This window comes from Perna viridis, chromosome 5 (genome assembly GCF_037379345.1).
Source record: "Perna viridis isolate PV_CMFRI_1.1 ecotype Kerala chromosome 5, ASM3737934v1, whole genome shotgun sequence".
Lineage (NCBI taxonomy): Eukaryota > Metazoa > Mollusca > Bivalvia > Mytilida > Mytilidae > Perna > Perna viridis.
The window spans coordinates 44,301,672-44,359,050 of NC_142449.1; the positions used below are offsets into that span (position 1 = coordinate 44,301,672).

A 57,379-nucleotide genomic window follows, 5' to 3' on the forward strand; every position below is an offset into this window, starting at 1 on the left:
CGGACCCGCACTGGGCAGAATGAATTTTAAGAGATGCTGATGTTTTACCTTTAAACATGTGAAATATGCTATCAGTTATACTTCTTGTCACTTAATTGAGAAAATCCTTGTCAAAAAGCAAGCATTTTCTTTTGATATTATTAAGTCTCCGACCACAAGATCTCTTGACAGGGGTAACATAATATTTTTAATCTAAAACTATCTATTTCAATCTTCAAAAAGCTGAATATTTGATTGTGCTCTTTGGTTCTAAAGTCAATTGACGGTTAATTTTATCTGTCGGAATTTAGAATTTAATATTCCATCCGCCTCATTTTTAAATAAATATACTCCAATTATTGATATGGAATATGCATTGCATATATAAGTGAGGACCTTGAAATTCAACATACCACACTCTCCGGTTGACGTACTCTCAATGACATCACTTTAAATTATATATTTGACTACAAAGATGACGAACCGCATTGTACCATTTCAAAATGTGGTATTGAAAATTGCAAAACATGCAACATTCTTACAACCGACTCTTACTTCTCCAGTTCCCTTACAAACAAAAGCTTCCATACAAGAAATAACGATGACCTAAGTTGCAAATCAACAAAATTAATATATGGATTAGAATGCAACTTATGTGCTTTAGTATATGTCGGAGAAACACAAGAATGATTAAACAAAATAATGTGCGGTCATCGTTCGGGAATTAACACAATCGAATTTCCGGCAGTTTATAAACATTTTAATCAACAAGATCACTCAATCCTCTCTGTGAAAGTTCGTATTTTAGAAAAAAGATTTACCATCCTACGAACAGTTCCGTTCTAAGTAAAAACTATCGTAGGGAAAGAGATAAGTACTTGATATGCAGACTTGGTACTGCAATACCTTACGGATGCAATGGCAACATCAAAGGTATAGAAAACCTTTGAAGCCAATATAACAATACATAAATGTGATGAATTTATTTGACAAAAATCCAAGACGGGAAATTAGTCATGGCCACCGCCCGCCACTATACGTCACATTAGCTACATGATGTTTCCATAGATGGTATCCTTCCTTTCATACAAAAACCTCTTGGACTTCATCACATTAAACCAAACTTTATTCTATACCTCTCACTCTACTATACTTCCTTTACGAAACAAGTCTTGACACTCCTGTTTCTGACCCCACCTCATCATTATACAGACTTGTTGCCATAATTTAAGATATTGATTTCCACAGACTCTTTAAACCAGTTTGTGTGAAAAGTCAAGATGAAGAAAAATGATCATTTCTTCCACTACCGTTTGTTAACAAAAGGTATAGATGCAATTAATTTGGCTAACATCCTCCATCACAAAAACTTTACCAATAAAATTCCCCCATATTGCAAAGACAAATCCTTACCAATTATTTCATATTCCTATGCTCCATCCATTGCATCCAAAACTTTCAATTGTAAAAGTCTAGTGCAGAACCTCGAAATTGAGGAAATCAAGGCTAAACCACCTTACTGTTCTGGCAAAATCTCTCCATTCAAATATGGTCCTTCTGGTCACGTCGTTACGGGAGATTTAACCATCATCGAAAACAAATCTCTGCGTAATATCTTTTCTAAAGGTCTCAAGTACCGTGAAACACGCTCCATAAATTGGAATTATAACTTTAAAGTTCTTATGGATGTCATGGAGAACTATGCAAGAAAATGGATAAAACGAGAACAAGAAGACATTGATTCTCTGTCAGAGTGGGTAAAGGCTGTGCGGTCTATAATTTTGAAACGAATGAGAGTTTTAAGTAGGTCAATGAGTGCCAAGGTTACATCAGTTTTCAAAGACCCCGATGTAGCAAAACCATTATCTATTCTAACAAGAAGACATTGATTCTCTGTCAGAGTGGGTAAAGACTGTGAGGTCTTTAATTTTGAAACGAATGAGAGTTTTAAGTAGGTCAATGAGTGCCAAGGCTAAATCAGTTTTCAAAGACCCCGATGTAGCAAAACCATTATCTATTCTACATGACAAATATGTTGCCGTACCAGCAGACAAAGTCCAAAACAACATTGTTTTTGTCTGCAAAACGTTTTACATCCAATGTTTATTATCAGAGGTAGACGTAGAAAATAATAGCAGTGATAAGATCTATATTGCTACCACGTGATCTCCAAAGAAGAGATCGTGGAAAACCATAAATCTGTGCTATCCTCTTTTGGTTTTACTACCAAGGACGATGATTGTGATTTACCGTCTTCGTATTGGATTCCTAAACTCCACAAGAATCCATACAAACAACGTTTCATAGCTGGATCTGCAAAATGTACTATCAAACGTCTTTCAAACTTTTACCTTCTATACTCACAACTGCTGTCCTACCACAACACTTGTTACTCCCGTAGTGGTACAATGTATTGATGCTATGTGGATCCTGAAAAATTCAAAAGATCTTTTGGATCAATGGGAACAAATTGTGCTCCTTTACTTGCTGACCTATTCCTTCACACTTATGAGGCTGACTTTATAGCTGATCTGATCCGAAAGAAAGAATATCGTTTGGCTAAATCCTTCAATCTCAGTTTCCGCTATATAGATGACGTATTATCTTTAAACAATCCTAATTTTGCGGATTTGATACATCGCATCTACCCAAAAGAACTTGAGATAAAGGATACTACAGACACTGTGAAGTCAGTCTTATATCTTGACCTACACTCTTGACCTTTCAACTTATCAAACCCAATAAACGGTTACAACAAAACTACCATGATTGTAAATGCGCGATCATATCCCAGCATCAAACCTGTCGATCATAAGTTATTTCGAACATGTAATTGGACTATCTGATCATTTGATCAGTTATTGATCCTTGCACTGTTTTTCAGCCATTGATATTTTTGTTGCATTTATATACGTCGTTATTAGAATTGCTTTATTGTTGGAGTCGAATTTTATTTTAATTTCTATGCGGATAAATATAAAGAATTTAAAAAAGGACCCGACGCCTAATGATCTAATTAATAGTCATTCTCAGAATGCATACTTACATGTTATAATTAATTTGTCTTCTATTTTGTAATGGCTGGAATATGTTATTGTATTTTAGAATAGCATGCGCAGATGTAACCATCTGTTTTATATTTTGTGCTTCCTATAAGCAAATTACAGCCTTTTGTTAAAGATCGGTTTTGCCTCTTCATATTTGCCTAATATGTCTCAGTATGAGGCGATTCAGATGTCTCTTTTCATCATCTTGACTTTCTCCTATAACATCGCCAATTTCTGTAGCCTTGTATCCTCTTTTCATAAATGGTTTGGCAAAAAGAGATGTTATTCTTCAAAACTCTGTCTATCATTTGTACGTCGTTTAAATCGCAGCAATTCCCCTTTTATCAAACCACTGGGGTAACAGGATGCTGGAAGTTCATTAAATGTTTGTGAAACGTTTTCATCTTTAGGATACAAGTCTGCTCAAGTGTTAGACCCTTGAATAAAAAATATCCAAATATTCTAATTCGACAAGTGACGTTTCATATGTAAATCGTAGTGATGGATATTTTTTTATCATCATCGTGTTCAAAGTTTTCAATTTCCTCATATGCTCCGTTGTTAAACACAAACAATCCGTCATTTCTAAATCTAACTAAGAATAATATTTTATGTTTGTACACATTATATCATGGAATATTTCATATAGCCTCAAATCTGTAAGCCCATTGCACGTATACCACGGTGGATATTTCTTAATTGTTGGAAATAAATTCATTGTTTTTTTAGTGTGAGATTCAACAATTCATATATGTAATGTTCATTGTGTATTGAGACATTTCATTCGACGAAAAATTTGTTACCGTATTATTCTGTGTGCAATAAATTATGGTACACTTCTTTTATGTCAAAATTTACGGAAAAAGTAAAAGCTTCTAGTTTTTTTCTTTCTCTTCAACCGATATAATTTTTTATAAAGTCTTTCAAGTGTTCTGTGCACAACAGGGAGTATTTTATCTTAAATTGAACCCCATAGTCATATCATTGCCCGCCTTTGTATGTGTACTTGTTTGTAAATTACTCTGTATATAACCTTTAAATCAAGTTAAGGGTTTTAGACAGGAGATTCAATCATTCAGATTTGTTTTGGTTTGAAACACTGAGGTAATTGAATGTTGTGTCATCGTAGTTTTGTCGCATTTCTTTTACTGCTACTATATTTTCATTTTAGTTTGTATCATAAAAGTTTCAGATGGCTCAGATCTATCCCATATTATTGTAGTATCGATCTTACCTGCTTTCCGAATAACAATTTATTAATTCCTTTTAAGTGGAATAATAGTTTTTCTTTCACACTTGTTCAAGTTTGAAGCATGCAGTAATTCTAGCCCATCTAGCTCATGTCTGGTTTGGAATATAAATGTTTCTATTGCATTAGCAACTCCGGTTTGTATCCAGATATTTTGTTAAAGGGTGATTTATATATCTATCCCATTTATGGCATTTGCATCTATGTTTTCTTGCAAATTCGTCAAAATAAATGATAATTTTTCACATTCTTCAAGTTGGGGGACGGTACAAATTTGAGCCCCTTGCTTAATTGAATATTTCAAAATTACTTATCAGCTTTGATGTGAATATTTCCTAGCCTGTTCAATGTTTCATAGAGAGTTTATATTTTTGTTTTTGAATATTTTTTGCTCAATTAAAACAGCATCTAGCTATGCTTGAGTTTTGTAAGACAACCAATCAAAATGTATGCATAATTAGACAAATAAAATATCCAACTTTGTAACTGTCAAAAATAAAACCACCCTTTCCTCGTTTGTCTACCCCGGACTTGACTACTTATGAGAAACTCGACGGGTGTTTCTAGAAAAGCAGAGAATGCTTACCCAACCGGTGCTCCTAGTCCATGCTTCCAGTTTTTAGTGGAGTCCGAGTTGCTCATTTGCTTTTGTTACTTTGTATGTATGATTTTAGTTACTTTATGTTCTTTGTTGTGTATGTCTGTTTTCCATGTTTAGTCTTTGTCCCTGGATTACATTCTTTTGATTACCGCTATAACCTTGGTTCTCTTGATTACTCTTATAAAGTATTGATGTTTCCATTATTTCACATTCAATTGATACGTATAATTGAACGAAAAAAATATTATGAAAATCTGTAAATCATTCACTTAGTGCCACCGAAAGGTGCAATTTATTTATCCAGTAGGTCGTTATCATCCTTTATTACGAGAGACGAACTTCTGCTATGTATTGGCAACTATATTTCCAATTATTCAATTCCTTTGTGCGGTAATTTACTGAATATCGTCTATGATTTGGTCGTTTTATCTACATCTTGGACGGCAAGATATTTGCGATATCAAATTATAGGCCAATGTGATATGAGCTAGTGATACAAAACTGAATCTTTGTGATTGGTTGTTCGGCAAGGATCGTGTTTATGATATTGAAATGAAATAACTTAATTTGCTATTGAAGTATTGTTTTTAATTTTTGACCAACTTATGCTCCCTAAACCAACTTTGGAGGCAGTTTGCCCCTGTTTATAAACATCTTCGCGGTTCATGAAACGCAATCTGCTCCAAAAATAAAATAACCGTCCTTTATTTACCAAGAATATTGCAATCGCGACTGCAACTGGATTTTCAACATGCTTATGATAAGAAATCCTTTATACATATATCATAGGGTCTGTTAGTCTAGTTCTATAATAGTTTCATTTTCCTTACCAGAATTTATGGCGTAAAACGTATTGAAACCCGTAGACCGGTCTGCATTTTATTTTTTACTTACCGGATATCGAAACGCTGTATTCAATGAAAAATCTTTTAATGGTATTTTAACACGAAAATATGTTTTTCTTTTATACATTGAACCCAACGCTCTGAAAATGGCAAATCTCTTTAGACTTGACTGTAGACTAGGACCCATTCTCGTGAAACCACGAAATAACATGACAAGACTAACAAACCCTATATAGACTAGGGAGGGGTACCTTTTGAGTTTGATTCATGAAAATACGTGTAAAAGAAAATAAATAGTATTTATCGTGCACTTCATAAAAATGAATTAGAATGTAAGGTCACACCTCATAGTTTCATACGAATATATTGTAGCAAGGGAGCTTATTTCCAAAATGGGGAGTGCAAAGGTGAATAATGTCTTAATTGGCAAGTGTAAATATTTTACTAATTGAAAAATAAAGAATGCATTAGGAGCAAAAATGAAACGTGTTAAAACAATCAAGCACCAACTTGTTTCTGCTTAAAAAATGAAATCTTTCGAAAAAATAAAGAATGGAGCTACCACATATTTATTTTTTTTATTAGCTTTTTCATTACGCCCTGTCTTATTTCTTGTTTATAAAACAGTAGTTTCTCTGTTTCCATCCTTTTTTCTAATATAAATATCAAATGTATATCTTTTTTCAATTCTCAGATTACATGTTAGCTTCTGTATTTTCGTAACTGCAGTAAAAAATCACGTTACGAAATGTATATTTCGTATTTATCTATAATTCAACATCTTTTCATATTTCAAATACTGGAAAAGGATTTTTCCATGGAGAATAGGCAGTATTCATTTTTTACTTGCCTACTTCATTCAACACGTGGCAAGTCCACAAAACGAACACAGTGTTAATTTAGCATGACTTCGTACACTTCCGTATTTCTTCACTTTTGGAAGGCACAATTTACTTTATCTTCAATGCTAAAAAACGGGCTAATATGACTCCGTGAAGAATCATCATCCTTGCACCCAGTCTTCACTTTGGACAACTATTTCTATTTATGTTGTTTGGAAACTACATGGCTAAAAATGGAACTTGTTTTATTTTGGTATGTGAACGAAAGTTCTTAGTTAAGGAGGTAGACCTAGGGTAAGGGACACCACCCTTTCGGAGCAGAAAGGCCAGTATTTACAATATAATGAAGGAAGTGATGTGTTTGTTTTTAACCCTTAAGTCGATCTCTACTGTCACAAAGTTTGCTAAGGTAATATCTGTTTTCATGTACAGAGAAATCTGCCTAAAACCGACTTGTACTGAAACCTGGAAAATCTGTTAAAGCTCGACACTTTCAGAAGTCCTTTTTATAGAAGTTTAAATTTTGATTACCCTAAACAAACCCAACACCTGTCTAAATGGAACAAGTTTTACAATCTGAATTGGATTCGAATGAGACAGGCTTCACTGTACACACATTTTTAATTCCCTGTCTCATGTCTGTACTGATATCGCACGTGTTTTATATGAAATATACCATTAAAGCTCATGAGAGCTTATATCCAATGCTATGGCATCTGCCTAGAGCTACAAATATCTACTTCCCTACTTAGATTGCAGAAAATCTATCTAAAAAGGTAAACATTTATGGTGATTGTATTCAAGTAGCACTTCAGCTAAGAATCATGTTTGTAAAGCCTACATCTTTTTATTTTTGATACTTTGTTTAAAATATCATTGTAAATAGAAAGTAACATGTAGTTTTTCATTTAACACTTGTTCATAGGAGATACAAGTTATATAGAATGTAATGTAGAATTCAAAACTAAGGTCGATAACTCTGTAAATGACACTAAAATTCAATAGAAACTATGGATTGCCCATTTGTATTATCTCCTAAGAACAGACAGATTGGAATGAATAATTATACATTTCACCATATAGATCTATAAAGCAACTTAATAGCAAAAGTAAAAAATATGTAGCCTTTTTTTTTAGTATATCACATTTTATAGAATATCCATGATTCTTAAAAAGACTGTTACTAAATAGAAAATTCCAAACGTGTAGCGTTCAATGGAGGAAAACGACGATAGTTTAAAAGTATGGCATAAGGAGTCTGTCTAAAAGTCAGGTAGGGGTTGTTCATCATTTATCACGATAATCAGTGAAACTGTTCAAATGCATTCGTTACGTCCTAAAATAACTCGTCCTGTATTTATTTCTCTAGATCTGCTATATATCGGGAAATAAAGTTTGACTGATTAGAAAGTGAATATTCTGACGGAAAATTAAAAGTAGAACGTCACCAACCTTCAAGTGATATTATCTCCAGTTTATAACTTTTATTTGCACTCTAATTGTCGTATACAATTTCTATGATGTCAATGGAAGAATTTCCAATCAAAGATCTTTGAATATGGGATTAAGGTACGCGCATATCAGTAATTATAAGTTTCTGCCTGATTTTAAGGAAGAGATGTACTTAAGTAGAAACTTAAGTAGAAGCACGTATTCTTAGTAAGTGGCTCTAGTACTTTACCCTTTTTTGACTAATTAAGCATGACATCAACCAAAAGCTTGCATGATTATTGTTACATGTGATTTGGATGAATAGGCTTTTAAAATACTAAAAGAACGTCTAACTTAAAAATATAACTGTGAAATATTCTATATTTAGGTTTTTATTGATATGAATTTTATACAGAATGAAAGTAAGGGTATTTCCAAATCAACCCAAAATAATACTTTATTCACTTGAGCCAAATCATGGAGGATTGTGCTATCCGGGAAGTTTTTCTCCCTTAGGTAATATTACTAACTTAAAAGTAAGCGAAACTTAACAACAAAAATACAAAGGTTGTTGTGTATTTATTTGTTTGTCTGTATGTCTGTTCATATTAAATCATTATATGTATACGAACTTCCCTAACCGGATTAAACATTGTCAACAGAGCTATGAAGATGGGCAAGCTATCAAAATAAAGCCATATCTGCAGGATCAAAACGTCATGTAAATGTCCTTTAAATATTATGAATATTATGTAAAATTATAAATTATTCGTGTTTGTGATACTTTTTTATATTCATTATTTTCTGATGCTTTTTATTTTTGTTATTTTAAAGTTTAAATCCGTATCTTTATGCTTTTTAGTACCTTGAACTCTTGTATCTGTTAAAATTCTAGTTTAGTTTTCCGTGGATCTTCTGTGCAGATCGTGTACTAAACATTTTATTTGATAAATTTAAAAAATACTCAATGGATAAAATAGTTCAACGGGTAAAGAATTTGCATAGCAAGACAAAATTGTAATATGATCCATTCAAGCTATAAATGAAATTACAAGTAATGGTCCGCTGGATTTCGGGTAACACTTGGAAAAATTATTTTTAGCATTTAAATTCTCAAGGAAAGCTTAAACATACACTTCTTATTGTACAGTGTGCGTTCAATGAGTTTTAGTTAATTATGTCTGTTTTCGTTTTAGGGTCATTGGCTATTCAGAACTATGTCTCAAAATCCAGCGTCAGCTATTGTTTTCCTGGTCTTTTTAGGAACTTGCTTAGGTAAATATTAGTATATCACATATAAATATAGTGCACATTTGTTTATGTACAACAGTGGCGAATCCAGACCCAGAAAAAGGGGGAGGTGCTAGGACATTATTTGCCATTTTTTTGCCAATTTTACAGAAATGACAACTTTTTCAATAACAAGGGAGGTGCCAACCCTCTATATCCCTCTGGATCCGGCACTGTACAATAAGACACTTGTAGTATATGTGAATGATATCATTAATGGAGGTCAAAGCATACGATGTTCCCCTCCATCAAACCAGGAAACCAAGGACTTAAAGTTCAACTGCACTAATAGTACACTTAACAAGTACAGTTAATGAAGCGTAGCGCAGTATTTAATTAAAGCCAAAATTACAACACAACTCATATGTTATGTCAATGACACTTCCCAACCCGACATGATATGTAAGCATTTTGTTGTGGGTAAAGGCGATACGTTGACATGCTTGTAGACCGCTTCTAATGAAAGTATGTGGATGTGTTACATGTGTTGCTGCATACCTAACAGAAACGCTAATTTCAGCATTTTCACAGTTAACAGTGTTACCATTTAAAGAAGGGGTGTTTTATGTTTAGTCTCTAAGTCAGAACACATTTTCCACTCCACTGGTATGATACGAGCAATAGAACATTTCTATACATCGAAGGATTGGTGAGCGCAATAGTTTTTCTTGAATCTGTTTTTTCTTTAATTTGGATGGGATTTTTTTGCGTATAAGTTATAAGATGTGGATATTCATTGAAATTTGAAAATCAAATTGAGAAGAAAGAGAAATGACCAGACAAACAAAAACATCTGCTTCATTACGCGCTAAATATCGTCCATAGAAACACGCGTGTCAAACAGTATTTATGTCACGATCAATTATCAAATCAAGTAAAATTGTACTACCATACAGCGGGTAATTTTGGCGGGGTGTTTATTTTGGCGTTTTTTAGCAGTCTTTCTAAAACCGCCAAAATAGCTCAACTTTACTCTGAGTAAATGTATTATGTTTATCATTTAATTTCTGCCAAAATTAGAAACGCCAAAATTTTTCGCATACCTTTTACCTCAAAATTGTCAAATTCTACACCGGCAAAATAACCCGCTATACGGTATTCAAAAATATTTTATCTTTTCTTAGGGATAGAAAACATTCCAAAAATAATTGTTTATCCGTGTAATGTTCCCGTCGCAAACTCCAGATTGACCATTTGCTGTAGGACTGAGAATTTGTACGATTCTCCAATTTACTTCTTCCGAAATGTTCAGACGAATGTTATTGGAACTTCCTCAGAATATTCACGGAACAAAACTTCTTCCAGTGATATAAGTGTTTTCAAATGGACTTCCGGTGTTGCAGTGAGCGATCCCGTTGGTTTATGGGGTTGTGGGTACTATGGTGGTATTTCGACATATAACATCACAGTGGATAGAGGTAAACTATTTTTATTTCAAACAAATGTCATCGTAATGAGATATACTTCCAAGAAATTATGAACAATCGTGTTTTCGTTCTTAATAATTTTTATTTTTGTATTATTACTAATCAAGAAAACTAGGTACTGTATTTTCAGACATAATTGTGGATTTATGTGTTGCAAAAATGCTCGTAAAAATTTTTGAATTTACTGTGTATGAGCGTGAGATGTATATTAGGTTTGGTTCTGTCTAAAAAAAAAGGCAGGGGTGATTCATCATATCTCAAAATAATATATAAAACTGTTCAAATTCGTTTGTTACGTCCTAAAATCAAGTCCATTTACTTGGATCTGCTATATAGCTTGAAATATTGTTGACTGGTTATTGTGTAAAATTGTAATGGGAAATTTCCCTGTACGTTTCTTTCGTAGATTTTAACTAAATGTTGAGTATTAATATTGACAGTGTGTAACTTTAATTTGCAGGTTTTTTTTATTTGTGAATAGATTGTTTTTAGGGTAATTGAAGGACGTCCAATAAAAGAAAAGAATAAAAAGAAGAAATACATGAATCACTGATCAAATCAAATCAACTCAAATAAGCTTTATTTAAAGTCGGCAAGTTATGTAACAAAACAACACAAGCTCTTAAAGAACTGTTATAACCGATCATAAGCGTCTGCCTGGTTTTAAGGCAGAGCTGTACTTACAAAAAATAATAATTTTCTCATATTGTATTGTTTTGACGTTATTTGAAGAATAAAGTTTTAAAAAAAAAACGGCTTATAAAGTAAGTATGATAAAAGATGCATTTATATAGAGTTACATACAAAATCAAAGTGATCGATAAAAGCTAAAGTAACGTATATTTTTTTTTATGTTGGTTGAAGTTTGAGATCTGTCAAAGACAGTACAGAAGGATTTATATAGCATCTTTGATGTGATATCTCTATGTTTTTTTAAACAAAGATGAACAAGTTAAAATCGCATCATTTCCGACTAAAAAGGTAAAAATGTATTTTTTTCAGTCGTTACAACGGACAGCGGATACACATTTGTTAATATTGGCAGTGATGCAATATTGACATGGAACGTTAATGCACCTGACGTTAACATATTTGATCCCAATGGACAACCTGTGGAACAAACTGCTTGGGAGTACAATAAAAGTAAAAATCATGTGAAACTTACCATTCGAAATATATCGAGCGAACAGAATGGAACTTATATTTGCAGATCTGATAAAAACCGTACACGTGACGCTCTGACCGTCGTAGTTATGTGTAAGTTTTTTTCTACCGAAAGACCACAGACCCAAACTTCATCTTTATCTTTTCAATTTAACCAATAAACAGCATATTGCAATAATGGTCAACATGATTTACCAGGTCCTTATACAATTCATTGAACAAAATCTCTTTTCCATATGAAAAATAACGTTGTCAGCTTTGAAAAAATATCCGCCTCACTGAAAAAAAACACACCATGTTATGAAACTGACCAGATCAGCTCAGTGTTTCTATCAAGAAACTATAATAAACCTGATGTATCTTTTATAGCTTTCAAGTATAAGCCATTGGTTTTAGGGCAACCAAACAGTCCGTAGAAATATTATTTATTAAATGAAAGAGCATAAATTTTGACATTTTTTTTTGTTTTTTACAGATCCACCAAGTGCTCCTATAATAATAGCATTAAATACAACATTTTCTGGATCGTTGATGACTGTAACATTTGCATGTCACACTACCTCACCTTCAGCCGCGCCACGTTTTTATACACCGCAATTTAACATCTCTTGGATTTACTCCAAATCGACTGGGTACACCACATCAGATGATGGTTCATATCTGACAATAAAAGGTTTTAATTGTGATGTTAAGAAATCAAGGCCTATTTTTTGCTCTATAATGGAAGCAAATGGAAAGTGGTCTCCAACTTCATACAATTATCCACACCACCTTTGTAAGTACACAAACTAGCCTTTGCAATATTATTTTTTGAAAATGTATAATTTTAACCGATAATGTTCGTGTAATTTCAAATTTTATTTCAGACGTTATTTTTCATTTAATACAAAAGCATTCAACTGTTTAGACAGCAGTTTTTGTCAAGTTTGAAGACCACCGGTAATGTTTTAACAATATATCTAAACTGGTTATATTAAGTTTTTAATATTCACAGGCTCACTCAAACCTCTCCCTGTTGCCCCAACACCTGATTGTTGGACAAACAAACAACAGAAAGAGACGGGAACTATTGTAGGAATAGTGTTTGGAGGTGGGTTATGTCAGTCTTGAAAAGCGGAACCTAACGAAAGTATTACGTACTTACCAAGTGTATTTATATGTACCAAAAGTAAATGAATGATTGAAGTTTTAACGAAATTTGCTTTACCGATAAAAGTATTTGTTAGTCTTACCAGCCCTAACAAAAACAGCCACGATCTGATTTACTTCGCAACATTTGAGAATGGTAAACTGGAACTTACCTCTTCAGTGCCCTTTAACACATATTATACAAATTGAATATTTAAAGACACGTATATTTTTAAAATTCATACCCATAGACGACATCATTTCATGCTTAAAACAGAAAAATCATCTGATTTTGGCCCTACTCCGTCTTGATATAAAATCATATTGCTTTTTATTTACAAATCGAGGACTTGGAGACAAGAAATTGCACTGAAAATGAACACTGCAAGAGCAGATAACTCTCATTTTCAAAATTCTATTGAACAAAAATCTAAGCAAGTCCAGTGATGCAGAGATCAAGTAATGGTCTTTTCAAATATAGAAAACATTCTGGATTGAAATTATATGATCGGATAGGTGGGGTTTAACATGCATGTTTTTGATTTTGTCCATTTTGCCTGATTCTTACAAACACTTATACTTAAACACTACTTGCAATATGAACAAAGATAAACCCAAACAATTAACGAGATAGTAACAACTATATTTCAAAGTTAGCAATTTCATCGTTTATATCTTGTTTTAGTACTGACCGGGGTGTTTTTGATCTTATGGGTAGTATACCGTTGCTGTAAACGGTAAGCAAATCTTTATTGTATTTCGTTCATATTTCATGTAATTTATTTAAGATAATGATACTTATAGTGTGCGTTTCTGTATATTATAAAATAATATTTGTTTGTTATATTGCTAGATTGTTAAATCCCACTGCTGTAACACTATAAAAGATACATAGAGTAATAATTATGGCCCGAATGAATTGTATATGTAAAATATCATAATTATACCTTTACAATGTTTTATTTCACTATTGGGTTCCATTATTGCTTTGCGATTTATCATATTCTGAGTATTTATATTTCATAACAGAATAAACAACTAGAAAAAAAACTGTGAGAAAATCTCATCCACAATCCGTTTATAAACCATATATAACTTATCACTTATTCGGATTCTTATTCTAATATGAGGTGTGCAATAACATCACGTGGAAAGAATGTTTGAAAGTTTCTTGAAATTACATTCAGTGCATGGTACAAAAAGACTTGTAAATAGAAGATGCCCCCCAATGATGTCCACCCATGACAAAGTCCATGTTTTCTATTAGAACCAGAGAAACTTGTTTAATTTGTTGTTGCAAAATAAAGGGCGCACATGGTCATCATGTGGTAAAGAGTTTTTGAGAAAGTTTCATTAAACTCCAGTCAGGGGTTTGAAAGATGGATTAACTAAATCTTTATAACGAGTAAGTGGTTGTTTTACATATAAAACGACACTCAGCAACTTAAGGTGATCAATACGAATTTAAAGTCTAAAGTGGGGAAAGGCATATTTTAAGGAGACTCGAAATAAGCATTTAAGGAAATATGTATATTTATGTTTTTAACTTTTAAACGACATTTCTGTACACTAAGTTATGATTGTGATGACTTGGAAGATTGTTGGGAGGAATGTGGTGATACGTGTACTAGTTTTAAAGATAGCTGCTTGTCTACGTGCTGTGCACGATGTAAAAAAGGTATATATACTTTTCAATATAAGTACAATTACAAAATTACTGATAAACTCTAGGTAATAGTCGAAAGGAGTAACAATAAGAAAACTTCGCATAAAAAAAACTTAAAAGTTGGAAACAACTGCAACTTGGTACATACATGGGAATGGTGAATAAAATAAGATTTTATTGTGTGTTAAATCTTCTGCTTTCCCTAATCCTTTCCAGTGGAGCTTTTTTATCTTCATGTTTTACATTTTTCTACAAAAGTTATTCGCATTGTTGATCTTTAAAAGAATATCTAAAGTTGTTATTTTGACGATGAATTTGTGTCATGAAACTACATATATTACGTTGACATGACGTAGATCCCATAATACAAGACCAACCATGATATTAAAAGCATATATCGATGAATTAGGATTGTTTTGTTATATCAAACGCCAAATATATGCCATGATCAGGACGTGAAACAGGATATCTGTAACCAAGAGACAAAGGTTAGAGAACAGACAAAACATAGTACATTGTAATGAATACTAATACACAGAGAAATAATAGAATCATTCAGCACCCAGGACTCCACTTAGAAATTAGGAATAATATATGGTGCATTAATAGGCTAAATCCCCTCTGCTTTTCTACAACCATCAGCCGATATAACAACAAATGTCTTTTTAACTTTATTATAGAAGACGGATTTACCTAAATTAAACGCTCCGTTAGCAAATTTATTAACGAATGTGTTTATCCAAATATCTAGGTATTTTGTTCACAGATCTTTATACCCGTGTATATTCCTTTTTTTCTAGTGCACCACTCATCACTTCCAAAACATGCAAAAAAGGTGATGTTTGAAACGATGCATTTGTCGTTTTTACCGGCATGAATATCTATTTTTTTCCCAGACGACGAAATGACCGAGCCTTTTTCATTTCACATTCCCCGAACCAGAGAGGAAGACGAACTGGAACGTGTCCTAAATTTATACAACATACCAGATAGACCAGCTACTTCAAACCACGAGGTCATAGAACCAACCCAAGGACCATCAGTTACACAAACATCTACAACAGAGGAGAACATTACACAGGGTATCGATAAATTCGTCATATGCTTAAAAAAATTATGTCTTGACAAAGAGTAATCAAGAAAACCAAGATTCGAGCAGAAATCAACTAAAAACTAGACAGGGAAAACAGACATACGCACGGAATAGCATGAAATAACCTCAATAAATCGTAAAAATAAAGGAGACATGAATCAGATATCCGGACATCACTAAAAACTGGACACATGAACCAATCGTACCGATAGGGTAAGCATCATCTACTTTCCTAGAAATACTCACCGAGTTGCTTAAACATTGTCACACTCAAGTAAACCAACAAGAAAACTACACCACGGTGAAAATTTCACTTCTTATAGTGCAGGTGGATACACCATCAAGATCAATAAGTTCATGATGACGACCAAAAAAACGTCTGTAGTGATAACTTTAATTTTGTGGAAACATGACCCTGTTTCAGAAGCCTTATTGTAAGATGTCTTGCATGGAACAAAAAGTCTTTTGCGTAGTTTTAACAAGCTCTGACAATGCGTATGAGTTGTTATATTAAAATCCAATACGATAGGGCTGAAGGGATGTTGCCACAGATGAAAAGTTAACAACACTGAATAAGAAGTCAACGTTCATCGTTTTGATAGGAGTCTTCCGTTTCCAAAGATTTCTATGTGTTTGTAAGGATATAAGACTACCTTCATGGTGTCTGTAGTGTTCTGTATCTCAACTTTGTTTGTTTTCTTTTTAGTAGATGCGATATTTAAAATTTACAAAACTAGGATTGTTTAATTACAATACGTCATTTTATAGCAAAAACTAAGATCAAAGGATTTGCCAAATTGATGTTCTTTCATTTGGTATCAGATAAGCTGCAAAGAAAAACTGGTTCCAATAAAGTTACTTGATTATTTGGTCTGTAACAATGAACAATAATTGAAATGTAATCTGAAATAAAAATTTATGGTTTACACTAATTTTTTTTACTGATTTTCCACAACCGTACCATGTAACTATGAAAAAACAAAAAACAAAAAACAAAAAACAAAAACAAAACAAAACAAAACAAAACAAAATAGACAAACCACAAGCGCAAACAAACAAGTACACCAACCACAATCTCATACGTTTTTTTCTCTCAATTTCGCAATGTAGGTGCTATGGCATTCAACTTTGTTAATGGAACAGAGAGTGCAAAGAGTGTACAGGAGGAACGCTGTACTCTGGTTGGTGATTTAGAGAGATGTAAGTTACCTAATACACTAATAAGTGCATAATTTGTTTAAATACTCTGTGAAAGAGTAATCAAGGGAACCAAGGTTATAGCGGTAATCAAAAGAATGTAATCCAGGGACAAAGACCAGACATGGAAAACAGACATACACAACAAAGAACATGAAGTAACTAAAATCATACATACAAAAGTAACAAAAGTAAATGAGCAACTCGGACTCCACTAAAAACTGGGAGCATGGACCAGGTGCACCGGTAGGGTAAGCGTCCTCTGCTTTTCTAGAAACACCCGCCGAGTTGCTCATAAAAAGTCAAGTCCGGGGTAGACAAACGAGGAAAGGAAAACTATGACCCGTTGAATAAATCAGTTTTCATGATCATAACGATCCACGAGTTCATGTTGACGACCATAAAACTTCTGTAGTGATGACTTCAATCTTGTAGCAAGATAACCCTGTTCCAGAAGCCTATTTATTAGAGTTCTAGCGCGATACAAAAAGTCTGCGTAGTTTCGGCAAGCTCTGGCATAACGTATAAGTTGTGATATGAACACTCCATACGCAGGAGCCGAAGGGATGTTGCCACAGATGAAAGGAAAGTTGACAATTCTGAATGAAAAGTCATCACGTTTGTCGTAAAGTTTGGTCAATAGTTTTCCTTCACCATCGATTTCTAAGTGTAGGTCAAGATATGAGGCTGACTTCACAGTGTCTGTAGTATCTTTTATCTCTTTTGGGTAGATGCAATGTATCAAATCCCCGAAATTAGGATTGTTTAAAGATAATACGTCATCTATATAGCGGAAACTGAGATTGAAGGATCTAGCCAAACAATATTCTTTCTTTCTGATCAGATCAGCTATAAAGTCAGCCTCATAAGAGTGAAGGAATAGGTCAGCTAGTAAAGGAGCACAATTTGTTCCCATTGGAATGCCGACCGTTTGTTGAAAAACACGTCCACCACACTGGACAAATATGTTGTCGATTAAAAATTCCAGCATTTTGTAAACATCTTCCTCTGTATATTTGGAAGATTTGGAATTACTTCTTACAAAGTCTCTACCAAGAACTATATATTTGTATCTAGGTGTACCATCTGTTTTGGAAAAACAACGATGTATAATGTTTTTAAGTCGGGATTTTAACTGAGTATGGGGAATAGAAGTATACAGTGTTGAAAAATCATAGGTTTTAATGCTATTATATTCAGATAATAGTCTTGAACTGATTGTCTCCAAAAGATCTTTTGAATTTTTCAGGATCCACATTGAATTAATACCACTACGGGAGTAACAAGTGTTGTGGTAGGACTGTAGACCCTCTTTGACAGTTGTGAGTATAGAAGTTAAAAGTTTTGAAAGAGGTTTGGTGGTACATTTTGCAGATCCAGCTATGAAACGTTGTTTGTCTGGATTCTTGTGAAGTTTAGGAATCAAGTACATAGACGGTAAATCACAATCATCGTCCTTGGTAGAGAGACCAAAAGAGGATAGCACAGATGTATGGTTTTCCACAATCTCTTCTTTGGAAAGAGTGGTAGCAGTGTAGGTCTTATCACTGCTATTATTTTCTACGTCTACCTCTGATAATAAACATTTTGCAGACAAAAACAATGTTGTTTTGGGCTTTGTTTGCTGGTACGACAACATATTTGTCATGTATAGTAGACAATGTTTTTGCTACATCGGGGTCTTTGAAAACTGATGTAGCCTTGGCACTCATTGGCCTATTTTAAACTTTTATTCGTTTCAAAATTAAAGACCTCACGGCCTTCAACCACTCTGACAGAGAATCTATGTCTTATTGTTCTCGTTTTATCCATTTTCTTGCATAGTCCTCGACGGCATCCATAAGAACTTTAAAGTTATAATTCCAATTTATGGAGCGTGGTTCACGGTACTTGGGACCTTTAGAAAGGATATTACGCAGAGATTCGATTTCGATAATTGTTAAATCTCCCGTAACGACGTGACCAGAAGGACCATATTTGAATGGAGAGGTTTTGCAAGAACAGTCAGGTGGTTTAGCCTTGAAGTCCTCAATCTCGAGGTTCTGCAATAGCCTTTTATAATTGAAAATTTTGGATGCGATGGGTGAAGTATAGGAATATGAAATAATATGTATGGATTTGTCTTTGAAATATGGGGGAATTTTGTTGGTAACGTTTTTGTGATGGAGTATGTTAGCCAAATTAATTGCATCTATACCTTTGTTGACAAACGGTAGTGGAAGAAATGATCGTTTTTCTTCATCTTGACTTTTCACACAAACTGGTTTAAAGAGTCTGTGGAATGCATAGAAAAACACAGCACATGCCAGTAATTGATAAACGTTAGAATTAGAACAAAAGTAAACAGATCATGTTTCGAAATGACCACACAGATAATTTACTTGAATTTATTTGTGCTGTTTTTCAAAAATGTTTTTTTTTAATTTTTTGTTTCCACATGTGGTAGTGACTTTCTCCAAATGGTTTCTGTAATCCATACTAACTCCAGTTGTCAAACAATATATTTTATTTCATGTCTTCAGGTCTGAAAGATCTCTCTAAATTGGTCGATAGAAGAGAAAACCAAGTCACTGTACGTAGAAATCACCTTGTCGATGACGTGCTTAACATTTATGCCGACCAAGAAATTCTTCGTTATCACCTGCATGTCAAACTTTTGGGAGAAAGTGGGTCAGATTGGGGTGGTGTCAGTCGGGACGTATTCACGACGTTTTGGAATACTGTCATAGATACGCACTTTCAAGGTCAGTACGTTCACGTGCCACACCTGTCATTGGTCAACATGGGAAACGAGAATCAGTTCATAAATCTTGGTCGAATACTTACCCATAGTACCGCTATCCTTGGTTTCCTTCCGGTTCAATTAAGTAAATGTTCTTTAATGGTTATGATTTACAATACAACGGAAGTAGACGAAAGCGCTTTGTTACACGATTTCCTGTTATACCTTGATGGTAAAGACAGTAAGCTTCTAAAAGACGCTCTTGAAAATTTTACAGAGCTCACGAATGAACAAATTTCCGAGATACAAGACCTCTTTATACGCTTTGACATGGGTTGTGTACTCAAACAAGAATCGTTTAAAGATAGTCTGCTTAAGGTTGCAAGAAATGAACTTTGTATAAAACCAAGATATTTGTGGGAAAAAATACGACAAGGAATTCCAGAGGATCATTTTGACAGGTTTTGGTGCCGTTTGACTGTAGATCATATCGATTTACTTCATGCCAGACTAAGACCGACTGCAGAGAAGGTTTTGCGTGTCATTGCACCAACTATTCCTTTTGGAAGCCTATCGAGGCGACGTAGGAAAGTTTACGAGTTCTTCCAAGAGTTTATTGGAAATCTAAACGGGGACGATTTACAAAACATATTACAACTTATTACAGGACAGAGTTGTGTACCGAAAAAAAATATCACGGTCGATTTTTCTGATCTTAGAGGAGTTCAAAGGCGGCCGTTATTCCATACTTGCAGTTACATGGTTGAACTGCCAGACTCCTACTCAAACTACCGTGACTTTGAACGTGAGATGAAAACAGTGATGCAATGTGAACAGTCAAAGGAATTTACAATGGCCTGATAAAAACTATTGGTAAATACATGATTTGAGAAAAGCGACCTTCAAAATATAATAAAAAGTACTTAATGAGCATTTTTCACTGAGAAAAAGTGGGCACTTTTAAAACAAGACAAGCATAAAAACGTGTATTTCAAATGTTGTAATTACAAGCTCTATATTTCAGTGACATTTTATTGTATACAATGTAAACATTTCCTCCAAATCTCTTCAAACCAAGTTGAACTGCATTTTCAATATATCATAGCTGACCTTTCTTGAAAAGTCATGATAAAATATAGACTTCCCTACTAATTGTGAATGCATCAATTGACCAATGTACAACAATACAACCGACATTTATACATACTAATATGGGTTTATTTAAACATTTAATGCCATATGAATAGTGCACTATTTGTATCAATAATGATAATGCTAAATCATATATTTTATAAATTGCTGGTTAAATAGTCAAACTAACATTCTAGAAAACTCATTCAAAAGGATTATATATCTTACATCAAATATAGGGAGTTACTTAAAATACTGTAGCATTTTGTAATATGAAAAAATGAAGTTTGTTATCTTTTTAGATTCCATTTTACTTATTGACATAAAACTGATAAAAGGGAACATTTTTAAATAGGAACGATGCTGGTGATTTGGTTCAAGGAGGTAGACCTTAGGAAAGGGACGCAACTTTTTCAAATCATTTGAACGTTTGTATTCAAATATTTTACTTCAATCGCACCGTAACTTTGATTGATTTCATTCTGTTTCAAATGAAAGCTTGATAGGTTTTGGTGAATTTTAATATAATACAAACATATCAAAAATATTCCAACATTTCTTTCGTATTTAGTGTACACCTGCACATACGCCAAAAACATGTAGACACTTAAAATACCCGTTTTTATATCAAAGCTGTTACCTGAGGAAGTACTTTGATACTCCGCTCAGATTCTTCATGTTTATGTGTAAATATCTGTGGTTAATAGCCGACATGTAGTTTTAGTATTTGTTATAACAGGTCTTATATAATATTTGTGCCAAGCGGTCCTTTCATGCTAATTGTTGTCTGCAGTTCAGCTTTTTGTCGGTTTTTCAAATATTTAATGTAAATTTTAGCTCTATATTTTATGTGAATGAAGTTGTCTTTTATTTTAGTCAGCTGCATCATGTGCTACGTTTGTATTTAATCCATAAATTATTTTAAAAAAGCAAAAACAGGCAGAGATACAGTTTGCATTGATGTTAATCTTGGGAAACTCTACAAAAGCAGACCCCTGTTATTATATCCAAAATTGAAGTGCGTCACCTCTGGGCCTCTTACCTTCCAAGTTTCATCCCCATTATTTTGACTGATGAATAACGAAAATCTTGAAAGCGGCAGAACTTTAAATGCTCCCACCAGCTCCCACCGGGAGACGGACAAGACCGTTGAAAAATGTATGATAAAATGTTGGGAGGCTCAAGCCGAGAACAACCGATAGCGGGAGGTTAATTACCTATATAGATGTATTTTTTTTTAAACTTTCCCACATTAATTTACAGTTATTCGTAATCATCAATTCTAATAAAATAATGCTTCACTTTTATTTTTCTCATTTATATATTTTAAAACTTCACAAATATTATAGAAATTATTGATTTAACTAAAAGTATTGATACGTTTATCAACAATGATTTATGCATGTACGTGCTTATTATTTTTCCGCTATTGTACTTGGAAAACTTTTAGTACTTTGCTCAGGGATCCGTTTGTTTGTTTGTCTGTCTGTCTGTATGTATGTATATAGTTAACCACAGGAATCATTATTGACTTTTAAGTGGTTATGAAGTTGTATATAGCCACTCATGCAGTGTTATTATGTAGTTGAGGAGAAACAGTAACACATGATTTGTATATTTGCCCCATCTCAATGTGATGATTTTGTTTTCAGCATAACATACTCTGAGACTCAATGATTTTATATATTTTTTTCAAATTTTATACAAGTTTGATTCAAGTAAAACGATATTTTACGGAAGGGGAGACAAAAATGATTAATTGCCTTAAGCTTTATAAAATGTAGAAGTCGCAGGGCTAAGTGCGCGACTGCACCAGTTCGAAACTACCGAACGAATTGTTACATCGGGCACTGAAGATGAATTAATATATATACCTCCTTAATTTGAAGCTTCAAAGCTCAATTCATGCGCAATCCACAAAATTACATACAACATTTTTCTGGCTGATTCTAGAACGCAAAGCAGTAATGTATAAATACTACATGTATGATATGGCAATATATTACATTTAATTCATCAAACACAAATACGACAGATAGACATGTAACAGAGGAGAAATACATTACTCCTGTTTGTCTCTATGACCAGGTTTTCGTTCACACCTTGTTCCTACATATGTTTAACAAATTGCGTAAAACATATCACTAAGGTGTAATTGTGTTTTACTTTATTCAACATATGCTAATTGAATATGTATATTACTTTGTTGATTTAATTTTTAAACAAAATAAATTTTCTCTTTTGATTTCGTTAAAAATAAAGATGAAATAAAGTGTTTTAATTTAAAAATGGAACAATTTTGAGTTTATTAAAAGGAGATAATTTCATTTCTTCTAGTAGGCGCTATAGTACCTTATGTAGGTCTCAGTATCGTATTAATTTTCCCATAGACTTCTATAGTGAAGTGCATATTTTTAGAATTAAAAAAAAATATGTAAATTGATTCAATAAAACTTTCACTTATGTAGCATTTCTAAGGACATGTGAAAAAAAAAATTTCCCGCAAAGAAAATAGAGTGAGTCCACGAAGATCGGACAGAAAAGTAGCCTTGAACTATAAATAACCATTTTCCCTACTTTCACTTTCGTTTTGTAATCACCAAACCAACCTTTTCAGTGGAACATTTTTATGTTATTATGTTAGATTTTCTTTTTAAAAAGTTCTTCATCTTACAGTGTGATGTTTGCTCTATTTTATAAGTCATTGTTCATATCTTTTGACAAAACATTAGTTGGTAGAGAGGCAAAAAGAAATTGCACTATATTTTTACAGCGTCCATGTTTTGACGTACACCCGCTCAGGGATATGCAATACGACACTGGTACCTGTACCCTTATCCTTTGAACCTCGCCAAAATTTTACGCTATATAATTTAAGCGAGGTATTATGACCGGTTATTCGCATGTTCTTAGATAGGAGAGGGTAAGACGATTTGTTATTTTTAGAATTGTTGCACGAAGAGGCTATGTTCGGCGTGTTTGCTAATGATACTGGTATCATCGTATTTCTTGTATGTTTGTTTATGTTCCTTTCATGTACGTTTGATTTTCTATTCATTACATGTATGAAATTCGAAGAAAAAATGTTTTGTGCAAATTCAAGAAACTGTCGTTCCTACCTTTACTTATGTGGTAATATATCCAACCGGTCTCTTGAGCAATTATTTTGTCTTCTACCATTATAAAATCTTTATCAAAGAGCACACATTTATTCGTGTTACAATTAAACTGTGCTGAAGAACAATTCTGTGTCATACTACACCTTACCAAACGAATTACTTTACTTTGTGTTAAAAAAGAACACATTTCTCTCTCTAGTATCCGCTTGTTGGTAAAAATAGGATTGGCTACTCCTTTTGAATATTCACGTGTCATTTTAGATGACACCACTGTTGATCTACATTTAAGTAGAATGAAGAAAAAACAGTATTCAAATTTCATGGCAACATTGCTCAAAGAAAATGAGCGTTTTTTTCATTATGGCTGATTTATTTATGTTCTTACAGCAAAGGTATCCAAGAAACAGGTGATGCTTACGTATACAAATAAAATTGAGTATCAATCCTTATAAAAATTAGACACTGACAAGAAACATTAGAAAAAAGGTGTAGATAAACCAACCGTGCGAACAAAACTTGTCGGTCTACATACACAATAAATTTTCGTAACTATACTAACTTCGTATACAGATCTATGTTTTGGAGAAAACCATACATTTATTTCCCTCTTAAATTAGCAGAATCAAGACATTGACTTCTGCAGAGTGCCAATTTCAAATACAATCTATATAATTTTTGTCTAAACGTGGAACAACCACATGAAAGAGTAAGGCTGTTTTGTGGTCTGTATTTCTAAATTAGAAATAAAAAGTGACCTTTTAGGGAATTTTGTCACGGGTATACATTGTATGACTTCCTGTCCGATATCTATAAAGACTATTACTGAACAACGTATTACCTGAAATCATCAAATGAACATTACAAATTAAAAAAGGGTGAAGTCATTTGCAGTGTTTAATTTGTTTCAATCATATTTTTCGTCTTTGCTCCTTTATTCTGTTATAAATGGCTTTTAATTTTACGATCTATACACACCTAAGAAATCTTATCGAATATTTACACAGGTACGATAAGTCGGCGTTACATGAAAGGCGATTTGATATTTTGTACGAGTAAAACTCCTCACAAAAAGATATTTCATTGCTAAGAACATGCTAGTTTATTGCTATTAATGTTTTCATGTAATCTTGCTTTGTTTTGGTTGAATGGGCTTTCTGAAAGACAGAAAATGGGTTTTGTTAGGTTTCCATCATTTTAAATCTTTTAAATTGCAGTACGTCTCAGAAGAAGTGCCTTTAAGATACATTTTAAAGAAAATGGCGTTGACTTACATTGCTAAGAAATTGTCGTTGACATTAACCTCATGGAATTCAAAAAAGTTTTTGTACTTTATCTGACCTGATTGGGTACTAAAACTGACCAAAAAAAGGGAACTGGCGCTGTATTCCATAGACAATTTAATCAAGTGGTTAAATGAATAAAACCGACTATTTTTGTGAAAATTGTAATATAATTTCAACAAATGTTAGTGGTTTAGACGGAGTAACGAATAAAACATTAGTACCCCTATTTCCACTCATTCATAGATTATAATGTCCATACGTAATAAAACTTCCGTACAAGTATTATTACATTCCATTCAGTGGTCTCACAGGGGTAATGGATGGGCACTGGTGTCCAAATACAAGTATTCAAAAAATGACAGTCAAAGTTCTGCTTCGTAAAAACACTGAATTGATTAGGTTCTAAATCTAACGTAGAAGTAACAAAATTGGATCTAAATCTAACGTAGAATAACAAAATTGGATCTAAATCTAAGTAGGAGTAACAAAATGATACTATTTAATAATGAATATTTGAAAGTTTAATTTAATTTCATAAAGGACGAGTAAAGAAAATAATTTATTACATTTTAATCACAATACGTTACATAATCTTCAATAAATGATGAAACTAACATTTTTCGAAGCGAAATACTTCGTTTAAAAGCGTCCATATTTGTTTTAAAAATCCAAAAAGAATTTATTATTAAAAATTGATATGGCGAAATATTTGATTAATCAAACATAAACGAAGTTAATGTATTATTCTAACCAAAATAACTTTTTCATAAAAGTAGCTATGTTTCAGCTTGAAAGTTACCAGTGCATATGAGTCAATTTAATATTGTACAAAAATACCGAACCCTGAAAAATCCAGATTAATCGAAATTCAGGTAACAGGCTTAAACATGAAAACCTGAAACAGAGACAATCTACATACCCATTGTAGCAAACGGAATACAATACAATTATAGATATGGCGAAATAATGATTAATCAGACATAAACGAAGTTAATGTACCTTTCTAACCAAAAATAACTTTTCATAAAAGTAGCTATGTTTTAGCTTGAAAGTTACCAGTACATATGAGTCGCTTGAAATTGCACCAAAATATCGAAGCCTGGAAAATCCAGATACATGTACATCGAAATTCAAGTAACTGGCTTAAACATGAAAAACATGAAAAGGAATATGAAAAATAATGATAGCAGGACCCAGACTATGCCATACTGAATCAACTGTTGTTTTATAAAAAAACACATATTTTTGGTTTTGCTAATAATGTCCTCTTCCTTTAGTAGTGTGGCAAATCTTTTAAAAATCTTATATAAATTAGGACTTAAGTTGTCTCCATGTCTAACACCGACGTTAAGTGGGAAAAAGTCACTGACTTGGTATAAATTCTTATACAAGACTTGCTTGTATCATATATTTGTTTAACAGCGTTATAAAATAATGCATCAACTACTATTTAAGATAATTTGATTTTGATTTCTCAATTTACAACAGAATCAAATGTTTTTTTAAGTCAACAAAGCATGAATATAGTCAGCCTACTATGAGCTTCCATCTTTATGAATAGGACTAAGAACACACGGTATACTGTTCGAATATTACTTGTAAAATCTATTTAGGATTCATGTATAATATTAAGTTCCTGGAGAAATGAATCTAGTCTCAGACTCAAAATTCTATAAAATATTTTGCCTTTTGCACTTAATTTGAATGGTCTGAGTGTTTTGAGTTGTAGAATCCAGTTATCTTCTATGGTACTTCTCTGTTTGTCTGTGCCTAAGTCGTACGGATCTGACCACCAAACTCAGATGATCTCAAGCACGAAACATATTTAAGGTTTAAGTATTACTTGTCATGCGTTTTTATATCAATAGTATTGGTAATATTGTAGGTGCATAGCAATTTGTAAAAGCTGGTGTTATCAAATAAATTATAGTTCGCTATATCTGTAATATAAAGGCCCTCGGTTTCATTAGGGGTATGTGTTCCTACTTTCGCTGAACAATATTATGTTAAGTGAATTGTATATCTCTAATAATTGCACCAGAATTTACCTTTGTGTTTATTTCGGTTTTTACAAACTCTATTTTTGCTCTAAATTAAAATAAGCTTTATGTTTTTGTTTTTTTTTAAACCTTTTAAGTAAGTTTTATTATTTTTGTAACAATTGGCTGAAAATTAAATACAAACGTTTATCTTTAACTATATTTAAAAGAGTAATAAAAGGAACCAAGATTCTGAATGAAATCAAAAGAGTGAAATCCAGGGCAAATACCAGACATGGAAAACAGACACACACAACAACGAACATAAAATAACCATAATAATACGTACAAAGTAACAAAAGTAAATGGGCAACTCGGACTACTCAAAAACTTGGCTAGGGTAATCATCCTCTGCTTTTCTAGAAACACCTTTAAGTAAGTTTAAATGCTTTATTTATTACTCTCAATAGCTATTTGAAAAGTGGATTGTATTTAGGAACATAAACTTATTGTTTTCTGTTAAATCATTGTGTAAATATTGTCTTGTTATAAATCAGATATGATTTTTATTTATTATTTTTTTTTGTATTTCTGTATTTTTATGTCTATTTTTGAATGCTTCAATAAGTCAACATAGTTTATTTTTGTTGTTTATGTTTCTATTATCTCGCCTTTTAAAAGGGCTACGAATACACTCTTGGGATGTGAGCTTAATATTTCAATGAACTGTAAAGTATATTCTTTGTAAATGTCTATATATTCCAGACTTGCTTGAAGGAAATTTATCACCTTGATGAACTAGGGTATCTTAACAGTTATTTCGGGCTTTGGTATTCGTATGTAAATTTTAGCTGGTGATGACTATTGTTATCAATACGAAAAAATGCATTACTTGTTTAATTAGTCCTTTATAACAAATAAATCCATCGTCTCTGTATATTGCGCAGGACAGAAATATTCTCTCTGCATTCAAATTTGTCTTTTAATGTTTTCTAATGTTTCTCAAATATTCTAAGCAAAGACATATGAATTCATATATGACACTTTTGATATATCCTCCAAACGGAATAACGTTGTTCTTCACAAACGATTTAGGTCTCAGTATCGTATTAATTTTCCCATAGACTTCTATAGTGAAGTGCATATTTTTAGGATTTTTTAAAAAATATGTAAATTGATTCAATAAAACTTTCACTTATGTAGCATTTCTAAGGACATGTGAAAAAATAATTTCCCGCAAAGAAAATAGGGTGAGTCTACGAAGATTGGACAGAAAAGTAGTCTTGAACTATAAATAACCATTTTCCCTACTTTCACTTTCGTTTTGCACTCACCAAACCAACCTTTTCAGTGGAACATTTTTATGATATTATGTTAGATTTTCTTTTAAAAAAGTTCTTCATCTTACAGTGTGATGTTTGCTCTATTTTTTAAGTCATTGTTCATGTCTTTTGACAAAACATTAGTTTGTAGAGAGGCAAAAAGAAAATGCACTATATTTTTATGGCATCCATGTTTTGACGTACACCCGCTCAGGGATATGCAATACGATACTGGTACCTATTACTAATAAACATTTCAATATAATCCTAAAAGTTGTTGTTTTTCTGCTAGAGTATTCATTTCCATACTGAAAATTCAGAATATCATTGCCCTGCTACAAACATGAGTTTTCTATTAAAATTCTTATATAGGTACCCTATTCCAGGCATAAGACTAATATCTCAATGTTAGCCAGAAAATATTACTTTTGATAAAAAGCTGCTGTATTAATCAAACTAAGCAACTTTGTGGTTTATTCTGACATGGTAGATACATGAGCTGTACTATGAGTTCTAAATCATTATTTAATCCCCACTTGTGAGTTCCATATATGGAAATATTAATATCCGAACCTCCTTTTTTGTCTTTAACTCAAGGGAGCCTCTTGTTTAAAGTAAAGTATAATGACCGGTACAACCAACTGTTTAAAACTATAGATATGGTCATTTCAATTATAATAAATCCAGAAAAAATTATACCAATATCATAGTTTTAAAAAAATATAGCTTTTCATATGCAGAAAATACAGATTTTAAGCCATTTTGGTACCCCAGGCAGATACAAATGGACCTCAATGTGACAGGAAAAGGACTTTTTCTTTAAAACAGATAGCTATGATGCAAGAAATATAGTTTACTGGTATAAATATTATAATAACAATTGTCTGCTTTAGATACTTTTTGAAAAAATTCAGTTTTTATATGAAAAAACACCATTATTTTTCTTGCCGCATTAGAATCTGTCCATTTGAACCACTGAAAAAAGTCCACTAAAAAATTGGCTGATGACTTTTGTGACATTTCTGTGTTTAAATCAACCACACAGTTATATGGCAACTCATTTTAGCTATTTATTTGAAAGAAAAACAAAAAATAAAAAAAATATTCATTTTTTCATATATAAGAGGCAATGTATGGAAAATGACTATTTTCAAGTCCTAACCACATACTTAAAATGTGTTGTAACTTGAAAACTATCCTTTATGCAGGAGTATTACTTGCTTTAGGTTACCTGAATATAGATATGCTCATCATAAATAGTCAAGATAATAATTTTATTGAACTGATATCCTACAAATTCATGAAAACAAAATGCATTTCCAAATTTGGTAAAAATTAACTATAAATGCAAAAAACCAGAGCTACCATAAAAAATCAGGTTCAAAAGTTGGCTAATTCATCTTAAAAGTGTTACCTGTATTGGGGTACTACTTTTTCAGCTGGTAAAGACCACTTGCTGAATATCCAACTTTACTTGAAAAACTGGCTTACTAGGTCTCAGTATCGTATTAATTTTCCCATAGACTTCTATAGTGAAGTGCATATTTTTAGGATTTTTTAAAAAATATGTAAATTGATTCAATAAAACTTTCACTTATGTAGCATTTCTAAGGACATGTGAAAAAATAATTTCCCGCAAAGAAAATAGGGTGAGTCCACGAAGATTGGACAGAAAAGTAGTCTTGAACTATAAATAGCCATTTTCCCTACTTTCACTTTCGTTTTGCACTCACCAAACCAACCTTTTCAGTGGAACATTTTTATGATATTATGTTAGATTTTCTTTTAAAAAAGTTCTTCATCTTACAGTGTGATGTTTGCTCTATTTTTCAAGTCATTGTTCATGTCTTTTGACAAAACATTAGTTTGTAGAGAGGCAAAAAGAAAATGCACTATATTTTTATGGCATCCATGTTTTGACGTACACCCGCTCAGGGATATGCAATACGATACTGGTACCTTTAGATACAACGGTATAATTTAGCACAAATTCAACTCCTGTAGTATACTGGATACTAAATAAATTATCAAAACAACTGAAAAATATACGTATGTTCATCGATCAAATCACTATCCTTCTAGCGTGTTAAAGGATTTATTAGAGGGGGAAGTTTAATACACATCAGATTATATTCTTAAAATCTATCAGCTCAAGCTGTTTTTAAAAGATAAAACTAATTGACAGAAGGTATTCTACTTAGGAAAAACAAACTGCCATTGATGATGCAACGAAAACTTAATTAAAAAGATGAAGCTATGAAAATGAAAGAAAATTGAACAAAAGATCTAAAGTAATTGAAATAGGATTGAATTATCATTAAACCTTCCGACTGTTAGAAACACTGGTTAGTCATAATGGATGACCCAGGCGCCCATCAATTATTTACAAGACCACCTATCGTAGCCTTTAGATGAGTTAGAAACATATCGAATATCGTTACGTCATCTACTGTTTAAATGATCTAAGGTAAATGATTGACTCGAACAACATAATTCATACTCCTTACTGTAAGCTATAAATATTTTAAAAAAGATACTTATTATGTTAATAAAGTTAATGAATTTCATGAAGATTTTCATAAACTATAATGTTTTATACACGATGCATATACACCTGTCCATCTTCTGTAGAAAGCTAGCATAGGAATCACGTGTATGTACTGTTCTTAAATAAATTTATTGATATTTCTTTAAGTTTCTTCACTACTACAGAAAAACTGCCTTGACGGTAAGACATACACATGTCTTGAGCGAAATGTTGGTATACAACAAAAAATGTACACTTCCTTTCCTATTAGGTACATTGATGATTCCAATTATACAAATATATAATGATGAATTCAGTTGTGGATTTGGACATGTTTCGAATGGGTCGAAACACCCGCTTTAACACATTGTGGCGCCAATAAAATATCTTGACAAGATTACCACTGCTATTGATATAAAAATGTTTAACGAATAGCTTTTGTTTTAAACTTAGGGAATAACGTTATGTGTTGACTTAAAAGAACATTGTATATGATAAATATGCTACAGTCGACTTACAGTTAAGCACTGTAGAGATTGGATTCTTTCCTCTTTCGTGTACCCAGGAGTTGACTTTTTATGGGCAACTCCGTGGATTTTTCTTGAAAAGGAGAGGACGCTTACCCTACCTCTGCACCTCGTCCATACTTCCAGTTTTTGGTCCGAGTTTCTCATATTATTTTGTTACTTTGTATGTATGACTTTATGTTCTTTGTTGTGATTGTCTGTTTCCATGTCTGGTCTTTGTCCCTGGATTACACTCTTTTGATTTCCGCTAGAATCTTAACTGTAACTGGAAGGAAAACTTATGATTGGAAGCCTTTGATACAATTGAACTGTTTGTTTATTTAAATCATTATGGTACTCTGGTGAATAATTGTACCAAATTCACGTTTTTGGCCATGAAGGGAGAGGACGCTTTGTCTATTGCATCATTAATTTTCAATTCAAGAGAATTTAGTAAAGTTATTTTATCAAATATAAAAACAAAAACAAAAAAAACAAGATTGCTAACCTTTCAAGAATTTGCACACGTTTTCGTTTGGAAGAAATAAAGAAGCAGACACATGTGGTCATTTAGGTGAGGCTCAGATTTGAAACTTCTTTTTTGAAAGTTGTGAAATTAAAGAAGAAGGTTAGAAATGGTAAATCTTTCTGTCTTTAAAAAATGTTGAGAACTCAGTAAGGGAAAACTTTGAATTAAGCACAAAATTGTTGATGGAAAATTCACTTTAAATATTGTTTTGAAAATGTACAATGATGAACATACTTTTTAATAAAATGCTTTACTGATTTGTCGTTGTAATCTTTCCACGTATTGAATTGTTAATTGACAAATTAAACACAATGCAATGATTGCCTTAGACATGGAAGCACTGAAACAATTAGTTATTGAGAAGTATTCTACAAATGGAATAATATATTTATCCTTTTCCGAATATACCTTAAAATAAAAAGTGATGGTAAATTATGTGATTCCTAAATAAATGCCAATGTAAAAACAAATTAATTACAATGAAAAGATATTTTCTTTTATACATCTACCTTTTAAAGGCAAAAATCCAAAACATACATGTTATTACCTTGGCGCGATTGAATATTAATGGTCTTTGTCGAATTTAAGTTCTCATTGCATTTTGATTGCTTCAAAAGAACAGAATGTTTCACAAAGTATTTTATTATTCTTAACAAATGTTTTTATTTCGGTTACGATTTAAACTGACTAAAATTCCACAAACGTAACGTAATCTTAATGCAGTCAGCATGATCTCTACTGCTATTGGAAACACAAATTGAAAAAGAACGAACGCATTTTATATTCATGTAATAATCGTACGAAATGAAAATGGAAGATGCTTTTTTTCGGAGAAGTCGTAATACATTAGGCTGTATAGTTAGCAGGGAATTTTTCAAAGTATATAGTTTAAATCGAGGGCATTAAAACGACAAAAAAATATGCCTGTTCATAGAAAGCATTAAAATTTATTAAAAAAAGTAGATCACTTTTTATTCATGTGCATAATTTGGTTGCTTTGATAGGGAACTTAAAAATCATTTTCTGAGCTACATGTATCCATTGTCGCTTTAAACAATCTTTTTACTACTTGACACACCTATAATATAAATATTACATTGGAATGGTTTTCACATGGACCGTCTCTTAAAGCGTTGAGGACGCGTGTCTGTCTTAAGCAGCATTGTCAGGGAACAACTAAGGTTTTGACGAATTGAAGATAAAAATCATATTCAAAGACAAATCACACTATTGTTTATGCGCATTGTATAAGCGTAAACTATTATGTCGTCGTCGATTTGTATGGTTTCAGTTACTTTATGTTCTTTGTTGTGTATGTCTGCTTTCCATGTCAGGTTTTTGTCCCTGGATTACATTCTTTTGATTACCGCTATAACCTTGGTTCCCTTGATTACTCTTTTTAAGAATTTTATTCCCATAAACGATTTTACTACGCTTCCCGCGGTCTTTAAGTTTCATTTATTACCCCACTTGAATCTAGATCGCATGCATATGATTGTCGTCCATTCGCAAAGAAATCTATGCAGTATCAGTGTAGGAGCACCGGAAAAATAATATAGACTTACAATTAGAATGTATGTTTACCGGTTTACTGACAAGAGTGGCCTGCCAATTTATTTTTTTTATCAAACTTTTTTCGGAAAATCAATACGGATGATCTAAATTCTTTATCACAGGATGTTTCTTTTAATTTCAAAAGATGGGTCGTAATTCCCCTCCTTTGCAAGTGACTTTGTTCCGTATACTTACATAAAAAAAGGTAAGACTAAGGAAAAGAATTTACCTTTTAAATAATAAGCATTCCTATATCTACTTAAGGAGCAACCATTTGATTTTTATGGGGGCTAGAATCAAATTTTATATCCGGCCTTTTTTATTTTGAAAAAAACTTTTTCGTCAACATAGAGCGCCGAAACATTTTTAATGTAACAAAATATATTAGGACAATAATAGATCCTGTCTTTTAGTTTCTAGAAAATTGTAGTTACTTAAAATATGATTACGAATTAAAACATACTCACTCGAAGAAACAAGATCATGCTACCAGAAAAGTTGTACGTATATATCGCTTTTAGATCAATCTTCTGTTCTCTCCCGTCGTAATTCTTTTGCCTTTCTTTTTTTCACTGTCATATTTTCATTGCCATTTTAATATTCTATTTCTTCTTTCTATTTCGTAGCTTGTAGAGTCGTCCCATTGCTGACTATGACGTAACGTCATCCAACATAGCATTTAGAATATGAAACGCCCAATGACCAAGCAAAAGTATGCAGAAATAGTGATTAACTTTCTTTTATGATCGGTGACCCCCACTTTTTAATGAGTTTACACCATCAGCTAATGGATATCTTTTCAAACCGCAAGTTTGAAAAAAAAAGATCTTAACGTGAGAAGTATTTCAGATTACTGTGAATATGGTTCAAAAGTTAATTTTTCTTTGGCGGGTAACGATAAAAAATTCTTTAAAGGCGGATACAACTCATTGTATTTCGTTTTTAATTTTTTAAAAATGGAGTAGGGAAAATTTCAAATCTAGTGGTGTATGGCATTTATCATTCGTAAAGATATTGACACTTTCAAAGACGTTTGAATTGAATTCGGATAATGACTAAAACTACCGATTTTACGAAGTTTTGAACTGTTATATGTTCATTTAAAGTACGGCGACCTATCTTTTTAGAAGCTTATTCCATTGCTTTTATACATGAGAATATTCATAACGTCACAACTGGTTAGTGGGATTTGTCCTTCAGTACAATGTTCTTAATACAGAAAACTTGCAATAATCTAAATCTAATTTTCAATTATTACTTTTCGCACCCATTTTTTTTAAACTATAAAACTGCGTGATGTTATATTTCACTAAGAAGAATGATATTATATAATAGTTGCCTTGTTTCTAATGTCCAATTGTTTGCCAAAAATGTACACTATTATTTAATGGCTTTGATCAAAATTGGAGAAATAAATATCTGCAATAATCATATTTTTATGAATCTGATAGTAATATTTATCTTGCAACTAGGCTTTTTACTATACAAAAAGATGTCGAATAACGCAAAGGTTTTTTTCCGCCACAGCATAATAATGTCTCCTGGTTAACTTTTGCAACGTCAAAAACTGGAAACAGGTAACAAGTTGAATGGTGCATGCGCCGACCGCTGTGCTAAAAAAATTGCTAAAATAAAACAACTATCTTGGGCAAATTTCGCATGTTTTATTTAGAAAATGTAGTGGCAGGATAGAAAACAATACTTGAACATTGCTGAAAACATCAATGTATTTATTTGTACTTGCTACGAAACAGTCAGATTAGCTCGATAACCCTCGCAAATTGCCTGTTCTTAAAACTCGTCAAATAAATATGATTTTTTTGGCAACATATATGTATTGTATATATAACATTTTATTTCGATCAACTTCATATTCACGGGGGAAAATCGTCTTCTTTCGATAACAGATTTGTTTTGTTTTTTTCAAATGGAGTAAAGATTTTGAAATAGTGCCTTTTGCTCGCATCCGATCACATTAAATTTCTTCTACAAAGAATACAAATACACCAAGAGTAAATACTGATATGAATATAGTTTTTTATTCATTTACGTATTTACAAACTACGATTGATTTATGGGTATATGCTATTTGATCCTATGCACAATTTCCAACTATAATGGACATAAATCTGTTTAGCAATACCACAAATTCTAGATATTAGGTATCCATATTTCTAACACAATCTATTGCAAGAACATCAATTCAAAATTAAAAAAAAAAACAAAAAAAACAATATGAGAGTATATATATTAATTGCATTCGTTTTTAAAAATTATATAAAGTCAGATATATCAGCAGAACAAACTAATGACTATATTAACGTCAATAACATGTTTTATCGTTGAAACTGTAGACAAAGTCGATAAAAAAAGACAAGAACAAAACAATGAAAACATAGGGCAACTGTAGTAAATTGAATAGAAAATTAGTTAACATTTGGGCAATTTGAATTACCGCAAGAACGGTAAGGTAAGCAACCTCTGTATATGAAAGCCTATAACAAAATTACGGAACTGATAAAATCAAGGCAATGACTAAAAAGAAAACGTCTAAAAGGAAAGTTAGTACAACAAACGGTAATGTCAGGGCAAAACTGGTAAGTTGGAAAACTAACGCAATGGTCAACATGAAAAGGGGGTTAAACCAAGTTTTATATCACGCTAAACCTCCCGCTCCCTTTACGGTTTGTTATTTCCAGTATATTTCAACACAAATGGACAGCATCAAATTGTCACCAGTCAAAGGCGATAAATAACATAACAGTACAGGTAATATGAACAACAAATATGTGAAGAAATGAATACAATAATTATGATGTATATCATTGCCACGAGCTTCAAAAAGTCGAACTTTGTGTAGTATGTGTATCTTAAACATCTATTGTGCTGCTGGTGAATAAACTAGGTGTAACGGTATGTTGGGAAACTCCTGTATGATTATTGTATTGTCATGTAAATTCAAGTGGTTTTGAAATTCATGGATTTCAGACGAATTTCTCTTAGTTCACAATGTACTATAACCAAAATGAACAATACATTTTTGCAACTCGATTGATTACTTCATAAGGTCACATACACAGATTAAAGATCATTTAGGGATGATGCACAAATTTAAACTGGTATTGGTCATCAAGAAAGTGCATTTTATGTTGTGATCTATATCCCTTTGATGTTTATATATGTACAGTATTCGATGAAAAAGGTATAGTACCTATATTCTTTAGTAACCTTTCTGCATCTCTTTTGATTTACTTTTCTAAAATTTTAGTATCGCTTAATTCAAGATTCATGTGAAAAATCATATGTTTGTTCTCATTTGATGATCTATGAAGCAATTTAGTTTACATGGTTCTGCAATTTTGAATGTTTTCATACTGTACTTTTTTCACGCGCTGGTTTTTAAGGAGAAAATAAATTGTCATATTTTCAACAACGAAAACAAGCTACTTTTAATCTCGTCTTAATACGTGAAATTTCGTCAATGTTCATATCTTAAGTCTTAGTGTATAAAATAAAACTTCCCTAACACGAAAGGATCAACAAAATGTCAAAATGTTTAATAAAAATGAGTCACGTGATCGGTTTATCAAGCCACTTAATGTCAAATGCGCAGTGAGAAGATGACAAATCTGTACATTCAAATTTTAGTGGAAGGTCAATGAATATGTATATATTTCAAAAAGTGCTGAGGGAAGTCTGAAAAATCTACATGAAAGTTAAAAACATTGCTCGTAACTTGCTGGAGATGAGATATTTTTGCGTTTCATAGTATTTCAAGAAATACTAAAACAAAACGCTACCGATAGATAACTACCCGCAGCAGTTTTCAGGTAAAATGAGATACGCTCTTTAAAATGAAGTATAAATCAACTAAACCGACATAGCGCTTGCCACTGCACTTTTGCATTTTCTAAACCATATAATTTTCCACATAGCGGCGACATTAAAACAAGCGCACTTGTGACCTCAGATACGTTGACGTGTGACAGATACGTGTGAAGAACCGATTTACTTGCGATAGCAGACTACGCTTTTTTTGAAAAATATAAACATTTTTCATCGAATATTGTAGTTATCTATAATATAATTTGCAGAAAAGATAGTAACTTGTGTTAAAGATGTCACATTTGTTTTGCTGAACAAAGTATGGTTACCCCCCTTTTTACAAGTATATATAGTATATGTTATCTTAGAAAATATTCAATATCCAACAATTTCTAGGCAATATTTCCTTTCATTGAAAATTTGTCATACGTGTCATTCTCCGAAATCTGAATAAATGAATACAGAAAATTTTTTAGATACCTTAGTATGTAACGGCTTACTATTTGGTGTAAATGTGATATGTTTAAGACTTTGCATAAGTGTACATGAACAATTTGAACTCTCTAAAGCATTTGTTTTATAAGGATCATGAGGTATCATCATAGATAATTGAAGTTAATGAACAATTTGCCAACAAGGAAGAGACAATATTGTATGGAGTTTTTGCTCCATATACAAAAAAATTTTAATTCAAAATGCAATTTGATAGTGTATTTGACATGCATACCCCCACCACACACACACACACACACACACACACACACACACACACACACACACACATAAATACACTTCACCATAGTACCAAATGAAGCATCATCATTCAGGGAATACATGTATATAACAGTTACTCTAAGGGGGGTATGATTAGTTCTATTACAAATCTGTACATCACTGCATGAATATTTGTTTAAAGATGCTAGGGGTAAGTGTTTATAAATATACATGTATATTCATGCAATAATTCAATGATTTTCTCTTATATAATATGGCTATGAACATACTTCAAGGCCTGTTTTATAGGTCATAGTTAACACATGTATGATTAACAGGAAGGATCATGCTTCTTCACATTTTCTGAGTTTGCAACTTTTGTTCAGATTAAGGATTCAAAAGGAAAGGTATGGTCTAATTTTATGACTGAACACATTTTGAACATGTACTGTAAACAAAATCCCCGGCAAAATATTTATGAAATGAATTATATTTTTTTAACATAGACAGACAAGCTTTATTTTGGTTTTTTATGTTCATTGTTGTATGTGTCTGTTTCCCTCTCTGGTCTTTGTCCCTGAATTACGGTCTTTTGATTTCTGCTAGAATATTGGTTCCCTTGATTATTCTTTTTAAACCTTGCAATAAAACATTTGATAGTTTTCTTGCCGTTGTCTGCGCTTATTACACTTCCAAAATATGAAAAAAAATCAACTGACTCTACTGAGTTGTTGTCTATAGTGATGGGTTCAGATAGTGTGGTGTTAATTGTCATTACTATGGTCTTGGTGATATTTATTAAGAGACCAGCCTCTTTTGGATAAGTTGTTTTATCCTGTAGATGTTACCTTGTTGGTGAAATATCAGCAACATTGTCCATTGTATTTCGTGATGTTGACTTGTTGTTTTTCGTTTCATCCAATCAATGGTCATTAGAAACAGTATAGGTGACAATATACAACCTTGTCTCACACCAGATCTAACAAAATAACATCTAATTTTCAGCTTTGGCTTGTGCTTAGAATACTCAATGTTCTGTCAGCATTTATGTAAGCATCCATATGCTGGTACTCCAAACATCTGAGATGAGTAAAATTTTTTCTTGTTCTTGTTTTCGTAAATTTCCTATTTTATATGGCAAGATCTTCTGCTCAAGGACTTGTTACTAAAGTTTGAATCCTCTAGATCAGTTACCCCAAAGGTTTATCATTACTAATGACTTATAAACGGGTTGCCTAACTGGGGTTCTGACGCACTAGCAGGGAAGAAACAAATCCAACACACGCCGAGATAACATTCCATACGATGGTAGGACTCGTAACATATGATTTTTAATATGAAATAATAACGGTTGCTAAAATGATAAATGAATACTCCAGGGAATAATTCGTGTATTAAAAGAAAATATCGCAAAGTTATATTTAATACTAATTAAAGGGGTAACCTGGCAGCCCGTGCAATATTTTTGTTCCACAAGTTTCTCTCAAATATAACCCCGGGTCACCAGTGACGTCTTCTGTCTTTTGATTGGCTGAGTGTATATGACATTATTTTATCTATTTTATACGTATAATATTCAAATTTAAAAAAGCAACGTTTAAATATATCTTTCAAATAACTTAGATTACCTTTCGATACAAATGCACAATTAATAAGTTAATTTAGATAATTTCATCTTGGTTTTTATTTTATTAGCGACAATTTACTCATATATTGTGCATATCCGTTGCTGGTGACCTGAGTCTATATTTCAGCGATCCTTGGGTCGTTTATGATATTGACCAAGGAACAAGACTAATTAAAGGGGAAACAGCGGAATCTTATGATCACCAAAATTAGAAAACTGAAAAAATAGAGATATTGCTATTGTTATATAAAAGAGAGAAAAAGTAGAGTCTGTAAACAATTTAAACATAATTTCATTTTCAATTTCATAGTCCTCTCTGTCTAATTTTTATCAGATTTTCAAGATTTTATTAAACAGAAGGCAAACTATAAGCGCTCCCTTTGTAAAACATAAGTTGACTTAAAACAAAATAAATCATAGAAGTAATCAAACACTCTATTTTTCCACTTCTGGAAATGAACAAAAATAGTAATCGCTTTTTTTTTATACATGACACGAATTTTCATTCAAAATTGTCAACTCTGGCAACATCCCTTCAGCACCTGCGTATGGAGTGCTCATATCACAACCCATACGTTATGACAGAGCTTGCCGAAACTACGCAGACTACGCGCCAGAAATCTTTTGACCTATTTCAGTTTTTTACTGAAATATTAGTAGAGTTGTAGAAAAAAGCGGCGAAAATGTCGGGTTCGTTTGTTCTAGAAGAATGAGATTCAGTGTCTGATTATTCAAAATCATAAATTGCTGACTCAGAAATACGTTTCGTTACTAAGAACTTCACAATTGAAGCATGTTATATGTTACTAATCCTGCTACAATTGGTTAATTGACTGTAGGGGTTTAACGCTCGAGCAGCAATATTCAGGCGATAAACATGAAATGTACGATAAAATGAACATGAAATGATGATGATGATGATGAAATGAAAAATGGGATGGGACACAAGTTTTATCGGGTCGACGAATTTTGATTGCCACTAGAAATAGATAGGGATGGATGGGGTAGGGCAATTTAGCCTCCTGTGACGGAGCGCAAAGGTTCCTACTCCTATCGAACACCGCAGCAAGGTTCTTTAATGTGCGAGGAGCATGGCATCTTTCCCAGCACGTTGCACCACTATGGTTTGCAGTCAGATTTTCCGTATTATAGCCTGACAACCCCAGCATGTAACACGTCAGAAATACCTCATTCCACCACCTGGGGCACAAACGCAGTTGCTCAGTTCTGATCACTAATTAGTCGCCTTTTACCCTTTTACGACAAGCTTAGTATTGTTGCGGGCCTATTCTGTTGACACCCGGACCTGCACTTGGCAATCCTTCTACGGAGACAGATGCAATCTTACGTTTGACTATTTAACGCATGATTTGTCTTTGAACTCCTATAGCTATGTAATAGATATGTTAATGCTTTTATATATTGAATATTGATTTATTATTTCAACTACGACTTACAAAACATAATATTTTTTTATAAAAAGAAATTCAATGTTATTTTTAGTCTGCAAAGAATGAGTATTCGAAGGCTTTACAACGGGTCGGGAATCAAAAAGTAAGTAACGTTGACCTTTATAAACTTGAATTCTTATTACTTGCGTGACAGGAGTGTCATGCATAAGACCTGATATCATCTTTCTTCTGTTTAAACCCAATGGTATACGGGGACAAGTACGTTTTTTTTTAGTACAAACATGATACAAAACTGATTTTTTCAAAATACATTTTGTTAGGAGTTCGTGTTTTAAAATTGGTTCTTCTTAAGTTTCTAATTATAACAATATCATAAATGAATTATTTAAGAATCCAATTATAAGAAGTAAATGCTGATAGGGAAAACGACATTTTACCTTCTTTGCAATATGACGGATCTAGATTTCAAAGCAATCATCGCAACTACCGTATTTCATTTGAACAGTCTTTGTTTGTTTTCAATTCTATCATTTATGTTATTTTTTTAAATGGTTTGAAACATTCAAAGCAAAGTAACGAATAGTTCTATCAATTTATGAATGAGTGTTATTTTTATGTCTTCTTGTTTGTCACACACACACACACACACACACACACACACACACACACACACACACACAAATGCTTTTATGAATAATTAAAGAGAATGTCAATCAATGCAAATACAAAGGGATTGGATAAGTAGACTTCCTCGTCCAATGACAATACGATGATACTACTAATGAAAAGACAATATTTAAGACACTTTAAAGATCAAAATACTCCAATGCTACCTTGTCAAAGGTATGAAAGGTTGATAAGCTAGAAGATGGTAAACAAAAAAAAACCTGAAGATAAGTGAAACAAGTCGTCACCTCCCCCAACTAAACCAATAGCAATATAAAAAATGGGATTATCATCAGATGCGTAGGAAGAGTATGCATGTCCTGCTCTGCCACACTCTCTTTATTGCACGTTTTTAAGACAAATTAAAAAGAATTATCAAATCTATTTTTTCAATGCATCTAATTGATTTGAGTTATCTTTAATTTTCAGTACAATATCAGTAACAACCATAGCTTTACGTTAATATTTATGGCTTTGCAAATGGGGCATTTTTATTTTGCTTAGCGTAAATTCGGCTAATTATTCGACTTCACTGATAAACTGTTTTTTAAAAGTCATTTATGCTGCATGGCGTTAAAGGAACCTCATTAAAATTTCAAAATTCAGCCTATACGAGCATTATATAAATTTACTGCAAGACAATTGCTAGTATGTAAAAATGGTATTGAAAATCAATGTCTTTCACAGAACAACATAGGTATGTTTTCCCAGTTGGTCTAAACAAACCAGTTAGAATTATTAACAGATTGTTTCCTGAGATAAATGTTAGAATGATTCAACAATGTCTGACAAGTAACACGCACCAGTTGACTTTCGGCACTGAACCAAGAAAATCGGACAATGGACATAACAAAACATTAGTCGAAAATCTTTGACATTACCAATGTTTGTTCTCGGTAAAAATATTATTTCAGTACGGTAGATTTATCTGACTTTGTATAGAAATGTGATAATCATTTTAAAATATGGTATCAAACATGTCCATGTATATTATCGCATATTTGTATTATGCGCATGGCATACAAGAAATTCTAATATATACTAAAAAATTAAACAGTATTGAAGCTTTGTGTTTTGTTTTGTTTTGTTTTTATATTTTATTTTTCTCCTTTGTTTGTTTGTTTGTTTATTAGTTTGTTTGTTTTTATTTGCTGAATTCACATCTATTAAGTATTATGAAAACCAAAATTTAATATGTAATTTATGGAAGCCGTGAAGGATAATGACACTGACTACTTAATTAAACGTCAGATTTATTGATATATTATGAACCAGGTGTCAGTAGGTCGGTGACCACTACTTCATATATTGTATCATTTTGAATGTACGAAAACAATTCATAAAATTAAATTCTTCCAGTTATGCAATTTTAATACAAAAACTCCGTTTTTAACTCATGACGCAAGTAATAAAGAAAAAATAAATCAGGGACCATTTTGAAAATTTACAATTCTCACGTGGATGTCATAAAAAATTGATTGACGATAGATTCTCAACAGTTACACACACTACAACCTGTCAGGCTTACTCTACTGGTCAAGTTTGAAATAAAATCTTTATTTTTGTATGTCGAGAAGCCAATATTAGTGTTACAAAAATGTTTGTTGAGATAAATGTATGACTTACAAACGTACATACGGACAGATGCAATTATAACACAAATAATTTTCAATAAACTTCGTTTTAAAAAATATGTGTAGATGAATTTGAAACTTTTTTTCTAAATTATGCAGAAAACAACGACATTTCTTAATAAGAATAATCTGTTGGTTTGTGGCCTATTCCTTTAATCTTATGAGGCTGACTGTATTACTGATCTGACCCAAAAGAAAGAACATCGTTTAGGAAATTCCTTTGATGTCTGTTTCCGCTACATTGATAATTTTTTGTCTAGTTTTGTGGATTTTATATATCGCATCTACCCAAAAGAACATAAGATAAAGGACACTAGAGAGACCATTTGGTCAGCCTCATATTTTGACCAACATTTACACATCGATGGAAAAGAGGACCCCATGCCCTAACTATACGACAAATGCAATGACTTCTTTTACCGTATTGTCAACTTTCCTTTCACCTGAGGCAACGTATCTTTTGCACCGGCGTATTTAAGTCACAACTCAAACGTTTTGCGAGAGCTTGGCGAAGTTACGCAGATTTTTGTACCGAGCTCGGCTTCTTACAATTAAGCTTCTGGAACTGGGTTGCAGATTGATTTTATCAATACAAATGTTTCACGGGCGTCATCATCAACTCGTATATCGTTATGATGTGTCCATCTGCACTATGAAAAGTGATTGGTCACTGTTTCATATTTTTCTTTTCCCCTTTTGTCTAGTCAAGGCGTGACATTTTATTAGCAAATCGTTTGTTGTTTCTTCTAATAGTTGAGGACGCTTACCCTACCGATGCAGCATGTCCATGCTCGCAGTTTTAGGTGAAGTCTTGGTTGCTTATTTACTTTTGTTTCTTTGCACGTGTAATTTTAGTTATTTTATGTTATTGTTGTTTCTTGAATAAATGAGGACGCTCACCCTACCGATGCAGCATGTCCATGCTCACAGTTTTAGGCGAAGTCGGTTGCTTATTTACTTTTGTTTCTTTGCACGTGTAATTTTAGTTATTTTATGTTATTGTTGTTTCTTGAATAAATGAGGACGCTCACCCTACCGATGCAGCATGTCCATGCTCACAGTTTTAGGCGAAGTCTTGGTTGCTTATTTACTTTTGTTTCTTTGCACATGTAATTTTGGATAATTTATGTTATTTGTTGTGTGTGTGTATTTTCCCGTCTTGTCGTTAATCCTTGCTTATATTAGTTTGAAATCCGGTCGATTCGTGGTTCCCTAGAATATTTTGTTACGAGTGTTTCAACAACAGATCATTTTATTGGTTCATAGTTGTAGACAGTGTTTTGCAGACTGCTCTTTATCTGACCGTTGTCCATCCTCATCTTGTTGGTCCCCGGAAACTTTTCAAGTTATATACACGTAAACAAAGAATTTTTGTGCCCATGTTAAAGTGACATTTTCAACTTGGCATTAATCGTAGATATGAACAATTTTGCGTTATAATACCCCTCTTTCTGTATAAGTTTTAGTCAGTGACTGTCATATGATCAGTATGCTTTTTATAGCCGTCAAATTAGTTTGTCACAGTGGCTATTGCTACGAATATATCTGTATTGCCCGTAATTTCCAGCACAGACTCTGATATTTCCCCTGGTTTGTTGGAATTTTGAAGTAAAAAAAATAGCTTGTTGTATTTTCGAAACGCTTCCATGTAAATTCCACAGTTTTATTGGTTTTTTTCCTTTTTTATTGTAGTTAATCGAATCAACAAGTGACAATGTATCAATCTGTGAAAAAGATGTCATACAAATAAACCGGATACGCATTATCTTTCGAAGTATTATTTTATAGCCAGTTCAGTAGTAGAATTGTGCCATGATATTTCAATGTTCGTACCTAACCTGGACTCACTGAGCTTTTTTATTGAATGTAATATAATTTCTGATTTAAGTTGGATCATGAGTAGACAACATTTAGCGTGTGCATTCACATGCCAGTAATGCCGTGAGACCTTCCTACTGATATTGCCGGTTTTCTGTTCACACCATTTTATTTAATTCACACGAACCATACAAACCATAGATGTACATTGAAGACAATGCATTCATCTGCTGTGTGAAAAGAATTCATGATGAAATCGAAACGCAACAAATACAACAGGTGTGATCTGCAAGGGTAAAAGAGATTTTACAAATGATTGAGGAAGTGGACTAATCAATTGAATAAAATCAATACAGTAATTAAATAATTTAAAACACAATCGCACAATTAAAAACAGACACACACACAAAAGGAGGTATTGTAATATCACTATAATATTGACAAAAAAATTCAACCAGAAATACTGAATATAAATGTGTTAACGCGAAAAACCATCTCGCTTGACAGGATGACAATGATGACTTTGTTCCAATTTATTACAAAAAAATGTTAAAGGATCGATCAATTTCAGTCATATATATTGTATGAAATTTGTGAATATAAATAATAGTTTGTACAAAGTTTTCAGCAGCAAAAAATTATAACTTATAACGTGCTCAAAATCAAGCGATTGGTTTATAATCAGGGTCAATTAATTAAAATATCAATTAATTATCCTTTATTGAAAAGGAAGCAGTGGTGGATCCATACATTATGAAAAGGAGGGGTGAAAGGCAGGGTTTCTCAGAAAAAGGGAATGTTAGGATATTTACCATTTTTCGTCAATTTTACATATGAAAATTACAAATTTGCCAATAGAAAGGAGAGGTGCCAACATCCTGTACCCCCTAGCCAACGGAAAGACCATGGAATGTTATTTGATGATCTTCACGTGTGTGGTTAATTTCAGAACTACACTTTGTCAGAAATAATATTCCTGTTCCGATTGCACAAGAAGGTCGCAGAATATCAGATTATAGAAACTTATTGTGTAATAAAAGATATCACTAAGGATAGTTCAGTGTATTGGTATTTCTGTTGGATCATTGGTAGGATTTCTTAACAAGAACTAATCTGGGGTTTTAATTGGTACAGGTTTAAATTAGGCCACAATTCCATCTCTACAGATTTCCATGCTCTTTACTTGAAGCTGTTAACAGATTTTTAAATACTAGTGAGCAGAGTATTTATTTTCTAAGTGCATTGTCATTGTAAAAATTACACAAATAGAAATACAGTGAAAGAATCGAAATATCATTTGTAGTTTTAATTGTCATGGTTCCTTCACATGATCACAAATTATTAAATTTCAAAATTAGAAGCCATAATTGACATTTTTTGTATGTGGATTAAATTGTGTGAATATCGTAACTCCCAAACAATATAAGTTGAAGTTCATACTGGTATATTAAGAAATTCTTCATTTTTCAAACGATTACATATAGCTGAACATGTCTATAAGATATAAGTAATTCACTTACTTCATACAAATTATTATTTGTCTGTAAACAAATTCATACAATTATAATGCGTACAAAATTACAACTTAAAAATCTTTTTTCTTGCGATGTTTGTGCTCACTCAATAAAACATTTAAAAATCCGGTTTTCACATTTTCTGACTCTAATTTGCCTTCATACAGTAGCCGTCAACAATTGTATCCTTTCTGAAAGAAGTGTTATAAGTACATCATTTCGACGAAAATTACTTCAACAAACTTTAACAATTGTATACTTTCTGAGAAAAGTATGATAAGAATATCATATAGACGAACGTATTTTAAAAAAACTATAATTCGTAAATTCAGAACTATTTGTTGCAGAAAAAAAGTTTATTCAAAGAAAAGGATCATTAACTGCTATAAAAAATACTCTCGAAACTCAATGTATTTCACAGACAAATATAAAATCGTCGTAACGTACTACTATCACATTTTTTCCTGTATAGTTTTCAGGCTTCCTCTCTGCCCAATGAAAGTATTTAATCTCATCGCCATTGTCGTAATACCAAGGTAAAGTGTAATAATTTCGGGTCCCTTGAATCAAAATGCCCGATTTGTTTTTCCAGGAAAATCCTGAAATGTAAATAAGAAAAACATATAAACATCCTTATCATACTGATTTTCCAAACCACAAAACATTTTTGTTTTAATCATACACCTAAAAGAAATGTGACAAACTTGCTTGGATTTAATAAGTCTCTCAAACCTAGATTAAATGGGTGATATGTTTATTCAAACGCATTATTTATTTCATTTCTTATTATTCATTTTGGTGATGTTTTAAAAAAAAAACTACGAATACCGATAACAAACATTTAAACCAGGTCCATGAAGATTTCAACTGAACATTAGATAGCATGACTGGGTGTTACCAATGTCATTTTTAAATAATTTTGTAGAATACACCAATTATATTATTGCTGGATTAAAAAGTTGATTTCAATGAATATGTGATGTTCTGCGTAATAAGTATACTCTTTCATGCTGTCGTTATATGCATAATTCATTGCCTTTCCATTTAAATGGAAACAAAAACAACCACATAGGGTATTCCAATAGCCACTGTGGGTTCCACATCTATTGTTTTCAACCGGCACAGGACAGTCTAAAATTAAAAAAAAATAACTTCGGTCACTCAGTTCATTGGTTCCTAGTCATGAAGTGCCATAACACAGTGCAAACGATACTTAAAACAGAATAAGGCGGCGCTGTGTTTCCCTTTTTTTACTCCACATTACACGAATCCTTGATTGATTTGTCTATTACTTAATGTGTTATGACAAATATTGATTTATTGTATAGAACATCTGATCAATCCAACAGACCCTGTTTTTACTAGCCTGACAGACGTAGCCGAATTTTTCGTACAAGCCTATAGAAGCACCAGCCTGAAGGTAGGCCTGTCATTCCAATCGGATGATAAATTCTGATAGAAAAAAGGAACAGATTTGGTGAAATTCCTTATAAAAAGTAAATACAGACATCACCAAATTGTCTTCTTTAATAAGTGTAACACCCACATTCAAGGAAGCTCTGAAATGACCGCAACACCAAAAGTAATGAAATCAAATGCTGTCAGCGCAGTAGACAACTTGGAAATAGTAGACAAATAGTAGACAAATAGTAGTTAATAGCAGTGACAAGAAATTATTTTAATAACCTCACCGCACTCTAAACACATACTCGAGGCAAACAAAATACACCCAAATGCCCGAGGTGTGATGGAGTTGATTTTTTCAAGGAAACTCCCCAAAAACAACTACCAAAAAATCGAATTCTACAGCTTTGTTTTATGTTTTATTTTATTCTTTCCTGTTTACACTTTCCATTTTGCGTTGTTTAATACTACTTTATAATTTGTTATTCTCTGTTTTTGTCGTACCGTCGTCGTTTTTTAAGACATGATTGTTTAAATACTGCAAACGTAAGATAAAATTTGAAAGAGACTATATATTATTATTTTTGTTTTTTAGTTGCTTATATGTATGGATGATGAACTGTATAAATGAAAGTAAATTTTGAGGTCACAAGTCTTAAAGTTTGAACAAAATTAGTCAAGGAAATTTAGCATGGGTGTTATTTCCGCGGATATTTTAGGGCCAAGTATGTAGAAAATATTGCATCATTTATGGAAATCGTTGCATTTGAATGATATGTCATATTCTATAAACTGACCTGTGAAAATGATAATGATATTCATTTTATACTTTTGATGAAAAAAATTGTTTTTCGCGTATGTCATTTTTTCTATATTTGTGTACACAATAAAAGTTCAGAAGATCTGCTGATCCAGTATTAGACTCCCAGCAACAGAATTTAATAATTATTTTAAGAATTCAAGTAAAGTATTCTCGTTATACCTATTAATTCTAAAATGTGTGAACATGAACCTGGTCAAGTTCAATAAGTGTTTGAGTCCGACAGACGCAACATTGATTATATGATAGAAAAAGGAACAGATATGGTGAAATGCAACAAATGCACAATCGTATATCCCTTATTTAAATAATAAATACTTATAGAGCTAAACAAACCTTCAAGTAAGCTCTGAAAGGTCCCGACAACAAAATGAACAAAGTCCACGTTAAGAGAACGGTGCCACTCCTTCAAAATAAACTAAAAAGTCAAATAAAGAGATATGACTCACATTGACATTGGGACGAAATAATTCATTTCTAACCAAGTATCATGTTTTTCAAGCGCTGCAGACAACTTGGAAAAATGAACAAAAATAATCCGAAATCGATAAAATAAGATTAAGGCAACGAAAAATCAACTAAAACATCCTTCATTCATAAATTTGGTTGACAATTTTGAATTTGATCTTGAACTTGATATCATAAAGCAAGAAATCGTGCAAAAATAAACAACACAGGACAAAATATTTATTAATAGATTTTATAAGAAATTAAATGTTGAAAAAATGTTCAATCGAAAATATTAACATTTACTATAGCCGAACCCGCGTTCTTATCCGTGTACTTCAAATATAGAAACATTTTATCTAATTAAGTATAGACTAAAACTTAAAACAAATGTGTTTTGAAAAAGTGAAGCCATGGAAAAGATACACAAGCAAAGTCATTAAATATTAAAATGTGCTATCATTAGAAATAAATCCACAAACAAGTCTTACCTCTCCAGAAATGAGCAGGTAAACTTGTATACCTTGTATACTTGTAAAAAAAAAACGCACAACAGAATAGCCACGCCATCAAAAATTGCAACAGAGAACTGTGGTGAACTCTGTAACCAAATCAAAAAGAAACAGACATAGTGAAATATACCCGAAGATGTAGCAATAACTAAATAACAAACGAGGGTAATCCGTGGACAAATTAATGTCGGGAACACCAAACATACAACAAACGAAAACGGGGATATTATTTAGATTAACTGTTAGGTAATCTTTATCTGATATTATCAGGATTATTGAATCATCAAAACTGATTGTTCACGATTGTTAAAAATAGCAATATTATCAATCCTTCAACAATTTAAAATTTCATTTTTCAAATTGAAAGCTAAGTTTTTGAAAATGTGCTGACGAAAACTATTTGCCTTTGAATTTACGACGGATGAACTGGGACACTGGGTCTATTATGTTCCAAAGAAAACAGTATTTTTTAGCCGGATTTTTTTATATAAGTTTTTTTTTTAGAAAGAACAATATTGTTTTGTACCTTTGATTATGTGATAGTACGTCCAACCACTTTCCACAAGACTTTGTATGATTTTTATATCGATGAAATCTCTGTCGAAAAGTGCACATTCTTGGGAAACACTGTTAAAGTTTGCTGAAAAGCAGTTGGTCTTCTTACTACACGATGCCAAACAAATTATTCGGCTACTGGCAGAAAAAGAGTCTATGGCTGTTTCTTGTATCCGTTGGTCTGTAAATGAAGGATTTAACAACCCCTTTGAATGTTGTCTCTTTGTTCCTGATGAAACCATTGTTTTGTACAAGAAGACAATAATTATAAATCCAACCTGTGCAACAAAGAAAACATGCTTCAGAAAATGAAAAGAGACCATGCTGGTAATGTTAAAAAATAATTTAAGAACAACTGTCCATTAAATATCATACAAATTTCTGACGGAAACGTAGCAATTTGTGTATATATATCTATTGGGATTTAAAAAAAAAGATAACTCAGGCAGCATGCCTCCGTTAGGCCAACGTTGATTCAACGGAGTCATTTACGTTGGACCAACGTGAGGTACCCAATGTTAGCCCAACGTTGTAAGTCGAAAGAGATCCAACGTTGGCCCATCGTAATGCCAACATTGACCCAACGATTACCCAATGTTGGCCCAACATAAACCCAACGTTTACCAAACCAAGCGGTCTGACCATGGTATTCATTGAGTTATATTAGAATTAAATTTTATAATTTGTTTAATTGTTATGTCGTAGAGTGCTGATGCTATGCACTAGATATTAAAGATAGCACTCAAAATTCCCCTCAGTTTATCATTAAGATTCCTAACAGTAAGAATGTACCAATGACAAGCTGATTGCAGTGGATAAGAATTTAAAAAAAATCTATCATCAAATTAGCAGATATTACAAGCATGGGTATATAGATACTGAAAATTTGCAAATCATTTGCATTTGATGGAAACATGATAATACTTGTCACTGTTTTATGTTTAGGCAGAATTTACATTGAAAATATGTATACGTTTGTTCAAAATGAAAGACAACTTTTGATTTGAAAAAGGCGTATTATGCTCTCAGTTACAAAACTAAGGAGGCGGGGTAATCACGTACATTATTGTTATCATAAGTTAGATTTGGTTATTCATAATAAATGTGTGTGTTATTAAATACTAAATGATAAACACGAATACTCGTTACATAAATATTAAACATGCACATAACAGTATTTTTGAAAAAGCCAACAGAGTTTTTTTTTTTAAAGTAAATATATATATATGGCCCAACTTAGTATCGCAGTTTAGATGCAACACAATTTTTCTTCAACATGTCCGGATTTGATTTCTTGTTTCACTCTACTTGAGATCAAAATACACTTTTGCATCAAGAATAATATGATGACTGTTTAACATGTGTATCACCAAAGTTGTTTTGACGTTAGTTCAATGTTGGCTCACCGTTGGCTCTGGGTTGGACAAATGTAGAAAAATACAAATTATGTAAGCATGGTTTTGATTTAAAATTTGAAATTTAACAATACTATCAAGTGCAAACAGCATCCAAAAAGTTATTAAAGAAAAACATTAAATGCAAAGGTTGCTCTGAATGGTAGAGCCCACGTTGGACCAACGTTGGGCCAACGTAAAACCTTTTTATGATATGAAAGTATTTAAAATTTCAAAACGGCATGTTTAACCATTGGCTTGACATGTATAAACGATTTTGGTAAAAATAAATTAAGAGGAAATATTTTCCCAAACCCATCACTGCTACAGTGGCAAACGTTGGGCCAACGTAGTATTGCCAACGCCGAATAAAAGCCAACAAACCAACCATCAGCCAACGTTGGCCCAACGGAGGCATGCTGTCTGGGAATCACCTGACATTGGATTGATGAATTAATTATTGGTCTGCTTTCCGGTTGAAGTAAAATGTCAACAAATTAATTAACTTGCAGAATACAATGAATAACACGTTTATTACATTTTATATATTTTTTAAAGAGCGACCAAATATTTGTGGTTCGTGGCAGGTATCTTTCGAACGATAAATTAAACCAATTAAACAAAGAGGAGAATTAAACAACCCCACCGGAAAACCTATAAAATACTATGTCCTCATCGTATGCAATATTAATTCCATTTTTGCCAATGCTGGGTCAAAAACTACAGTAGCTCATTAGTCATACTATAAGGGCATGTTCATTTATCTTACAACCATGGTCGTTTTAAACAAATACCAGATATCAACTACATTGGTACATTATTCAATCTTCTACTGCATTTAAAAGCCACATCCATAATTATCCAGGATTACTTAGCAGCAAGTGTTTTCCCAAAACATTTCGTTTATATCGGGGACATAAGCTACGAGAAACATGAAATAGACACCGGGTGCTGTAGATTACCGATTTATTTGATTCGCTTATGTAAAAGAAAACTATTTTTTCTCGAAGTTGTTCACCAATTATATTTTACTTTTGCTTACTATCAAATTGAAAGTACTCCAAAATTAATAACTGTCGTCAAATGCTTAATTTCCTCGAAGCGATGTCTTTTTAGAGGCTACCATATAAATTTTGTGATTTAGTCAAACAAACTGGTCGAAATAGAATACAGAATACAATTGCTATGGAAGAAAACTCTGTTGCATATATCAAATTTGTTTCGATATATTCATTGTCTAGTAAGTATTTCTACATTTCGTATTAACAAAAAAAATTATGTATAAAACAAAAATGTATGGAAACCCCAAACCTTCAAATGTTTTAATAAATACTAAAATAAGTCTATATGACACCGACTTTAGCAGAAAATTTTATTTTTGCAAACCTGTTGCCATGGAAACCAACTTTTAAGATTTACTTTAACTGTTTTCAAACCACTCGTTACCCTTGAAACCGTTAATGCAGATATAATAAATTTATGCTATAGATAGTTTGACAACTTCATGATAATAACACAGTCAGTTTTAATAAGAAGTCACAACCAAATTTTCAAATGGTGGGGTTTCAATTATATCAATGGTGGTTTCCACATAAAAAACTTTTTTTTTTCATTTTCAAAGGGAACCAAGGTTATAGCGGAAATCCAAAGAATGCAATCCAGGGACAAAGACCAGATATGGAAAACAGACATACACAACAAAGAACATAAAGTCACTAAAATCATACATGCGTAGTCTCGGCAAGCTTTGGCGTAATGTATGAATTGTTATATGAACACTCCATACGCAGGTGCTGAAGGGATGTTGCCACAGATGAAAGGAAAGTTGACAATTCTGAATGAAATGTCATCACGTTTGTCGTAAAGTTTTCCTTAACCATCGATTTCTAAGTGTAGGTCAAGATATGATCTGACTTCACAGTGTCTGTAGTATCCTTTATCTCAAGTTCTTTGGGGTAGATGCGATGTATCAAATCCCAAAAATTATGATTGTGATAATACGTCATCTATATAGCAGAAACTGAGATTAAAGGATTTAGCTAAACGGTATTCTTTCTTTCGGATCAGATCAGCTATAAAATCAGCCCTATCTACCCAAAAGGACTTGAGATAAAGGATACTACAGACACTCTGGAGTCATCCTCATACCTTGACCTACACTTAGAGATCAATGGTTAAGGAAAACTATTGACCAGACTATACGACGAACGCAATATCTTTTCATCCCGTATTGTCAAGTTTTCATATCACAAATTATACTTTATGCAAAAGCTTGCCGAAACTACACATATTTTTTGTACCGCGTTAGACTTCTAACAATTAGGCTTCTGGAACAAGATTATGTTGCTACAAGATTGAAGTCGTCACTATAGAAATTTTATGGTTGCCATTATTTCTATGTATCCATTTACACTATAAAAACTGATTTGTTCAACATGCCATAGTTTTCCTTTCCTATAGGCGTGACATCTTTACCTTAGAAACTGCTGAATGGAGTTATTCATCACATCGTGCACTTCCTATTTTGTATTTCTTTTATGATTCATGATTCATTGGTATTAATATGCAAATATGAGGCCGGGTATGTAGTTTATCAATAAAGTATATAGATTGATTTTTTGGAGACGAAGTTTATCATGCTTTACCTGGTTGTTCACCTTATCGCCAGATAACTTCATGCTTATTGTAATAAGTAAGAATTATATTATGTTGTATTGGAATAATAAAGACAGGGAAAGTATATATACCAGTGGTGGTTTCTTTTCAATCGCAATTACAACTCTAGTATTTGCGGTTCCAGGACAATACTTTTTCTGTATAAGTCATGTTAATTAGTTCAAAATCTTAAGCCGCTACTACTAGAATAACCACGAGTATAAGGAATGTATTGGTCTACAACTAGTTCGTTCACCAATTTTGAAATGAGATATTTAGAGCAGGTATTTATGCATACCTTATTGGCTGGTACAAACAACATCGTTGTGAGAAGGAGTTAAATCACGAGGCTTCTAACTACAACCGTGGACGCTTTTCGGAAAATCCATAGATAAAAATTATTTTAGATGAAAAAAAATTGATACATGTATCTTTATTTTTTTGCGGTTAAGCTCATTTAGACTAAAGAAAAATATGCATCGTATTTATCTTTTATTAAAGAAATTTTGCTACATATACTTTTTTAATGTTTAGTTTCTTTTATATGGAATAATTTACAGATGATATCTTTAAATTTCTTCAGGTGTCCAACCAACTTATATTTGAGCTTCCAACCAACTTATTTTCAAGCTTCCAACAAACTTGTATTAACGAAATGGCACGAAAAAACGAAAACGATGATGGCGACATGGACACTGAAAATACTTATAATTATTTAACTAGTAAAATAATACAAATACTTATTGTTTAAAATTTCTTTAGGTTATAACTTTGTTTTTTTTAAATGTTTACATGTCTCATATATCATTGTCTCTGAGTTCAGGTAAAAGACAAATAACATTAGTACATAAAATATTGAAATCAAATGCTAGGCCGGCCCTTGAGAAACTCGGCCTTGAGTTTCCACTTTCTGATATTTATTAGACGAATAACACATTAACATAGTGCTTATATTATTTCTTCATCATCACTAACCTGTTTGTCACATAACAACAAAATTAATTTCACTTCATACAATCCCCCCGAAAGATAAATTAAGAACTCACCATTTGGGAAACGCTTGCAAAATTCAATGTAGTATTAAAATTTAAAAAATTGTAAAGACTAATCAAGTTGCATAACTTTTATAGATTAATGACGAATTATATAATTCCATACAAAATATAATACAATTCACATGTGAATAAAGAAGTTAAACCTTGTAGCGACTGTGATTATTTGTACCAAAAAAATTAAGATAATAAACTGAGATTCCACGATGAGTTGGTGCATGGATCACTTTTATTTAAGGCATGACTGTTATATTTTTTCGGTCTATGAAGTATTAACCTGAATCACGTGGTGCGTAGCAGCTTTTTTTTTTAAAGTGTGCAGCACGGGCATTGTGGTTATTTCAAATAGACCGAAAAAATATACTTCCTTTGCCAGTGAATTAAAACACATCCAGAAATTGCCAAAATATCATTCAAGGTACACAAGATAATTACATTTAAATTGTGTAATGACACTAGAAATGAAAAGGAACGCTTTAATTAAAATATGAACAGAAAGCAACCTATCAATAATTCGGAAGAACTAGTATAGTAATAATTATAGTTAACTTATACTTGGTATACAGATGTAAGACGGCAAAGTTGTCTGGAATACTTATTATGATGAAAACTGAATGCAGAAATTTTCCCGCACATGTATTTTCATAATTCGAGTCACAGAGTGAAAAATGCGGTATTTAATATTCGCGATTTACCACTTGGGTGGAAAATGAACTCTAGAATTTCCGAGTTTGCAGTCATATTTACCTAGCAAAGTCGAAGTTAATACCGAGACATAATGTAATAAACTGAATTGCTTTTACCTTAATCTAAAATATTTTTTGTTTGTGTTTCTTTTATTTTGGTTTGTGATTTTTTCCTTTATTACTTTATTAAGTTTGAAAGAAGAAGTTATTACCTTAACTATGTTTTCGAAACAGAAAATATAGATTTATTTAGAAAGAAGTTGCTTCTATACTAGCAGATATTGTTCTACATTGTTGATGAACCTTCTTCTAAAACTGTTCCATTAGAAAGAACTCAATTTTGCGTTTTTGTCTGTAAATACATGAAAAAGGTTCTGAATCTGGTTCATTATTTTCAGCTCAAATAAAAACAAAAGCGTCGAAAAAGTCCGTATGATAACCACAATGACTCCGATCTCCGACATCACCTATGTAGGCATCAACAAAGTAGTCGTGAGCTATTGATTTTTTTTGATTTCATAATGTAGATATGCCCATATGCTGTCTAAGCAAATTTAATACAACGACCCAATGTTTCGAATAAGTAATTTGGTCAGAACATAACTATAGATACTATTCATTTTCCAAATCTGACTATTCTTCATCATAGACGCAAGGCTTTTTTAATATCTTATTAGTATTGCTGTTATTCTGTAATAATTCTGTATAATTTAATTTCAGAAGTAACACGGTTTCTTATTGGATAACAAATTTCGGTTATCATCTTACAGACCAAATTTTGTAATTACTCTGATGTCATCAAACTTCTTAATGTTTTACTTGTTGAATTTTTATACTTTTGAAATATTTGAAATAAATTCAATGCCTGTGGTGCACACTTTAAAATAACCTGCTACGCAGGTTATTTAGTGTTCACCTCGTGATTGAGGTTAGTGTCGTTGTTCTTGGTGTTTTTGGTTTTTCTTTAATTATTGGAGTCAATTTCTGCTTTTTTTGTATCGTATATATAAGAT

The 57,379-nt window shown here is 32.4% G+C and overlaps 2 protein-coding genes across 6 annotated transcripts; one reads left to right on the top strand and one right to left on the bottom strand.

Annotated features, from left to right (window-relative positions):
* The first annotated feature begins 8,416 nt into the window (after positions 1-8,416).
* LOC148617865 (uncharacterized) lies at positions 8,417-23,487 on the top strand. 5 transcript variants are annotated; one of them, XR_015922553.1, is made up of 12 exons: positions 8,417-8,510; positions 9,191-9,269; positions 10,409-10,702; positions 11,714-11,968; positions 12,351-12,650; positions 12,870-12,965; positions 13,689-13,740; positions 14,578-14,681; positions 15,566-15,751; positions 16,873-16,962; positions 18,334-18,493; positions 19,482-19,622. XR_015922553.1 is itself a non-coding variant. In XM_088585478.1 (11 exons), the coding sequence occupies exons 2-11, from the start codon at positions 9,212-9,214 to the stop codon at positions 20,540-20,542; spliced, it is 2,496 nt and encodes an 831-aa protein (XP_088441604.1). In that variant the 5' UTR covers positions 8,417-8,510; positions 9,191-9,211; the 3' UTR covers positions 20,543-23,487. The 5 variants fall into 5 exon arrangements, 2 of the variants coding, with proteins under 2 accessions (XP_088441604.1, XP_088441605.1); XR_015922551.1 differs by lacking the exon at positions 18,334-18,493 and adding an exon at positions 18,784-19,069 and having other exon boundaries at positions 19,482-19,619; XR_015922552.1 differs by lacking the exon at positions 18,334-18,493 and adding an exon at positions 18,784-18,967 and having other exon boundaries at positions 19,482-19,617.
* Positions 23,488-46,538: 23,051 nt separating this feature from the next.
* LOC148617866 (uncharacterized) lies at positions 46,539-50,949 on the bottom strand. The gene is made up of 3 exons (XM_088585480.1): positions 50,551-50,949; positions 47,843-47,972; positions 46,539-47,440 (listed from the first exon to the last, which is right to left on the bottom strand). Exons 1-3 carry the CDS (start codon positions 50,900-50,902, stop codon positions 47,353-47,355), a joined length of 570 nt encoding a protein of 189 aa, XP_088441606.1. The 5' UTR covers positions 50,903-50,949; the 3' UTR covers positions 46,539-47,352.
* Positions 50,950-57,379: the final 6,430 nt, after the last annotated feature.

Bases quoted from the DNA above. Each gene is read 5' to 3' on its own strand.
- LOC148617865 (XM_088585478.1), top strand. From the start codon at position 9,212: ATGTCTCAAAATCCAGCGTCAGCTATTGTTTTCCTGGTCTTTTTAGGA. The intron at 10,703-11,713 runs GTAAACTATTTT...TATTTTTTTCAG, and splicing joins TAACATCACAGTGGATAGAG to TCGTTACAACGGACAGCGGA. The intron at 14,682-15,565 runs GTATATATACTT...TTTTTTTCCCAG, and splicing joins CTGTGCACGATGTAAAAAAG to ACGACGAAATGACCGAGCCT.
- LOC148617866 (XM_088585480.1), bottom strand. From the start codon at position 50,902: ATGGTCTCTTTTCATTTTCTGAAGCATGTTTTCTTTGTTGCACAGGTT. The intron at 47,973-50,550 runs GTACAAAACAAT...TTTTAATTTTAG, and splicing joins GTACTATCACATAATCAAAG to ACTGTCCTGTGCCGGTTGAA. The intron at 47,441-47,842 runs GTATACTTATTA...TTTACATTTCAG, and splicing joins TATAACGACAGCATGAAAGA to GATTTTCCTGGAAAAACAAA.